The following is a 60,948-nucleotide window of genomic DNA, read 5'->3' as shown; positions in this document are numbered from 1 at the left end:
GAGAAATAAAAATCCTTGAAGGCCAAGAAAAAGCTAAGGCTCATGAAGACTATACCAAAAAGCCTGAAGAATGGGAGATGAGGATTTTTAAAATCCTCATGGATTTTCTCATCCGTAGAAACAAGAATTAACGCCAATATTATCAAGTTTAAGAAGACTTCTCAAGCATGGGAGTACCTTGAGAAGATGTACACCTCTATGGACTTGTCCCATAAGTATTACCTCTAAAAGAGGGCTCTTACTCTTCATCAAGGGGAGATGATTATAAGAGAGTATTTTGCTAAAATCTCTTCTATTTGGGATGAACTTGCAATGCTCGAACCCAAGTGGAGTGGAGAAGCCATAGAGCTTCATCATAAACAATTGGAAGAAGATAGATTTTTCAATTTTTTGAATGGGCTTAGGCTCGAATTCGAACAAATTCGGTCTTCTCTTTTATCCGCCTTCACTTCCCCCTCTCTTGAAGATGTAATTACTAAGCTAAGTAGGGAAGAAACTCGTATGAGTATAAGCAAAAACAACCCAAGTGTTCTAACTACACCTTTCAATAATGAAGAAAATGAAGGTGTTAATGTCGTCTCAAGACCGGAGAGTAACTTAAGGACCTACAAGCCTCCCACTTCAAGAATCAAAACTCAAATGGTCAAGGAGTAAAGATGGATTATAGCAAGCTTTTGTGCCATTTTTGTAAGGAACCAGGCACATTAAGCCTATTTGCCTAAAGTGGAAAAAGTTGCTTGCCATGGCAACTACATCTCAACCTCAAAGGGAAGAGTGCTCGTCATCTTCAAATGGAGCTCTCTCATTGCAACAAATCGTGGATGCACTTCAACCTCTTCTAAAAGAGGCTATTTTCGGAGCTGCTATGTCAAACTCCTCTCCTCCCGGTAAGACCTCTTGGCTTTTAGATTCGGGTGCTTCTTTTCACATGACCCCAAGTTCTAATTCTTTTTTCAAATATTCAAAAAATTCCTCTTCTTCTTTTGTTTTAACCGTGGATGGAACATCTCTTGAAGTAAAAGGAATAAGAAATTTTGAAAAACATGGGTTCTTCGTTCCAAAAATTAGATTTATACCCAAATTAAACTTAAATTTGCTTTTTGTTTCTCAACTCTCGGAACATGGGTGTGATATAAAGTTTTCATCTAACAAATGTTGGATACAGGATTGTCGGTTCTGGAGATTGATTGGGGAAGGCTCTAGGAAAGGTGATCTAGACTATGTCGATTCTCTTCAAATTAAAAAAAACCTGTTTTGTAATGTTGTCCAACAAAAGGATATTAATGTGTGGCACAAGAGACTTGGACACCCAAACATTGTAAAAAAATTTCATTTACCTTTTGTTAAAAGTCTATGTAAAAGTGATTTCACTTGTAACAACTGTATAGTTGGAAAAATGAAAAAATTACCTTTTTGTAAAGATCTATATTTACAACAAGACCTTTTAAAATTGTTCATTCAGATGTATGGAGATCGACATCTGTCCTATCTAAAGGAGGCTTCGCATATTATGTCATTTTTGTTGATGACTATACAAGATATTGTTGGATTTATTTTCTTAAACACAAATATGAAGTTTTTTCGGTTTTTAAAACCTATCATATGATGATTAAAAATCAATTTAATGAAAATCTAAAAATTTTTAGAACAGACTCTGGTGGAGAATATCTTTCAAGTGAATTCAAATTATCTTGAAAGTTATGGTATTTTTCACCAAAGGTCTTGTTCAAAAACCCCTCAACAAAATAGATTAGCCGAAATAAAGCATAGACATATAATAGAGACAACTCGAACATTACTTGTTTCTTAAAATATCCCAAAAGGTTTTTGGGCTGAAGCGGTTCTAGTATCTGTCTATCTGATAAATCGGCTACCTTCAAAAAACTTGAACAATATCTCACCTTTTGAAAAATTATACACCAAAGAACTCGACTATAGTCGGTTGAGAATTTTCGGCTGTAAATGCTTCGTTCTTACTGACAAGAACGACAAGCTTTCACCTAAAGCCATTGCTTGTGCCTTTCTTGGATATTCTGAAACTCAAAAAGGGTTTCGTTACTATGATGTTAAGAATGATAAGCTATATGTTTCCAAAAATGTGAGTTTTCTGAAAAATGTGAGTTATCTTGCGGGTCGTAAGATACATAAAGGGTACAATAAATAAGGGAGTATTCTTGTCCTCTTCTGAATTAAAGTTAATTGCTTATACTAACTCTGATTGGGGAGGTGACCCAAATAACCGTCACTCCACCACTGGTTTTTGCGTGTTCTTAGGAAATTCGCTGATCTCATGGAGATGTAAGAAGCAGCAAAAAGTGTCTCTATCCTCAACTGAAGTTAAATATTATGCCATGACAACTACTACCATGGAAATTGTATGAATTCATCAGCTGTTAGAAGACATGAGGATCACAATAGAAGGGCCCACCAAGCTATGCTGTGATAATAAGAGTGCAATATATATTGCCAAAAATCATACGTTTCACGAGCGGACTAAAAACATTGAAATGGATTGTCATTATGTTCGGGAAGCCTATCTGAAACGAATCATAGAACTTCCGTATGTCACTTCAGAATATCAGTTGACAAATTTCTTCACCAAAGCACTGTGTTCTCCGCGGTTCAACTTCCTTCTTGGCAAACTTTCAGTCATCATGCCCTAAGTTTGAGGGGGGGGTGTTAAATTGTAATATCAAATCTATGCAATGATATATATATTTTATATATATAGGAAGATACATGCACATATATATTTCATATATATGTACATGTACCTACCTACATATATATAAAATATATATATATATATACTTATTTCTTGTAATAGTCATAGGGGTAGTTTAGTCATTTTGTGCATGTTCTTTTTCGAATATGTTGTATTTTTCTTTAATTCTTTTTCTTTTATTTTTTGTATTTTTCCTTTTTGTAAAAGGAAGTGTACACCTTGGAGGGGCCCACCATCTAGTCGTTGGGCCCCTTCCAACGGTCACATTTGTGACCGTTGGAGGGGCTCCAACGACTAGAAGTGGAGCCCCTCCAAGGCATCCACTTCCTCTATAAAAAGGGGCATTCCCCTATTGTATTTTCTATGGCTTTGGGTCAAAGCCCAAGTGATTAATAAAGCGTTTCTATTCTTTTATGCATTTGAGCATTTGTGAGATTTAGTGGGTTGTGCTTTTGTGCACAAGTGTTCTAAGAGTTCTTATTGTGCATGAGTGCAGTGCACGTGTTTCTATCAAGAATATTAAGGTCTTGATCATAGTATCTTATTGAAGATACTTTCACAGTTTAGTGTGACTTAGCATGGGTTGCACACTTAACCAAGTTTTGTTGATATTGGTATAATCTTCAATGCAGAATATTTATTATGGTAGCTTCCTTAGATTGAAGGCGGTGAAGGTTGAGAGGAGGATGAAGAAACTTAGCTGATGCATGCATACGTGAAAGCACTACAGCTTTAGAGGTAGAGAAGATTCATTCAATTGCACATATACAAAAAAAATTCATACAAGGGCATCAATTTTTTCAATTAACTAGTATACACTGAAATTTAGGCGGCTACACTGCACAAGCTCTTCATGATGCACCAGGCAGAGCTGTAGTTTATATCTGCTGTTTTAAATCTGGTGTGTAGGTTATTTTGAGTTATGTGTAGAATTTGCAAATGACAGTATATAGATGCTGTAGAGAAAGAGGCACTCTTTTGAACCATCATACTCAAGCAAGTTTTTATTTTTGTCATTGTTACAGGTCATGTCATGTGATACTGGGACAGAAAATTGTTATCTTCATTTTTTTGCCCTTGGCAATAGTACATATGGGGATATGGTACATGCATAGAAGTAGATTATCTGTCTAGTGCAGTTACAAGCTCTGCCACAGATATTGGTGATATTTTCAAAATATCGCGATATTATCGTAACATTTTCAGTGAACAATATTATAGGTAAAATATCACAATATTTTGAAAATATTGCAATTTTATTATATCATGATATTATCAATCATTTTTCTGTTTTTATTTATTTTCTACATCTTAAAAGTGTTTTCTTCTTTATTTGCATTGTTTACTTATTTATTTTATTATCTAAACATGACCTTTTTTTACTTATCTTTGTTACTTTTATATATTTTAAAAAATTTTAAGCCCCGAGATTTTCCCGAGATTTATCACCAAACCTATAATATTGCGAGAAATAGCCTCGCTGAGATATAGCCGATACTGATATTTGTGACTATGGTTACAAGCCATTAATGGATGATAAAATTCTCATACGTTAACCATTTTATTAATGGTTTTGGTGGCCAATCATATAGTCTTTGAACTAGCTAGTAGGACTGTAAACAAGTCGATCGAATCAAACAGGGCATGTTTGGGCTCGGTTCGTTTACCAGTGGACCGGGCTTGTGACTCAGCTCATGCCTGAATGAGATGAGCCGAGCATGAGCTTGCTTGTGTAAAATGTTCCATGCCATTTATTAGATAGAATTTATATACATATTAATGTTTATATATTACTCTTAAATTTATATAAATTTATGTATTATACTTAATAATTCATATTTTATATATATTTTCCATGCATCTCTCTCTCTACATGTATATTTACACATATATTCTATGCATTCTTCTCTTCATATATTACACTAAAAATATATATTACGCATAAAATATGTACATATTTTAATTTTATCTATACGAGCTCACCTGATCTGAACACCATGTGTTCGGGCTTGATTCATTTAAGCTAAAAGAGCTGCTCACGGGCCAGCTCGCCAGTTATACAAACAAATCATGAATGAGTTCTTGAGGAGCCGAACCAAGCCAAGTTACGAGCTGCTCAGTTCATTTACCAGCCCTACTGGCTAACATTGTCATCTCTAAGGACGTCTAATGAATTACATGTTGAATGTACACTTTTTGCAATTACTTAATTTGATTCAATGCTAGTATTTTGGTGGTACTTCAGCTTATATATTAAGTAGCTATTATATGGATTTTGTCTTCTATTTGCATATTACCACCTAAAACAATGCTCTTGACAAATAGCATTGCATGCCTATATCTTCTGTTGAACAAAGAGTCTTGTAAAACTTTAAAGAAACTGATAGTTTATTTGGGGCATGCAATCTCTACTATTAACTTAATTGTTTATATGTGACAGATCCTAGCAGGGATCAAAATAAATTGTAGTGACAAGGCCATTAGCAATGACATCTCCACCTATGTTTGGAGCTAACATAACAACACCTGCAATTAGTCCTCTCCAGAGACGCTCTGGCAACAGGCCTGCTGTGTCCGAGCTTGGTACAATGTTCTTGCTAATTTTCATACTCTTTCACTACTGCTCTACTTTTTATTTGGAAAATAGTCATGATGTCATTTAATGATCCTTTCTATTTCAGGTTCTGGTGAACCAGGCTTTGTATCTGATGAAAGTTTTGTTTTGCCAATTGAAACAATTGAAATGAGGTCAGGAGATTCTCTGAAGCATGGTGCTGCAATATTGCCATCTCCAATTTTCTTCTGGAGATTTAAGGTCTGGTACTCCTCATTCTCTTAATACTGTTTCCTAACCCCTTTGGTAGCTGAGACGAATCTAAAGATTGACCTTTTTTATTCATTTATTCTCAATTCGAGAAATCTTTCTATAAGTTTGAAAAAAGAATGTGGTTGATTGCTCAACACAACGAACCATAATACTATTGGCTGTACTGTGCCAATTTGCTGTGAAAAAGAACTTGCTTCATGCACAATATAATAAAAAAAATGAGATTATTGATCATAACTTAAACATGTTGATTAGGTTTTCTATTTGAATACTTTAAATATAGTTTTGTTAAACCAAATGATCAGTGTTGTTAGTATCGTATCGTATGATATGATATATCTTAGTGTCGTGGGGGAACCAATACAATTTAAGTAACAAATGGTATTCAGTACGATTATCATACCGATACAAAATGTATTGTACGATACACCCCTTATCGTACGAGTTGAGACTTTTTTTTTTTTTACTTTTTCAACGTCAGAAAAGTGGAGACTGATGACTTATGGGGGCCATAGTTTAGCCTCCAATGGTCATTTGACCCTGTTTTTTCATGCTTTAACTCCCCATACTCCTTTCCTAAGCCTATCCATCCTATTTTGAGATCAAATCCACCCTAAAAATTGGGTCTTTTCCTAGATCCGAGTCCTAGAAGTGTGATTTTCCTTAAATCTCACCCATTTCTGTCCTACCCAACCCTTTTTTGGATTCTAACCCTCAAAACCGAACCCCAAACCCCCTCTTTTATCTTAACCTCATTTTCATCTTACACACTCGTTTTATGGCTTCTAACCCTTAAAACAGAGTGATAGTGGTGTGATTTATCCTAAATCCACTCATTTTCATTCTACACACATTTTTTTAACTTCTAATCCTCAAAATCGAGCCCTAGGGGTTTGATTTGTGTGACATTGAAGTTGGAAGAGGGTTTTAAGCATCAAAACTAAGGGTAAACTCATTTTTTTGATGTTAATTTTTTTTTTTTTGCATTTAGCCCTTTTTTTAGTCCTAAATGTGTTGTTAATCATAGTTTTTCCTTTTCTCATCTTAAATCACCTATTTTTGTATTCTTAAATATCAAAATCATGCCTTAAAAGTTGATGGACGATGGTGGTTGTGACTCAAATGATCTAACATGAAAATATTATAACCGATGGATTTAGGGATATCTTTAAAAGGCATAGTAAAGTGTAACTTTTGTGGTAGATTGTATAGATATAAATGTCATAGCGTAGGGCATTGCAACTCCACTATATGGTTATATACTCACTGTATTCTCTCTTATGTTCTTGTCGAGCTTTTTGCAAGTCTCATAGAAGATGATAAACAAAAGGCACGAGTACATGAAATGAAATAGGGATCTTCGAAACACGAGCTTAAATTCACAAGGGAAAGTGTCATGAATGACACTAAAGCATAACCCTTAAAAAGGGTATAACTGGAAACAAAATAAAAATAAAAAGGTATTCTTTATTGATATGAAAAACCAATTGCTTAAGAAGCATTGGAATAGAATACAAGAGGGGCTGCACCCCTTTATATACACAACTGAAAGAGGAGGACTCAATAGAGCTGTTGGACACAGTCCAACGGCTCTAAATAGAGTTGTTGGACTGTGTCCAACAACTCTATTGCTAGTCAAGTTTGGACAGGACTTGACTAGCAACAGTCATTCTAGTTCAAACTGAACTAGATGACATAAAGACAAACAATAAAAATAAAGGAAAAAAGTTATAGAAAAGAAAAAAGTGAAAAATATATTTATATATATAATAATATTATTATATATATACATATATATATATATGTACAATTTTACATTTTAACACTCCCCCTCAAACTTACGGTACAATGAGCGAAAGTTTGTCTAAGATAAAGTGAAATCGGGGAGCAGCGAGAGGCTTTGTAAAGAAGTCTGCTAACTGATATTCTGAAGTGACATATGACAGATCATTTATCCTGTATAGATATTCCTCTCTGACGTAGTGACAATCCATTTCGATATTCCTTTCGTGGAATGTTCTGTTACTGGCAATGTAGATCACATTTTTGTTGTCACAATACATTTGTGAAACCTTTGTTGCTTCAGCTCCCATGTCAGCAAGCAGTCGTCGGAGCCAAACTACTTCCATGGTCGTGGTTGTCATGGCTCTGTATTCAGCTTCGGTGGATGAGAGAGATACCTTATGCTGCTTTTTTCACCTCCACGAGATCAATGATTCCTCTAAAAAAACACAAAAACCAGTGGTTGAGTGTATGTTATTGGGATCACCTCTCCAATCAACATCAATATATGCAATTAAATCAAGAGAAGAGGAGGAAAATAAGAAAAGTCCTCGTAAAAGAGAGGACTGGATGTATCTGATAATACGCATGACTGCTTCCATATGAACAGAAGTAGGAACATGTTGAAATTGACTTGTTGTGTGAACAACATATGTTATATCTGGTCTGGTAATGGATAGATAGGAAAGTGCCTGAAAAAGGTGAAAAGGATCTAAGACCCGGGACCCGACCCGAGTCGACCCGATCCATGTAATGTAAAGATTGTGTACAGAGTATACGTTTACTCTTAATCGGGTCTGGATACACCAGACCTGAATCCATATCTATGTAAAGTAAAGTTATAAATGTATTCTTTTAGGTCACGATTTCATACAAAAATCGTGACAGCCGCAGACCCATTCTTGCATTTCATCTCTTCGTCTCTCTCTCTCTCTCTCTTTCTCAATGCAGGTACGGGTGGTGGATTTCTAACATGGTATCAGAGCAGTGTTGAAGCCTGGCCTGAGATCGCCTTCTCGTCTGCGTGCGTTTTCTTCCTCCTTTCCTCCGTGTTCTTCAGTTCCGGTAAGATCGATAACGTCTCCTTCTTCTCTTCTGTCAACATCTCCTCTTTTCTTCCTTGTTCTTTATGATCTGATTCTCTCTGGAATCAGAGTGGACTTTCAGTTGGATTTGCCGACGTGAAGAGACGCAGACCAATTTTCCCTCCAATCTGAATATTTTATTTGCTGAAGTTAATACTTGTGCTATTTTTGTCTGCATAAAATTCTTCTCTTGTTCTTCCCTCTTTTGAATTTTTTTTCTGTGTATCCTGTTCACGTGAATCCTGTTCACGTGAACCCAGACCGTGAAAAACAAGGGGCTGTATTTCACGTGAATCGCTGAAATCGATTCACGTGAAACATCAGACCAATCATGTGCCCTATTTCGTTTTCTGTTTGACATTGCCTGCTTGTCTCCCTTTACTGTTGTCGTCCGCTCGATCTCCCTTTGTCTAATCCCTTTCACGTATCCATTTCTACATATTCAAATATATATTTGCCGTGTAGTTTTTCTTATTGCTACTCGTTTGAAAATATATCTAACGTAGAAAAGTTCTTTTAATATCAGTTTTCTGGAGAGCATAGAAAAATGTTCAGTCTCTCTATTCTTATTCTCTGAATCTGACAGCCGCAAAAAAAAGGATGAGCATTTCGTGAACACTCTTGCTGAAATCCACTCTCTATGGATCCCTATTCCCTTCAATCAAATATTTCTTCAAGTTTTCTCAACCAACTCATTTCTGAAAAGTTGAATACCTCAAACTTCTTGATTTGGAAGAGACAAATCATTCCCTTTATAAGGAGCCAAGGTCTCTTAGGTCACTTGGATGAAACCATCCATGTTCCACCAGAATTTGTTCAGAGAGAAGAGAAAGATGATCAAGGTGTGAGTTCGATCGTATATGTCAAAAATATAGAATTTCTTAATTGGGAAAGGAAAGATCAATCTGTTGTTGCATACATCACCTTAACCCTGTCTCAAGAGGTCCTTGTTGCCATTCCCGACAATTGTACATCATTGCAACTCTGGGAGTGACTGGTCCAGATGTATTTACAGGTTTCATAAGCCAGGATCATTTTTCTAAAAAGGGAATTTCAGTTGCTAAGAAAAGATTCCATGACCATCATGAAATATTTGAAAAAGATGAAGACCATCACAGATCAACTTATAGTTATAGGATGTGCCGTTAGTGACAATGACGTGGTGCAACAAACTCTGAGCGGATTGGGATATGACTATAATATGATAGTCACTTCACTATTGTGCATTTTTGTTCTTCCTACCTTTGATGAGCTACGAGCCAAATTGATCCAGTACGAAATGACTCTGAAGGGATTCTTTGAAGAAACTCACATTCACCCAAATTCTCAAGAAGTTTTTTCCACAGGAGTGACTTATGGTAGAGGACGGGGACGAGGAGGACAAGGGCGAAGTGGACACGGAGGGCGTGGTCTGCTTCCCACTCCAAACATGTTAGCTCATGTGCAGAGATCAAGATCCATCCCTACTTGTTTCCTTTGTAACAAAAGAGGGCACATCAAGGCAAATTGCTGGCATAATCCAGAGAATAAAGGAAAGGGTCCACAAACGGAAACCAAAAGAAAGTTCTCAAATACCAGAGACAGTGGAGAGATTAAAGATCTGCTGATATCTGCCCTATCAGAGTTGAAATTTAGGCAGAGCGATGAAGGCACTTGGTTTGTTGACTCAGGGGCAGCAACTCATGTGACAGGCGACGCAGGTAAAATTTCTAACCCTATTCCTTATTTTGGAAAAAGTAAGATTGTCACTGGAGATGGATCCCACCATCCTGTTTCTCATGTTGGAAAAACTGTCATCCCCATGCCATATTCTACTCTTACTCTTTCTGACGTTCTTCATGCTCCTGACATCAAGAAAAATATTGTCTCTGTTTCCAAACTTATTGATGATAATAATGCTTCAGTTGAATTCACTCCCTTATCTGTGCAGGTCAAGGACCTACGCACGAGGAAAACATTCGCTGAAGGAAAGAGACGAGGCAATATGTATGTCTTTGAAGAAGCTCCATGTCATGTTGTTCGCCCTGTTCATCTGAATTCAAAGCCTTCATTAGAGTCATGCTCATCCTTTTATGCTAATGTTTTTAGTATTTCTGAATGTAATATGCCATTTTGTGGCATAGTCGATTAGGACATTGTGGGAGTCATTTTATTGAAAAACTTGTCTCTAATAATCTCATTCTAAAAGAAAGTCTCAATAGGAATGAGAGCAGTCATAAGTGTTCCAGTTGTCTTTCATGCAAGAGTCATGTATTGCCTTTCCATTCCATTAATAAGAGAGTTTCAAAACCTTTTGAGATAATTTGTTCTTATGTATGGGGACCTGCCCCGATTGCTTTTGGATTCGGGAGCAGATACTATCTAATCTTTATTGATAACTATTCCCGATACACTTGGATATATTTCATAAAAAATAAGTTAGAAGTCTTCTCTTTGTTTCAAAGTTTTCTTTCCTTAGTTAAAAATCAATTTTCTGAGTCGATTCAATTTTTCCAATGTGATGGAGGTGGGGAATTCTCATCCCGTGATTTTATTTCCTTTTTCCGTAATAATGGAATAGGAAGAAGGGTGTCCTGCCCTCACACCCCTCAACAAAATGAGATTGTTGAACGAAAACATAGGCATATCGTTGAAAGTGCCATGAGCATGCTTCATGACAGTAATCTTCCCATCAACCTATGGACAGAAGCTTTCCATTCTGCCGTACATGTGATAAATCGACTACCTATGGTTGTTCTGGAAAATAAGTCTCCTTATCACTGTCTTTTTGGAGCTCATCCTAGTTATCACGATCTGCGTGTTTTTGGATGTGTTTGTTATGTGTATATTGATCAGTTCCTGAGAAACAAGTTTCAGGACAAGGCCAAGAAGTGTAGGTTTGTGGGATATGCAGATGACTATAAAGGATATAGGTGTTATGATCTCATCAACAAACGCATCAGAACCTCAACAAATGTTGTCTTTGATGAACAAAATTTTGATCGCGAAGCTGATGCAACGAACATGCCAACTGAAGTTTACTATTCTTAGCTGAGTTCAGAACTTTTTGCTGGCCCCAATGAAGCGTGTTCCTCAGATTGCGTGCAACAAGAAGAAGAGATGTTTAAGAACACTAGGACGTTGGGATCACAGAATACAGATGAAGTACCAGGTAGATACAAAGGCATTGTCTATTCCAGACAGAGACCGATAGCATCAAGTTATTTAGATCATGTCTCAGTCACCAATCCAACTCCTCATACTCTTGAGGTCAGAAAATCAAACCGCATACGACATCCTATTGACAGGTGGGTCAGCTATAACAACTTTTCCTTAGATCTTCAACTCTTTTTAACTGCCCTCAATAAGGAAGATGAGCCCATTATGTACTATCAGGCAGTCACTTCTATCAAATGGGTAGAAGCCATGAATGATGAAATGCAAGCCTTGCATGAATGTGGAACCTGTGAAGTTGTTTCCAGACCACCTGATAAAAATGTTGTTGGATGTAAATGGGTCTACAAAATAAAGCACAAGCCAGATGGAACTATTCAACGGTACAAGGCAAGGCTTGTGGCAAAAGGATTCACTCAAGAGCAAGACAAGACTATGATGAGACCTTTAGTCCGGTTGTAAGAATGAGAACAATCCAAATTATTATTTCCGTGGCTGTTGAACATGGATGGAAGTTGAGTCAGCTTGATGTAAAAAATGCATTCTTACATGGGGACTTAAAGGAGGAAGTATACATGGAGCAACCCTTTGGGTATCAAGAACAAAATTGTAAAACTCATGTGTGCAGGTTAAAAAGAGCTATCTATGGTCTGAAGCAAGCATCTCGCTCTTGGTTTTATAGCTTCTCGCTAGAGATTCAGAAACATGGATTTTCACATTCCATACTGGACCACTCATTATTTATTTTTAAAAATCAGACTTTGACCACTCTATTATTAATTTATGTCGATGATATTATCATCACAGAAAACTCTGCAGCCCACATTCAAGAAGTCAAAGACTTACTAGGTCAGAGGTTCAAAATGAAAGATCTTAGAGTTCTACGTTATTTTCTTGGCGTAAAAGTTGTTAACCAGGCTCATGGCTTGACACTCAGCATAAGTACACCGTAGACGTTCTCAGCAAGGCAGGCATGAAATACTACAGACCTCTAGGAACTCTGAATGTGCTTCATCAAAAATTTAGCGCTGATGATAGAGATTTGTGTGATGACCCCACCAGGTATCGAAGCATAATAGGAATGTTACAATACCTCACATTCACTAGACCTGACGTCGTTTATTCAGTCAATCAAATATCTCAATTTATGCATGCGCCACGTACTGGACATATGGAAGCCGTCAAGAGAATCCTTAGATATCTGAAAGGGACTATTGGGGATGAATTGATATTTTTACCACAGTCATATGGCAAAGATGAGCACGAACTTACTGTATATCGTGATGTTGACTGGGCACGAGATCCTGACGAACGAAGATCTACATCAGGATATTGTGCCTTCATTAGAAGAAATTTAGTCTCTTGGAGCAGTAGAAAACAAAAGGCTATCACTAGGTTGAATATAGATCCATGGCTGCTGCTACTGCCGAAGTCACATGGATCAGACATCTACTAACTGAAGTAAGAGAAAAGATCTCCCACACTACTTTGCTATGTGACAACCAAAGTGCTATCAACATGTCATTCAATCCCGTACATCACAGTCGTGCTAAGCACATTGAGATTGACCAACACTTTGTGAGACAAAAGGTTGAAGAAAAAGAGATTGATCCTGAATTCATCAGTACTGAAAGGCAAGTTGCAGACATATTTACCAAAGGGTTAACCAAGGATCGTTTTGGATGCTTAAAGGCAAGTTGTTCATGGTCCAAAACCATGATCAACTTGAGGGGGGGTGAAAAAGGTGAAAAGGATTCGAGACCCGGGACCCGACCCGAGTTGACCCGATCCATGTAATGTAAAGATTGTGTACAGAGTATACGTTTACTCTTAATCGGGTCTGGATACACCAGACCCGGATCCATATCTATGTAAAGTAAAGTTATAAATGTATTCTTTTAGGTCACGATTTCATACAGAAATCGTGATAGCCGTAGACCCATTCTTGCATTTCATCTCTTCGTCTCTCTCTCTTTTTCTCAATGCAGGTACGAGTGGTGGATTTCTAATAGTGCCCCAAAAAGCTGTCTATAAGGAGTAGGGTCTGCAAGAAGTTCTCCATCATCAATCTTCATTTTAACATTAACAACTTCTGAAGTGTCGACTTTCTTATCATCAGTAATACCAGACCTGAAAATAATATCAAAAGCAAATTTAGTCTGAGATAATAAATATCCTTTAGGAAAATAAGCAACTTCAATGCCTAAAAAATATCTCAACAGGCCTAAATCAGTCATTTCAAAATGAGATTTAAGAAGTGTTTTGATCGTTTCAACTCCCTGTTTATCGCTTCCAGTGATGATCATATCATCCACATAGAGAAGAAGCACAATGATTTCTGTATCAGAATTCTTAATAAACAAAGCATTGTCAGTTAAACAGAATTGAAAAACCAATATCAATCATAACACGACTAAACCTATCATATCAAGCTTTCGGTGCTTGTTTAAGTCCATAAAGAGCTTTTTCTAAGCGAAGGACTTTACCCTTAAGAATACTTAGACCAGGAGGGGGTTTCATGTATACTTCTTCAATTAGCTTTTCATTTAAAAAGGCATTTTTGACATCCATTTGAAAAATAGACTATTTTTTTATAGAAGTTAGGACAATTAAGGTTCAGACAGTTGCATACGAGCCACCAGAGCAAAGGTTTCTTCATAATCAATCCCATATTCTTGGGCATAACATTTGGCTACTAATCGGACTTTATATCTTTCAAGAGTACCATCACTCTTGGTTTTAATTTTATAAACCCATCAACATCCTATAGTTTTCTTTCCTGGAGGAAGATCTTGAATAGTCCATGTAGAAGCCTTTTCAAGTGTATCTAATTCAACTTTCATGGCTTCTATCCATTTGATATCATTTTTTGCTTGAAAATATATGGATGGTTCTTCATATGAGTGAATTAATGCAATAACTGCCCTATATGTGGGTGAGAAAGACTCGTATGATACAAACTTTCCTGGAGGCCTCGAGACTCGGGATGATTGTCTAGTTTGAATGTTAGAATATTTTTCAAGTGCACATGGAGGATTAGACTCTTGTCGCCTGGAATATTGAATACTAGTATCCCTATGGGCGTTTTCATTTTCAACATTATGATTAAGATCAATAATTCTTTGATCATCATCAAAGTTACAGTCAAGGTTATATTTATCAGATGTTGATGTTGATGTTAGATCTAGCAAAAAGGAGTACTCGGTGACATCTTTTAATTTTCTAAAATCAAAGAAGCTCTCCTTTTTAAGAAAGGAAACATTTCTAGACACATATAGTCTATTATTTTTGAAGTCAAAATATCTATAACTTCTGATTTTCAGTCTATCCTAAAAAGGCACAGGGAATCGCACGAAGGGAAAGTTTATCATTTTTGTCAGTAAATATGAAACATTTGCACCCAAATATTCTTAGTCTAGAGTACTCTGAAGAAATGTTCATAAGTTTTTCAATGGGAGTGATATTTTGTAACGAAGAAGATGGCATCCTATTAATGAGATAGGTGGCAGTTAAGGCAGCTTCTGCCCAAAAGTCTTTCGAGACTTGATTTGCTATTAATAAAGTCCTAGTGGTTTCTATAATATGACGATGTTTTCATTCCGCCAGTCCATTTTGTTGAAGTGTATAAGGGACAAGATCTTTAATATGTGATGCCATGCAATTTAAGATAATTTTGAAAATTTGTGGATAAAAACTCTCCCCCTGAATCTGTGTGAAAAATAGCAATATCATTTTGAAACTTGTTTTTAACCATATTATGAAAAGTTTGAAAGTATGAAAATATTTCAGACTTATGTTTGAGAAAGTAAATCCACGTATGTTGGGAGAAATCATCGACAAAAATAACATAGTAAACAAATCCTCCTTTAGAAATTACTGGTGCAGGACCCCAAACATCCGAGTGTATTAATTCAAGTGGTCTTGAAGAGAAAAAGGTTCTGTTCTGAAATGATAATCTTTTTATTTTGCCGAGAATACAATCTTTACAATCAAATGATTCAGAGTTACAAAATTTCCCTAGATTTGAAAAATGTTGGATTTTGGCTATATGTGGGTGAACAAGTCTCTTATGCCACAGTTCCAACTCTATTTTCTGAATATTATAACAAAAAGCTTTTTCGGCATTTTAAAAAATCCATGTAATAGAGTCCTCCTTCTCTATGGCCTTCTCTAATCAGCTTGCCTGACTGACGATCATGTACCCAACAACCATGAGAAGAAAAAGAAATATTACACCCATAATAAAAAATTTGAGATACAGATAAAAGATTTAAATTTAATTTGGAAACATGTCGAATTTTTGGAATAGAAAATTTCTTTATTTTATAAAATTTTTCAAAATTTCCTATTCCTTCTATTTCAAGAGAAGTCCCATTAGCGGTAAAGACCTTTCACACACTTGTTTTATTTTTAACATATTTGGATATACTTTGATTATTTGGGGTCATATGAAAAGATGCACCAGAGTCAAGGAGCCAAGAAATTTTACCTGGATCAGAAAAAGATGAGGCTGCTGCGCCGGTTGAAGCTTCAGATGAGGAAGAGACACCTTTGATGAGAGGCTGAAGAATCTCTATTAGTTGGGCTAGGGAAACTGGTGCATCCTGATCTTTAGGCTCCGATCCAGCAATTGCAACTCTTTTTTCTCTCAGCTCCTTAAGTTTGTGACATTGTGGCCTGAAGTGTCCCAGTTCATGACAGTGATAACAAATAACTTTCTTCTTATCATAGTCATCATTTTTTCGGTTAAAGTGAGGAGGCCTATATAATCGAATATGATCCCCTGGTCTAGACACGGCTAAAACAGAATCATTTTCATTTTTTAAAGAACCTTTTCGGAGACGATTTTCTTCCATTGTTAACTCTTCAATAGTTTCAACAATAGAAGGAAATTTTCCCCGGTAAAGGAGGGCCGATTTAGTGGTTTCAAATTCCGGCCTTGATCCAGTGATAAATTGGTAAAAATGTTCAACATCGAGTTGTTTCTGACGAAGCTCAATGTCTTCGGCACAATGCCACTTTGGTTCTAAAAGGGAAAGTTCTTCCCAAAGTTCGGACAACACATTGTAATATTCACGAATAGTTTTATCTTCTTGTGTCATCATTTAAACTTTTTCTTAGAGATTGCACACATGTGCAATATCTTTAAGGGAATATATATTCTTAAGGTATTCCCATGCCTTATCGGCATGATCAAATTTGGCAAGACTTGAGCATTTTTTAATGTCAATGCTATTGATAAGCCATGACATTATCTTCGCATGAGATATTCTCCATTCTTTCCATTTCTTCTCGTATGAGGCAAAAGCCTTGATTTTCTCTTCTTCCGATAGAGGGACCTCTTTATCTCCCTCCTTTTTAGTAAGATATAGCTTAGGTTCTGAATCAGAACCATCCACAATCCCCCATAGGCCTTTTCTTCATATATGGTGCTTCATGATTGAAGCTCATGTTACATAGTTCGTATCGCTTAGTTTCATAGGCATGATGGTGACTTTATCATTGTCATCCATTGATTACAAGGACAGAAGGAATAAGGATAGAAGAGAAACAAGAAGAGAAATGAAAAAGAAAGAAGAAAATACAATACAACAAGATGTGAAATCTTCCCCAATGAAGTGATAAAACACTTCTATTCAAATGGCGAACACTTTTGCAAATGAGCACGAAAATCGAGACAACTTTTCCTCAAGATCTAGTACTTCTGCGACTCTGATACCATGGAATGAAATAGGGATCTTCGAAACACGAGCTTATATTCACAAGGGAAAGTGTCATGAATGACACTAAAGCATAACCCTTAAAAAGGGTATAATCGGAAACAAAATAAAAATAAAAAGGTATTCTTTATTGATATGAAAAACCAATTGCTTAAGAAACATTGAAATAAAATACAAGAGGGGCTGCACCCCTTTACATACACAGCTGAAAGAGGAGGACTCAATAGAGCTGTTGGACACAGTCCAACGTCTCTAAATAGAGTTGTTGGACTATTTAGAGCCGTTGGACTGTGTCCAACAGCTCTATTGCTAGTCAAGTCTGGACAGGACTTGACTAGCAGCAGTCATTCTCGTTCAAACTGAACTAGATGACATAAAGACAAAAAATAAAAATAAAGGGAAAAAGTTATAAAAAAGAAAGAAGTAAAAAATATATTTATATATATAATATTATTATTATATATATATGTACAGTTTTACATTTTAACAGTACATACAACATTCATTGGATAAAAAATGTCATAAATTATTTATGATTCAGAAGATGAAGATGAACCATTAACATCTTAAGCTAGGGAACGCTTACGCTGCAACAAACAAATAAAATCATTGAGCTGATATATATATTCATTGGATCTTTAGTTTGTAACCTTGTACGACCTTTCTTGGTCTTATTTGTTATGTAAAGTTATAAACCTTTTGACTTTGGTATGCAGTGATATTTTATTTTAAGTTTTAATTATTTTCATTGTGATAAATTGATAATTAGATTTAGTAATGGTTGGACGTGATAACCCAGTGTGGCGGTTTTGTGAGATTGCCGACAATTTTGGGTGCCATAATTTGTTGAGATGCATATTCTACCATGCTTTGATTAATGGAGGTGCACATCGTATGAAACAACACATTCTTTTAGAACATGGTGCTTCAATGCGATCATGCATGCGAGCTTGAAATGATGCACACGCTATAATATTTGCCAATCTTGGTGAGATATATAAAAGGCACGAAGCAAGATTACAAGAATTGGCACGTGCACAATGCTTTCATGTATTGGCACAATGCAATGCAGAATCTGATTCAAATGAAGAGCACCAAGAGGCACAAGCCCCACAAACACTAGCAACTCTACAGTAAGAAATCATTTCAACTATGTAGTTGTAGTGAACTTTTATGTTATTGACTTTATGAGTTTATGTAATGAACTTTTGAGCATTTTGACTTTTGTAGTCGTGTAGCAAACTATGCTTCTATGTTCAATCAAATATCAAGTATCACTATCTGTGAAAATGTCTACAAAGAGATAATACGCATACAGGCACTAATACCTCACAAGAGATGTGCACAAAGGCACTCAAATAACACTTGAACAAATATGCACAAAGGCATAAAATAACACAAATACGCACAATGGCATGTAAAGAATCTCTATATTCGAAAAGGGAAGGAGCTTGAGCTCTCAAGCATACATAAAAGGGGAAATACCCCTATTTATAAGGAACCAAAGGAGGCCTTGGAGGGGCCTCCAACATAGTCGTTGGATCCCCTCCAACGGTCACACGTTGGAGGGGCCCAACCAGAGTTACCGGAAGCGCCCCTATAGAAGGGGAAGCGCGCTTCCCCGATACGCGCTTCGGAAGCGCGAAACGGCACGCTTCCGAAACACGTGGGGAAGCACACAATTCAAATGGGAAGCGCGTACCCCATTAAAGAGGTACACACACCCCCATTAAAGGGGTACGAAGGGGCGAATTTACATATTTGTCTTTTTTTAAAACTTTTTTTCCAAAAAAAATTAAAAGAACGAGTTTTTTAAAAAGGGCAAAAAAGAGATTTTGAAAAACTCGTGAAAACAAAACACGAAAGGGCTTTAGGGTTTTTTCACGCTGCTCAATCAGAGACTCCTCCCTTCTTCTCTCCTCTCTCTGGCAACTGATCGGCGGAACCCAGAATCCGGCGACCTTCATCGACATCCTGCGACCTCCACGACGATGAATCCATTCAGGTACGTACTCTCCTCTCTCTATCTCCTCTCTGTATCTCCCACGACCTCTCTCTTTCCATCTCTTCTCTCTGTATCTCGCACGACCTCTCTCTTTCCATCTCTTCCCTCCATCTCTGTTCTCCCTTTCGTTTCCAAGGAACAAGCAATCCTTCTGCCGTCATAGAATATGACATTTAGGTTATGAATAGCATGACGAGATGGGAATATGTTTTACACTCTTTGTCGGTTCTGCAGAATTGCTTATTCATGTGCATGCTGTTGGAAACAATTTATTCTATCTATGTTTATCATTATTTATTGGATTGCTTATAGCTTACCGTTGCCTTGTAACCGTAACCTTGATCTTATGAAAACGGAAAGCTTTCAGTTTTATTTTCTAAAAGTTTTGGTCCTTGGAGATCCGATTCTCTACCTAGGGTTTGGGACATCATTGTCTAACTTAATTTTATTTTGGTGCACTTTCTGGAAATCTGAGATTTGTGTGGCTACTCTGAGGGCGTTAAGGTGGGGAAATAAGGTCAGTCAATAAGTTTAGACTTTAGACTTGTTTCGACCCATTCAAATGGTGGGCCCGTATTTCGCGTTGATGAAGAGTTTTCAAGTGATATAGGGCTGGTGTCTGACCTGTGTGAGGTTCAACTCGTGAGTAGAGGTTTGTGTTGCAGGTTTGATCCCTTCATTTTCTCTAGAAGGTACATTTAGGGAATAGGGGATTGTTAGAGACCATTTGTTTCATTTTCTTGTTGCAATAACATGGTGGTCTTTATCTTTTGTGTTATGAATACCATGGTGACTTATATTCTTATGTGAGTCCCATGAAAGAAAAGAACAATATATTGGTTGAGAAACATTTCACATTTTGTGTTTTAACTGAGTTTATTTGGTCATCTTTCTTATTTCATATGGAAGCTGCACGAAATCTAATGGTATAGTTGTATGACTGGTAGGGATTTGAGTGCTCACGCAGTGGTACTTTGAAGTTCAAAAAATTTTCTGTTTTAATATTTGGGTTTATTACATGGTATAAGTAGTCCCACGCTTCCCGCTTCCTAAAATTTTGAAAGTGCCTCGCTTCCCGCTCCCGCTTCCTCGACTGGTAACTCTGGGCCCAACGACTATATTGGGCCCCCCAAGGTTTGAACAAAAAGGAAAAAGAAATAAAGAAAAAGAAAATAAAGAGAAAGAAAATAAAAAATAAAAGTACAACATATTCCTATTGGAATATGCGCAAAATAAAAAAGATGAAAATACCCTTGTCAGGTTTTACAAGAATTACTATATATATTTATATATAGAGAGATATATCTGTATATATACATGGTATATATGTAAATGTATCTCTCTCTCTATATATATAAATATATATATTTATACAAATACGAGATTACATTTTAACACCCACTCAAACTTACGGTGCGATGATCGCAAGTTTGCCCAAAAGAAAATTAAATCTTGAGGAGGAAAGCGCCTTGGTGAAAAAGTCTGATAGTTGATATTCAGATGTCACATATGGAAGATCGATAACCTTCTTCAAATATTCTTCTAGAATATAATGGCAGTCCATCTCTATGTGCTTTGTGCGCTCATGAAAGGTCTGATTCTTGGCAATATATATCGCACTCTTATTGTCACAACATAGCTTTGTTGGTTCTTGAATATGAACTCCCATATCTTCTAGTAGACGCTGAACCCATACTATTTCCATGGTTGTAGATGCCATGACTCTATACTCAGCTTCGGTAGAGGACATGATACCTTTTGTTGCTTCTTGCACTTCCAAGAGACTAGTGATTCTCCTAAAAAAATACAGAAATCAGTGGTGGGGTGACAGTTATTTGGGTCACCTCTCCAATCAGAGTTAGTATATGCAATTAAATTTAATTCAGAGGATAAAGAAATAAATACTCTCTTATTTATTGTCCCCTTAATATATCTGATAATGCGAAGGACGACACACATATTTACTGATGTAGGGGCATGTTGTAATTGACTGGCAATGTGAATTGCATGAGATATATCAGGATTGGTGATGCTAAAATACATCAAGATCCAACCAGTTGTCTGTAAGGAGTAGGATCATCCAACGGAATCCCATCATCGATTTTCATCTTAGATCCAACAATTTCTGGTGTTTCACAAATTTTGTCATCAGTAATGCCTGACCTGTCAATTATCTTACAAGCAAGCTTAGTTTGAGATAAAAAATATTCTCTATGAGAGAAGGCAACCTCAATCCCCAAAATATATGTCAAAAAACCTAAGTATGACATCTCAAAATTTTCAGTCAGTGCAGACTTAATTCTTTTTATTCCCTTGATATCATCACCTATAATTAACATATCATCAACATATAATAGCAAGATTACAATTTCTGCATCAGATTTCTTTACAAATAAGGCAGTGTCAGTATAACATGAGATAAATCCATTTTCTGTCATTAAATTATTAAAACGGTCATACCAAGCTTTGGGAGCTTGCTTTAGACCATAAAGAGCTTTTTGTAAAAGAAGAACTTTTTCATTAGGACAATTCATTCCAGGGGGAGCATCCATATAAACTTCTTCATTTAAATCCTCATGTAAAAAAGCATTTTTAACATCCATTTGATATATGTTCTATTTTTTAATCGATGCAATGGTAATAAAGCACATAACTGTAACCATACGTGCAACAAAAGCAAAAAGTTTCATCGTAGTCTACCACATATTCTTGACCATAACCCTTAGCGACTAGACAAACTTTATATCGTTCAAGAGTCCCATCACTCTTGGTTTAACCTTAAAAACCCATCTACACCCTATAGTTTTCTTACCTTTGGGAAGATCTTGAAATTTTCATGTTTTAGCATTTCTAAGAGCCTTAATTTTATTTTTCATAGCCGCTATCCATTCATATTTTTTTTTGGCTTCTTTAAAATTTCTTGGTTCTACGTAAGAGTGAATGACACTAAGGCAGGCTCTATGTTTGGGAGAGGAGTCATAGGATATGAATCTAGAGGGGGGTTTCCTATTTCTCTTTGTTTTTTGCAAACTTTCACTACTTAATGTAGTCGTTTCATTATATTTTTCTATAGCACTTTTAAAACTATTTTTATCTCTATGTGTATAGGTGATAGGTTCTTTGTTTGTTCTATCATCAATCTCTTGATAGATAGGAGGATGAAGAAGATTGTTATCTTCCTCTGCTTCATTATCTCTAAGATTATTTTGTATGGTCTCATCATCACTAATGTCATCATCTCTAGACAATAGGTCGAATAGGAAAGAATAGTCTACATTTTCCTCATGAGAATCATTTCTTTCAAAACCACTAGCATTTTCTTGAAAACTTACATTTCTAGATACATATAATTTGTCATTCTTAATATCATAGCATCGAAACCCTTTTTGAGTTTCAAAGTATCCAAGAAAAGCACATGGAATGGCTTTAGGAGAGAGTTTATCATTCTTATCTATAAGAACAAAACACTTGCACCCAAAAACCCTTAATCTACTATAATCAGGGCCTTTTTTATACAAAATTTCAAAAGGTGAAACCTTATTTAAATTTTTGGATGGGAGACGATCTATGAGATAGACGGACGCAAGAGACACCTCGACCCAAAATCATTTTGGAATGTTTTGTGAAATAAGTAGGGTTCTGGATCTCTCAATGATGTACCTATGTTTTCTTTCGGCCAATTTTGCTGAGGTGTTTTGGGGCAAGATTTTTTATGGATTATTCCATGTTTTTCAAGATAGCTCTTAAATTCATTTGAGAGATATTCTCCCCCTGAATCAGTTCTAAATTTTTTTAATTTTTTGTCGAATTGGTTTTTAATCATCATATGGTAGGTTTTGAATGTTACAAAAACCTCGTGTTTATGTTTGAGAAAGTATATCCAAGAATATCTAGAATAATCATCCACAAAGATCACATAATATGCAAATCCTCCTTTTGAGATAGCGGGTGTCGGTCCCCAAACATCTGAATGGACAAGTTCAAATGGTTTTGTAGTAAACATAGATCTTTGATAAAAAGGCAAACTTCCCATTTTTCCAAGAGTGCAATCATTGTAATTGAAATCATTTTTACATAGATGTTTGGCAAAAGGTAAATAAGAGATCTTGGTGACATTGGGATGTCCAAGTCTTTTGTGTCACACATTAATGTCTTTATGTTGCATGATATTACAAAAAATATTCTTTGGAATACGAAGAAAGTCCACATAGTATAGATCTCTCTTTCTAGAGCCTTCCCCAATCAACTTCCCGGACCGGCAATCCTGTATCCAACATTTAGTAGATGAGAATTTTATATCACATCCATGGTCCGAGAGTTGAGAGGCCGAAAGCAAATTTAAATTCAATTTTGGTATAAATCTTATTTTGGGAATATAAAAACCTTGTTCTTCAAAATTTTCAATTCCTTTGATATTAAGAGAAGTGCCATCCGCGGTTGAAACAAAAGTAGGAGATGAATTTTTTAAATATTCGGAAAGAGACAAAATATTTAGATACATATGAAAAGAGGCACCCAAATCTAAAAGCCAAGAAGTCTTACCGGGAGGAGAGAAGGTGGATGTAGCCGCTCCGAAAATTGCCCCCTTGAGAAGTGGTTGAAGTGCTTCCACAATTTGATGCAATGATAGAGCTCCATTTGAAGAAGATGAACTTTCTTCCTTTTGGGGTTGAGATGTGGTAGCCATAGCTAGCAACTTCTTCCATTTTGGGCAAACTGGTTTGATGTGGTCCGGTTCCTTACAAAAATGGTACACAATCTTGCTATAGTCTCTTTTACCTCCTTGACTACTTGATCCTTGATTTTGATTTTTGAAATGGGGAGGTTTGTAGATTCTTAAGTTGTTCCCCGGTCTTAAGACGACATTCACACCATCACTTTCTTCTTAGTTTGAGGGAGTTGCAAGGACACTTTGATGGTTTTTGCTTATACCCATACAGGTCTCTTCCCCACTTAGTTTTGTAATAACATCCTCAAGTGAAGGGAAAATAAAAGAGGAAAGAAGAGAGGATCGTATTTGCTCGAATTTGGGTCTAAGCCTATTTAAAAAGTTAAAAAAGTGATCCTCCTCCAATTGCTTATGTCTAAGTTTGATGGCTTCACCACTCCACTTAGGTTCAAGCATGGCAAGTTCATCCCAAATGGATGACAATTTCGCAAAATATTCTCTAATAGACATCTCATTTTGTTGAAGAGTCAAGGCTCTCTTTTGAAGATAATATTTGTGAGACAAATCTTTTGAAGTATATATTTTTTCAAGATATTCCCATGCTTGATAAGCTTTTTTGAATTTAATGATGTTGGCATTGATCCTCGTCTCTACGGATGAGAAAATCCATGATAGGATTTTAAAATTTACCATCTCCCATTCCTCATGCTAGTTAGAGTATTCTTCAAGAGCCTTATTTCTTTCTTCACCCTCAAGAATTTTGATTTCACCTTTTTCTATAAAGGTGATCTTAGGCTTCGGTTCTGGAATCGAACCTTGGACATACCCCCAAAACCCTTTTCCTTTGATATGTGTCTCCATGTTTTCGGCCCAAACATGATAGTTGGAGCCATTAAGTTTGAAGCCAAGAGAAAAATGGAAGTCTTTTTCACCCATTAAAGAAGAGAGAAAAAAGTATGTACCACAATAATTTTTTTTTATCTTACTTGGTGGAATACGCTTCTAAAATATTGATTCAAGAGAAGACTCCATGCCAATCACCCAAAAGTTAAAGACACATTTTTCAAGGCACCCAATAGCATGAATAGCCACATGATCTTCTTTCTTCAAACCAAGCTCTGATACCATGTGAAAATGTCTACAAAGAGACAATACACATACAAGCACTAATACCTCACAAGAGATGTGCACAAAGGCACTCAAATAACACTTGAACAAATATGCACAAAGACATAAAATAACACAAATATGCACAATGACATGTAAAGAATCTCTATATTCGAAAAGGGAAGGAGCTTGAGCTCTCAAGCATATATACAACAAGGGGAAATACCCCTATTTATAAGAAACCAAAGGAGGCTTTGGAGGGGCCTCCAACATAGTCGTTGGAGCCCCTCCAACGGTCACAAATGTGACCGTTGGAGGGGCTCAACGACTATATTGCCCCCCCCAAGGTTTGAACAAAAAGGAAAAAGAAATAAAGAAAAAGAAAATAAAAAATAAAAGTACAACATATTCCTATTGGAATATGCCCAAAATAAAGAAGACGAAAATACCCTTGTCAGATTTTACAAGAATTACTATATATATTTATACATAGAGAGAGAGATATCTGCATATATACATGGTATATATGTAAATGTATCTCTCTCTCTCTCTATATATATATATATTTATACAAATACGAGATTACATTTTAACACTATCATCAATGTTATTGACTATATCTAATGTATTGCTGAACTCTTTCATGTGAATGACATGTCGATAGCTTACTATGTTTATTTGTACATAATTACTTGTTTTTAATTCTTGTACTCATTCTTGTTTATTTATTTTTTCTTGTGTTCTACGTTTTACATTTTTTGTTTTTAAATTTTTAGATTTTTTGTCATTTTTTAAAAACTTTTTTGGCATGAATTTGCCATTTTTCTTGCTTTTTTCCCCGTATCTTACGATACGATACTCCCGTATTGCAAGCTCATGCGATATGGGTTCAGATATGCTAATTACAACATCACAGATGATTTCAACTCCAAATGAAAAATTTCCTTGACCCCCTCTATCCATCAATATGGTAAAAGTGGGAAAAGTAAATAGAGAAGGAAAAGTAATATGTTTTATTGCTCTAAACATGAAAAATGTGTGACTGAATACATGTTTCCTGCTAAGTAAACTTGAATGCATCAGTAAGTTCAGATTAAGCAAAAACGTGAAAGGCAGCTAAAAATGGTTATCTAGACTGGAGGCACATCTGCGGCTAACTCACCCATGTATGGTTTACTATCTCCCCCTTTTGTATAGGCACATCCAATGCTGGATGGATTTTCTTCAAGTGATTCACTTCCCTTTCCCACTCTATGTTGTAGAGGCATCTTTAAGCTCAGATCAAACAAACACGTGCTCCTTTTTAAGCCATTTAGGATGATTTAGGAGATAAGACTGTTATATATAATAATAATAATAATAACAATAACTTAAATACCTCTACAAGGACCTGCTCATTAAGACACCTCCCACATACTACTGGTTACCAAAATGCTAATGCTTCTTCTGAGTTTACTTGTCTAGCTTCAGAAGTATAAAAAGTGTTGGCTTAATTTCTGAAAATATTTATTATCTATGCTAATAGCTTATGGATACATATCCTGATGTTTTCAGGTGTTTTTGTTTTTCTTATGGGGCTTTGTTTGCTGCAAGGTTAGTTTGTCCATCTTTTTTCTCCTTTGTTATAGATTGCTGGCCTTAGCAATAATCTGAAGCAATGTTAGTTTTCCCATCTTTTCTTTTTACCATTGTTATAGATTGTTTGCTATTGCAATAATCTGAGGTGGTTATCAGTGCTTGTCACAAAACTTAAAGGTCATACATTCTTTGAATTGTCAGATTGGTGTCAACTCCGTGATGAGGATGAGTGCAGATTTACGTGATCTTTTCTTGTATGAGGCCTTTTTGTACTATAACCCTCTTCTTCTCGTGGTAAGCGATGGGGATATTGAGAGTTCAATTTTGCCTCTCTTTAGTTTATTCTACAATAATTTTCACTTTCTCATTTTTCCTGTTTTTCAGACTATGATCGTTTGGCTTTGGGGAGTAAATTTATGGGTCTTTTCTCAGTCATTTTTGAATTATGCAAAAATTTTTGATCTTGATCATACTCATCTCACTCACAAAGAAATATGGAAGGTAGAGTTAATGTTGCTAAAGTTTTAGTTCTTTTTATTTGGTTCCTGATGAGTATTTATTTCACGTTAACATCTTTTGCACTTGCTTGGTGTATGTTTGCAGTGTGCAACATGGATGACAATCTTTGTTCCAACAAGCATGACTGCATACATTTACTTGTACTCTCATGGAGAAGTATCCTTGGCTGCATCACAACCAGTGTAACATCTATCCTTTCTCTTGATTTGCATGTATTGCAACTTCTTCATTGTGACAAAATAGTGCTTTATGTTTTAACTCAATTTACATAAACACCCTTACTGACATATCATATGAGAGTCATTTTGAGTATAATATCCTGTAAATGGTAAGTGTTTCCTTTTCCAAAAATATGATAAAACCTTAAAATGCCATTTATGTTCCACTGTTTCCCCCCCTGCACGGGGAAATGTGTTTCTCATCCAATGGGAAATTTCCTGAATGTGTTTCCCCAATGTTTCGGAAACACTGTATTTAGCATTTAAAAAAGGTTTCCTTAAAAGTGTGTTTCCCATGTGTAAGTACCATTTCTGTTAATCCTACTAAATACTGCATTTTGATCAGCTGAGGCATGCCTATTCTGGTCTAAATTCATGAAGCCAAATAATGTGTCTGTAATTTGTACTCTAGCAGCTTAACCAACTATGACTTATCTTTGTCATGTAACTTTTTTCGCTTGTTGGAAACTGATTTGAAGTTCTACGATGTTCGAATTTGATCTTGTTTTCGGATTTTACTATGCTTGCTCTAGTCGGATAGTGCCTAATATGCCTACATGTTTGAAATGCATAGCTTTTTTTGTTTTCTATATCAAGGTATAAGCCCATGGTTTCAGTGATTTTTGTGTCATTCATGTTTCAAAAGTATTTGCTTGCATGGATTTGAACTATTTTGTGTTGTATGTTTTCTCTTCAAAATTAATTTTGTGAGAAGCTTTAGATTAGCTTAACTGTTTGTGAATTTAATTATCATTTGATATGATGTGATAGTAACTATTTTCTTTCATCACTGTCATAGGTACTCCTATATGCAGCCCTTCTTATGGTTCTCATATTTCCATTTGATATTTTTTATATATCTTCTCGGTATTATTTATTGAAGACACTGTGGCGGATACTGCTGCCATTACAGGTACATCTTGAGAGGTGTTATTATCAATACTATCACTTTAATATTGATAATCAGTCCTTGGAGTTCCATGTTTGCTGCATGGTTCTGTTACTTTTTGTGCAATGTTGTTAGGCAGATAATTTCACTAATGTTATCTTTTAAAGGGCTTGCCACTATGGTGGAGTTCCATGTTTGCTCCGAGTTACTCATAACTAGCCAGGTCGATCATTCATTTCTAGGAAAAGTATGAACTAATCAGTGTATAAAATTTAATTAAATCTTTCAATTTGTTAAAAACGCATTTAAAACCTCTTAGTTTTTACCTATCATGACATAAAGGTAGGTTGACAAAATTTAAGGGTACGTTTGTTGCATGGCTGGGTGTGGAATGAGCATTTGCCCTCCCAAGAAAATGCTGGGGGTAGGTGCAGCAGTGTGACACCAGTTTCATACGAAACAGAAAATTTTGTTTGAAAAAGAATGGGCCCCACTGTAAATGATGATAAGCTATGTCACACGGACTCTTCTAACAGGGCACCACACCCGCACCCAGGCGGGTGCGACACTTGGACACAACTTCCTTTGTGTTAGGTGAAGTCAACCACACTGAGGTCCATTTCTATCCAAAAGTAGATTCAGTTAACCCTAATCAAGTCCATTTTTATCTATATTATATATATATATATACATAAATGCACACAAATACACATAGTGTTAACTTAAAACTGTTAAAAATTATATATATATATCCTCCCCGCACCCCTGCACCCAAGTTTTTTAAAGTGCCGCATCAGCGCATCCGCACCCGTGCCCCCATCTGCACCTGCACCTATGTGACATAGCTGATAAGTGTTTGTTTTGACCTTGAGAAAGATGACCTCTTTCATGCGAAAGAAGGTCCCTTTGCCATGCTTTTGGTTGATACAAACACCCCCTAAAAGTATAGAAAAGAGATATGGTTATGTTTTTGTTTGGCTTTTTTAGGGGAAACAGCTTAACCTGTCTCAGTTTATACTTTTTATATTTATTTTTTTCTTAGGATGATGAAAAATAAAAAGATATGGTACAGAATGAGTTGTTGCAATGTCTTGATCTTTTTTATCATTAGCTATAAAAAATTCTCTCTGAAGCCCTCGTGTAGGTTCACCCTTTTTTCAAGTTGCTTCTAGTGTGCTTGATTCCTGTTTCTGTTGTGTAGCATTTCATATTTGGTAGTATATTTGTACCTTCATCCATATACATTCTCTCTATATTTATTTGACTGACTAGTCATTTACTATATTAAGCTTGGTTAAGATTTTACCTTATCTGCTTCATGTTAAGAACATCAGTCTTTTGTTGCTAGAGATGGGTGCTTTAATGGATCTTGATATCTTCATCAAGCTAGCTAGTTTTGGCTATACATTAAACACATTATTTTCTTTTATTTGATACTTGATCAGTTTAACTTCTTGTTTTTAATGCAGGCAATAACATTTGCAGACTTTTTTATTGCTGATATTTTAACCTCTATGGCGAAGGTACCTCAATCCTTTTCCTTTATTAATGTGGTCTGATTCATGCTCCTTTAAAGTGGGATGGCCACAATTATTTCTTTCTCTAATTGGAGAAGAGAGAAATTGGTAATTAAAAGGAGCCCCCTGTTTTGCAAACATATGAATATCTGAACAGAACTACTCTTATTAGGTTCTTCATAATTGCCGATCGGCTTGCTTTTATTGTTTTAGGAGTGATTACTATCTCCCCCTCACAAATTCATTTTATGGTCTCTTTTATGAGCTATGGATTTGGAAATCTGAGATTGCTCAGTAGGGAGAGAATCATGACTTTCTTTGAAGATTTTATTTTTTTACTTTAACTATTTATTTAGTTTTTCATGGTACCTATTTTGACTTGCCAAGTTATTGGCAGGTATTGTCGGATCTAGAGCGTTCAGTGTGTCGAATGGTCCATCGACAGGTTTGTATTTGAAGTGGCATTTGATATCTGAGGGTAGCTCTTAAAGTAAAATCAAGGATCATATTCTTAAATGACTATGTTGTGCCTGACTTTGTTAAAATTGTTTTATTGTTTCTGTGCAGGCCATATTATTGTATTGGATTTATTTGAATATTCAATGACATTTCTTACAACTGCATCTAGGCTATGTTCTTTTGTCTTCTGGATGCAACAAACCGAACTGTCCTGACCTTTTGATATACTAATTTTGAGCCTGAGTGATGCTTATCAATCACCTTTTAATGCAAGCAATTGTTTAACTTATAGTTGGTAACAGCCGCATGATGTTTTCTTCAGAATAAGTGCTGCTATGAAACTTGAACTCCATGGCATGCTATCTGGTTTTGGTGATAATTGGCTTCCACCAGAAACATAAAGAATTCTTCAAGGAGTCGTTCATCCATGATAGCAATGAGGCATCATGATGCGCTGCATAGAATGATAAGGATAATGTGTTTTTCTTAATGTCATTGTTCTTCATTATATTCTTTCTTTTGATGAGAAGAATTGTTCTTATACTTGAAAGGCATCTATCCTGAATAATAAGTTTATGTTTGATGCCACACATTTTTTTCATGTTTGTGTTATTATTGCATGCATATTTTATGTGTGTTTTCCATGCATGTAAGCCACTAATTTGTGTATTTGTTCTTTATATACCTGAAAATGGTATCACAAATCAGTATTTACTGACAATTTTTTTTCCTTAAAAGTTAACCACATTGACATGAGATCTTGTTGAGTTTGCTAACAGGTTGCAACAATTGCATGGTTTGAAGCTGATTCTGTTTGTGGTAGTCACTCTGTTGCAATTCCTCTAGTGCTTGTCCTCCCTTACATATGCCGCTTTTTCCAATGCCTAAGACAATACAAGGATACTAAAGAGAAAACATCTCTTTTAAATGGTAAGATCTTATAACAATTAGCTACTAGAATATGCAATCATTTTTATGAATTATCATCTTATGACCATGGGATTGGGAATCAAACATTGTGCTGCCTCATTTTGAAAGGGTTGTATAACCTACAATTATTACTAGGTGCAATGCAGAACTGATTTATATCCCTAAGAATGCAACTTACATGCCTCAGTTTATCCCTAAATTAGACATGTCAAAGCTATCTTTTAGCATATTTTTAATATTAACAATACTATCTTGATCTTTTCCTGTGATAATCATGTCATCAACATAAAGTAATAAGATAACAATATTAGTACCTACACTTTTCACAAAGAAAGCAGTGTCAGTTTAACAGGAACGAAATCCCAATTTAATCATGATATCACCTATGTCACATAGGTGCGGGTGCGGCGATGCGGTACTTTAAAAAAACTTGGATACGGTGTTGCGGGGAGGGTATATATATATATATATAATTTTAACAGTTTTAAGTTAACACTATGTGTATGTGTGTGCATTTATGTATTTATATATATAATATAGATACAAATAGACTTTATTAGGGTTAACTGAATCTACTTTTGGATAGAAATGGACCTCAGTATGGTTGACTTCACCTAACACAAAGGAAGTTGTGTCCAAGTGTCACACCCGCCTGGGTGCGGGTGCGGTGCCTTGTTAGAAGAGTCTGTGTGACATAGGATATCACTAAATCTATAATACCAAGCCTTGGGGGCTTGCTTAAAACCATATAAAGCTTTTAAGAGTTTGAGGGTTTGACCTTGTCCAATGTTAACTCCGGGTGGCGGATCCATATATACTTCTTCATTTAGATTTCCATTTAAAAATGCATTTTTCACATCAAGTTGATATATAGGCCATTTTTTGGTTGATGCGACCACTATTAAGGTTCTAACACTTGTCATTCTGGCTACAGGGGCGAATGTTTCCTCGTAGTCAATTCCATATTCTTACGAATATCTCTTAGCCACTAATCTGACTTTATATTTTTCTAAGGATTCATTACTTTTGGTTTTAATCTTAAATACCCATCGGCATCCAATAAGTTTTTTATGTGAAGGCAGTTTGACTATTTTTCAAGTATTGGCCTTTTTCAAGGCATCTAATTCTATTTTCATGGCTTCAACCCAACGTGGTATTGTTTTGGCTTGATTATAATGAGTAGGTTCATAATATGAATGTAATGTTATCAGACAAGCCTGATATTGGGTGGAATTGATTCACTAGAAGATCTCTTAACATGGGTTTCTTATAAAGATTCAGAAAGTTGAGAATTTCTCTAAGACACTAATAGGCCTTTCTTGGTCTCTTTGGGTATACACATTAATATTGTCATTATTGATATCACCATCATATGGTGATATTTCAATATTGGATACATCATAAGTATCCTCTATATTTTCAAGATGATTCATAGAATCATCACATATATCATCTATAAGGTCATGTAAAAACATGTAGTCAATTTCATTTTGTTTTTCTAGGTTTTCAAATCCATTTTTATCTTCCAAAAAGTTTATGTTTTTTGAAACATATAGTTTGTTATTTTAGAAATAAAAACATCTATAGCCTTTTTTATTTTTCCCATAGCCTAAAAAAACACATTCAATCGCCTTCGGGGATAACTTATCTCTCTTATGTAAGAGGACAAAACATTTACAACCAAAGATGTAAAGGCGATTGAAGTCGGGAGGAAATTTGAAAAGTTTCTCATATAGTGAAACATTCTTTAGTTTAGAAGAAGGCATTCTATTGATTAAATATATTGAGGTTAAGGCGACTTTGGCCCAAAAAATTTTAGGAATATTTTTAGAGATAAGCAATGTTCTAGCAGTTTCGATAATATGACTATGTTTTTTTTTTTGCTAGTCCATTTTGTTGTGGGGTTCTAGGGCATGTTTTTTTATGACAAATTCTATTTTGTTTTAAATAATTTTGAAATTCGGTAGACAAATATTCTCTACTGGAATCAGATCTAAGAATGGATATATTACTTTGAAATTGATTTTATATTTTTATATGAAACTCTTTAAAGAAGGAAAACACTTCCGATTTATGACTAAGAAAATAGATCCAAAAATATCTAGTGAAGTCATCGATGAAAGTGACATAGTAAGAGTAACTACCTTTAGACATAACCGGAGATGGACCCCAAACATCCGAGTGCACCAATTCAAAAGGTCTTGTAGAAAGAAATGTTTTAGTTGGAAATATAATAGACTTTATTTTTCCCAAAATGTAATCTTTGCAGTTAATGTCTTTTTCCTTACAAAATTTGTTTTCAAATAGAAAAACATATATTTCTAAATAACTTGGATGTCCAAGTCTTTTATGCCAAGTTTCAATGTTTTTATCTTGGACATAAGTACAAAAAGAGTTTGTAGAAAGGTTTAGATGATCCATATAGTAGAGATCTCCCTTTCTATGGCCTTGCCCAATCCGCTTCCCGGATTAGAGATCATGCACAAAGCAACCATTAGATGAAAAAAATATTTCACATCCATGGTCAACAATTTGGAAAATTGAAAAAAAATTCAAATTTGGCTTTGGAACAACTCTTACTTTTTGGAACAAAAAGGTTTTGAAAATTTTTAGAGTTAAGTGTTCCGATACTTATGATTTTTAAAAAAGTCCCATCGGCCGTAGAAACACATGAACCTTTTGAATTGGTGCATACATCGGTTAAAACATTTTCATGAGGGGTCATATGAAAGGATGCTCTGGAGTCTAAGATCCAAGAATACATACCGGGTGATGATGTAGACGCAATGACCGCACCCGATGTGGAGGAAGTGACTTTGAGAATTTGTTGTAGAACTATAGATATTTGACCAAGTGTCTCTTTGAGGACTCCACTCTTGCCTTCATCTTATTTGTTGGTGGTAGATTCTTCAAGATAAGCCACCTTAGGCTTGAATGTTCCATTTAGCTTTGGGCAAGCAGGTTTGATGTGACCCGACTCATAACAATGATGGCATACAATCATCTTTCTTCCTCCAATATGGTTTCCTTATTTTCCAAAGTGTGGTGGTTTATAGGTTTTGACATTGTTGCCGGGTTTGGATATGGCAAGCACTTCATCAATGTTCTTACTCATGTCAAGCCTAGTTTCCTCTTGTGTGATTTCGGTTATGACATCTTCTATTGGAGGAAAAATAGATCTATGCAGAAGTGATGATCTCACTTGCTCAAATTCGGGACGTAGTCCAAACAAAATTTGGAACAATTGATCTTGTTATATTTGTTTTTGTCTTAGTTCAACATCCTCAATAGCAACCCATTTTGGCTCTAAAAGAGCCAAATCATCCCATAGTGGGTTTAATGCACTATAGCTATGTCACATGGGTGCGGGGGTGCAGCAAAAAAAATAAAAAAATAAAAAAATAAAAAATAATATATATATATATATATATATATATATATAGAGAGAGAGATAGATATAGAAGGGGGGGTCCGGGGGTTCTCCCCGAAGCGGATTTTTTTTTTTAAATTCCGCAGCCCATTTCATAGGGCAAAATAAAAAAAAAATCCAAAAATAGACCAAAATGACCCTGGGTGCGTTGACCGCACCCAGGGTCGGGTTGACCGCACCGGGTGCCGCACCTGCACCCGCGTCACGTCGCATCGCGTCGACGCGGGTGCAACACTTGTCTGGCCGAATCCCTGTGACATAACACTATAGTAATCTTGTATACTTGAATCACCTTGTTTGGTGGTTCTAATTTTTTCTTGCAAAAAATATGCTCTTGTAATGTCTTTTTGGGTATACATACTGATGCAGAGCATGACTAGATCGGGCCTGTACAACGTGACCCAGGCATGACCAAGGAACCCGACCCATAGGGGATGGACGATCGGACCCAGGAGCTGGATCCGATTGCAGGTAAGGTGACCCGATGCAGGAACGTGATCCTACCCACCTACTCCAGACGAGGGAAGGCCCGGATCGTCCTAGATCCATCTGTAAAGTGAAGACGTCTTGGGTCCAGAACCGGAGCCGAGACCCGGGTCCACTTACATCCTTAAATACCCTATTCTAGGGTTGCGTGCATCAGACATGATTAAAAGTTCAGCAGCCTTCTTGATATTGTCTTTCTGCATTTTTCCCTTTTGATTTCTTCATTTCATTCATTGTTACTTTTCTTCTGACTGTTTCATTTTATTGTTCAATTGAAGTTTCATTGAAATAAAAAAACCAACACCATCATTTTCGGTGATCTTTCTTCTTATATCTGCACATCGCACGACCGTGAGGGTCGTGTCCTCATCTGCCGAAGCCAAGAATATGAAGGTTGAATCCCTCGCTGCATCAAAGTGGTATCAGAGCCTAGCCTTCCTCCTTCGTCAACAACATGGCGCAAGAAGCGATGAACGATCCTACGAGCAGGAAAGAGCGAGAGGAAACCAACAACGAAGATTCGATGATGCAGATGATCGACATGATGACCAAGCTCCAAGAAAACATGCTACGCGTAAGCAAGGATGTCGCCGGCATATCGAAACGACTGGATGGACTCGAAGATCGGATCGTAGTCATCGAGAAGACGAGTGTCACATTGGGTGGTGAGACTGCAGACCCTGCGATGCAACTCGAACAAGTCCACCCAAACCCCGTCAACTTGCTGTGCAACCGGATGGTACCGAGGCAGGCCTGTGTTGGGACGTCGGCCGCGTGACGATCCAGCAGGTATTATCATTTCAGGACCCTGGCGTGATTGCCACTCGGTTGGTCGGAGCCCTCCAATCGAACCAGGGAGCCATTGGAGGGCCTCCCAACACCGGCCTGGGTGCGCAAGCCTGGCCTCGAGCCACGGCCAAGGGACTGCAGGCCAGCCATGGCCTGTAGGGCTTAGACGTGACGTCGGGCCAGGTGACCAGTGCGACAGCGTCAGCCCGGGTCGGGGCTGACCTAGCAACCCTCCCGCCGTGCGTGCAGGGTGGGTTGGTCGCAGCCCACCAACGAGCAGGAGGGTGTGGACCCTTATGGGTCAGATCGAACCCGACAGGGTCTGGCAAGGAACCGGTACTATCAGGGCACAGACCTGGATCTCGAGGACCATCCTTTGGGTCCTAGGGAGCGGGTCCAAGCCTCGAACCCCATTACCCGACCTACCCAGTTGGGTCCAGTTTGCGGGTCACCCCGAACCAGATTCAACCTATGAATTTTGAACCCCAATTCAGATCCCCTACCGACCCAAACTTATATTGGACCCGGACGGAGCTCCAGTTTGAATTTGAGCTGGGTCAAAACTAGACTCATCTTGCTACGGATCAAGGACCGAGTTCAAACGAGGCCTTCTCACACCATAACTTGATCCATGATCCCACCTACCCCATTCTGGGTCCGACGAATAGTTTAGGACTTGACCCGATCCAGATCCAATCGAGTGAATCATCCCAATACTACACCAACCAAGCCCAATACCTGTACCAGACCCAATCCGTTAACTCATCCTCGATCCAGAACCCAGTACCATACTCGACCCACTACCTCTATCCTAATCCAACCAATAACCCAACCTATATTATCCAGTTCCTACCCACCTAGAGCCCGAGACTCGACCAACCCTTCCACCTTTAGTAGGACCTCCTGTCATACCAGTGTCACAACGCCGACCAAAGATGGTTCCCACCCACGGGCGAGCCAGACAAAGGTAGTTTCCAGCAGCCGCCATGCAGATTCAGCAGGGACCGGTGCGACCTGAGCGTCGACCACACATCATGGGAGTTCGTCAGCACCAGCCTCTAGACGAACAGTACTGTGAAGATGGTGATGAAGCAGTGTAGGATGATGATGCTTTCTGGAACGGGCATTCTACAGGAATGGTGGAGACTCGTCAGCAGAGAGCACCCCTCCACCTACGAGGTGAAGCTAGACCTTCCGGAGTTCGCAGGGCGATTCGATGCGGAGCAGTTCTTCGACTGGGCCTATGCCGTATAGTTTTCCTTCGACTACCACACTGTCGTTGAGCACCGTTGTGTCTCGCTAGCATCCATTCGGTTGAGAGGCCTAGCGCAGACATGGTGGGTTAAGCTGCAGAGGTCGAGGGTGTAATAACCGCAAATTTTATGCAGCATATAGAAATTATATTTATATATATATTTATTTAATTAACGTGAATTGGGCCTGGGATCCGTTACCGGATCCAAAAGAAAAAATATGTGTGTATTAAAGTATTTTAGTAATACTATATAAATAAATAACTAATAATAAACTTTTCAAATCCACTCTTGGACCCAAGTGGATCCAACCCCTGGATCCACTGCTATTCACGCGACCCGGATCCAAATCGCGATCGGATCCAGCATCGCGGGTCGGGGGTCGGACCCGGACCCGACCCACTCCCTGTAAAATTTTAATACAGGGAGGGATAAAAAGGGGGGGCAACCCGATATGGGTTGCTCGATAAACATAACAAAAGGGGGAAAACCCCCTCCCCCGATATATCGAGAGTTAGGGTTCAGTGGAACCCTAACACGTCAAGAGATGGGGAGGTGGGGGAGCACACCGCAGCCACCGGGAAGGTAGGATTTCCTCCCTTTTCGGGAGGCCACCCTCCTACAAAGTGGGACCCCCGAACCCCTCTTTCTCCCTCTCTCACTATCCCATTTTCTCTCTCTCTCTCTCTCTATATATATCTCTCTAACCCTTGGATCACCCTCCGAGCTTTGGCCTGCTGTTCGCAGCCTTGTCAGGAGATGTCGACTGACCTCCTCTCGTGGCTGCCGCAACACCTTCGCCGGAAAATGGTAGGAGTTCAGTACTTTTATTGTTCGGTATTGAGTGCATCCGGGTATGTGGGTCGGTCAAGAAAGAAACCTTGTTATAGCATAAATTGGGGTTTTCATTTGGGGGTTTTTCCGATGACTGCGTGCAACCATTTAAGATTTGGTGGTTTTTCAATCTTAGCATGGAATAAACTCGGATTTTTGAGTTTTCTAGCTTAATCTTATGTTAAAGAAAGTCCGACTTCTGGATGTATATAAACTCATAATCGTGGAGTTCATTTCTTTCCATGTTGGTCATTAGATTCTGTCTCCATCCTGTTTGCATGTGCCGATTTTTTATTTCAAAAAAAAAAATAAACAAAATAAAATTAAGGGTAATCGACTATATTTATAACAATTGTAAAATCTGAAATTTTGGGTCTTAATATCTCCAACAGCCATCTTATCGCTGATCATAGAAACGAAATTCCTGTTGGATGTTGATTTGCCGGTAGGAACATCGAGTTTTGTTTGAATTAGTGTAATTGTTATTACTTTCTTGACTGCAGTAGCACCTTATGGTCAACAAGTAATATATTGATTATATTCTGCTGTGTTAATGCAAAAACTGACATTTTTGGTTGGCTACATTCATGAAATTATGATTTTCTTTTCATTTACGCAATGGCTATATTCTGCCCAATTGTACAGGGAAACACATAGCTAGAATGTTCTTTAGGCCTGGTTGTTGAAATGAGGTTTCACTGTAACCTGCTTAAGATTCTTACTTTTAATAAGATCTCTAGATTGAATAGTTATGCACAGATTTATAGACCTTCACATTCAAGCTAGGAAATGAGTATATCAGCAAACGTATGTATAGTAATTTCAACTGATGTTTAGTTATATATTAAGCTGCATAGTAACTAGTAATTTAAATTGATGTTTAGTTGCATATTAAACTGTATAGTAACTTGTAAAATTAAATTGATGTTTAGTTGCATATTAAACTGCATAGTAACTTGTAAAATTAAATTGATGTTTAGTTGCATATTAAACTGCGTAGTAGCTTGAAAATTTACATTGATATTTAGTTACATATTAAGTTGCATAGTAACTAGTAATTTAAATTGATGTTTAGTTGCATATTAAGCTGCATAGTAATTGGTAAATTTAAATTGAGGATTTGTTGCATATTAAGCTGCATGCAAATTTTGGTGTTCACTGCATAGTAACTTGTAAGATAAATTGATATTTAGTTGCTGCATAATTTATGATGGTCAATTTCATATTCCTTAAAATGTCCCAATGTTCATTACGTGTACATCATCTAGAAGGTTCGAATGGCCATTTAGAGGCTTATTCGCCAATGTTCCTATGCATGTGAAACTGTGTATTTTTCTGAGGTACTATTGCCAGACCCTACATAATTGCTGAAAGTATCAAATGCCAAAAAAAAAAAAACTGCATATCTTGTGAAATGTTCAAATGAGAGTGCATTGGGAGAAATGTATATAGTAGTGTTACCAAATCTCAAGACACCAACCATGTCTTTGCTTGTTGGCAGAGCTTTTAAATACATGCCACCCTTGTTATACATGGAGGTGTGGCAGCAATTTACTATTAAAGAATAAATCAATAATAATAATAATGATTCGACAACCGAATCTATGGGTCGGTTTGTTGTGGACATATGATTGTCCAGCCAGTGTATTGAGGGTCTTGCATAGGCCATCGAAGTTATGATGGGAATCCACATGAAAATGAAAATATAATATTGTTGCTTGACTGGGTTAAAGGCACCGGAGCACGTTGGGTGGGTTATGCAATCAATATGACAAAGGATTGAGACAGTTCTATAACCTTGGTAAATTGACTAAGGTTGGGAATTCTACTGTTGTGGTAGTAGAAGGAAGTTGGGAAAATGCCCTGTACTTCGAGAAATAAATTAAATGAAAAGATTAACCCACTCAGTTTCGGGCTTACCTTGGAGAGGGTAGGTGGTACAAAGCTCCGGGGACATGTTTACTGTTTCGAGCTAAAGTGACTCATTGGTCCCCAGTCCTCGGAGTTGGGGGTTCCGGACTACCAATATGTCCTAGGTGGTAGCTCTTTGTTTTTCTGCAGAAGTTAGGGATGCATCCTGTTTTGGTTTTGGCCTTTGGGAGTTTCTCTCGGTCACTGGCCGCTCCCTTAGGATTTCAGTCACAGTTAGAATGTTCGGGTTAATAAAACAACTTTGAATAATATACCCCCGAACGTTCTCTTCTGTGATGGTTGCCTCGGCCCGTGTGTACCCGCGGGATAAGAAAAGATAAACATCAATTAGAACATTTCAGGTATCACAGTGAGTGGTGTTTTAAGGAGACGTGTTTATATTTTTCCAGCATGTTCTGGGTTTGTGTCCTGAAATGTGTAGATATGAGATAATCAAATTCATATTGTGATTGCTACATGAATGCTATGCATGATTGTTATTATCGTTGCAGAATATGCTTTAATTGCTTAATGCCTTACTTGCTTAATTGTTGTTTTTGCATAAAATGCTTTAATTGCTTGATTATAATTGCTACATAATCTGTTTGCCTGCCTAGTTATATGTATGTTACTGCTGCTACATAGTCTTAATTGTGCGATTCTTAATAGGTTGAAAATTCACACACAACAACCATGTCACGTACTAGATTCATGATATACCTCATTAAGAGTACAATTTTTCCTACTTAGACGTGGTAGTCTAATTACTATAATTTTCATCATTTTCAGGCAAAGAGTAATTCTATGAGCGACGCGGGATGAGACGCAGACCAAGACTTGATCTACTTGTTCCCTGGCGGTCCTACTTTCTTTCAGATGGAAATTTTTGTCTTGAGACTCATTATGTGAAAAACTCTGATGTTGGATTCTATTATTATTGAAATAAAAATATATGGTGTGGTTTGCTTTTACTTTCCTGTATTGTTCTGAAATGCTTAACCCTGGAATTATTAGTTGTTTTCGCTTTATAAAAAAAAAATCCTCAAAAATCTGGGTTAAAATTTCGGGGCGTTACAGTTATGGTATCAGAGCTTGGGAACAATAAATCAAGGATCACGGTCGTGCCACACCCTGCAAGCGCTCTGTAAGTATAAATTCTTTATCAGCTATGATAATTGTATTGTTTTTCTGTCTAAGTATAGATATATACATGTAATGATTTTAGGAACACTACAATTCAAAGATAGTAAAACTGCGTGTATTGAAATGATTAATAGATGTATCGCCGATCCCAAACCAGTTCGAGCACCACCAATGAATGGCAGGAGCAAAGGGGTTTCGTGATGGAAACTCTCGGGAATCTGGCTCAGGCAATGGACACTCAAACGCGCAACCAGACAGAGCTAGCTGCGGCCATAGGCAGGAGTCAAAATACCAACACGATCACATATGAGAAATTCCTGAAATTAAATCCGCCAACATTTTCAGGAAAGGCTGACCCAGAGGTAGCCGAGAACTGGATCGCAGAAACAGAGTGAGCATTTCGGGTTTTGCCTGTCCCCGAGGATAAACAAACGGACTTTGGTACCTATCGCTTGACGGAAGATGCTCAAAAGTGGTGGGACACAACCCGAACCATCCACTTTGCTGGGATGGATACTATTCCATGGGAAGATTTCAAGCGAACATTTTTAGAGACATATTTTTTCCAGTACGCTCGAGATCAGAAGCATCAAGAGTTCTTGGAGCTTACTCAAGGAAATATGAATTTGGTAGAATACACTACCAAATTTCGGACCTTGGAGCGTTATTGCCCAAATTTGTTCGCGAATGATAAAGCCAGAGCAACTAGGTATGTCCGCGGACTCAAGGACAGATTACGACCACGAGTGATGATTAATCTGCCGTCCACCCTCGCACAAGCCATTGAAGTGGCTACTATGCTGAACGAAGAATGGGAGCGATCAAGGAAGGGTCAAAAGGACACACCAGGGAAGCGGGGAGCCGGTTCGCAGCAGCACTACGGTGGCAAGAAGTACCAGCCATCTCACAAGAAGCAGAGGTACAATGGTGGGAATCGTCCTTCGCAACAACAGGGACAAAATTGGGTGTGCCAGAAGTGCAACCGGTTCCACTACGGACAACCTTACCCTAGAGACACCGGAGCATGTCTCTATTGTGGAAAGATGGGTCATTATGCCCATCAGTGCCACAAGAAGATGGCGGATATGCAGAAACGGAATGTCGGAGGAGGGCATCAGCTACAACCATCTCAGCAACAGCATGCACCGCAGCAAAATGCACAGAAGAGGGTGCAGGGACGAGTATATGCTACCACTACAGAAGAGCTGGAAAAGGGAAATCTGGTACAAGGTACGGTACTTGTCAATGGCTATGCTGCACTCGTTCTATTTGACTGTGGTGCTACACATTCGTTCATATCTATAGAATTTGCAAAATTACTAGGTGCACATACTGAATCTCTGAAACATGAATTGTATGTATACAATCCGATAGGATATAATTCGATGTGTAAACTACATCCCTGATGTCATAATTGTACTTGAAGGGCAGAACTTACCTGCTGACCACCATAACTTCGATGTGAATTTTGTGCTCCTGATTAATGTTATCACTGTACAAGTCCAAGTTGCCTGTGAGCAAGCGTTTGCTTTATGGACCTTCTCGGAAACATGAAAGTTAATTGTTGCCTCAGAAACATATCTTCACTTAGAGTTCCATCAATCCTGAGCTCCTTCAAATGTTCAAATATCCCCTCTTGCAAAAAAAATCTTAGTGAGAACTTCGTCACACACACAGAACATGGTGAAGTAGATGTAACCTTGAATGCTCTGCTAGTTGAATTGACATAGAGGCTTGAACATCCATCAACATGCAAGATTTCTATGTCAATTCAAGGCCAGGGACATCGATGAGCTTCTCACAATTTTCTAGAATCAATTGCTTTAAATATTTCAAGTTTGAAAGATCAGTGACAGTTTCCAGCGAATCTCAGAAAAAGGCACGAAGCATGATTAGTGATGATGGAAGCTGGGGGAGGGCCTCAAGTCTTGCACAAAAATCTATCCATAGTTCCTCAAGTTCTGTAAGGATGGCGCTAATAACTTTATGGTAGACTCCTGAAATCACAGTGGCTTAAGTCCATGGTTTTCAATGATAGTCTACCAAAATTACTACCAGAAAATTATGAAGGAAGCATGGTGAGTTCATAATTGTGACTTAGGTCCAGCTCCCTCAACTTTGCAATATCTCCAATGCTGTTGGGTAGTTCTGCAATAGCACTATTTACTATAGCTAGACAAAGCAGATTTGTGTCCAGATCCCTCAACTTTCCAATATCTCCAATGCTGTTAGTTCTGCAATAGCGCTACTTAATATAGCTAGACAAAGCAGATTTGTGACATTTGTGTTTGAACTCTTGCCCTATATGCTGATACACTTGAATTTTGAGGATGTTGAGTTAGAGGTCATAAGTGAAAATTGCTTGTGACGAGAAAATTGGTGTTGAGATTTGCAAATATTATTTTTTTTGTTATAAATTGTTGAATATGGGATTTTTAAAATCTCTCCATGAACTTTCTAATCTTTTCTGCTGCCCATTTTTTCCTGTATGGAAAATGTTTATTCATTAAAAAAATTTCATGTATTACTATGTGCATTGAATATGCTTTAATTTCATGTTGTATATATATGTTGAGGATATTTAGATTTATTCCATGTCGGTTGTCTTGCATGTTTTGTATGAATTTAATTAATTCCTTGTTTATTGTGAAATCCTTTGAGTTCTTACATTTGATATACATATTGTCATGTTTTGCTTAGTATAACTAATGAGTGGTATCTTATTTGAAATGTTTACCCAAGCCTTTGAGACATTATTGCAAAATTGTTTATATCTTATTGATATTTTATGACTAATATGTGCTTTTCTAAGTTTATGTTAATGAAAACATTTTATATTTCTTATGACACTTAGTGAGTCGTGTATCTTCATTGTGTAAGTGTTCTTGGTCCATATATGACCACTTTGCTTTGTATCTCATTATAGCCTTTATGACAACCTCTTGTGTTTCTTATATGTGCTTATTTTTTGAATTTTAGTGATCAAACTTCTACTATGTTATGAATTTATGGAAAATTTGCTGTTTTTATGGTTATAATTGCCTAAGCAAGAAATTTTTAAAAATGGATTTTGAAGTATATTCTTTGTGTTTTCCTTAATGGCTATTCTACCTTGCTTGAATTGTTACTAATGTTTCTAAAATATTAAAATTATTTCTTAAGGTGCATATCTGACTCATTTTTAAAAGTTGTTTAGTTTATAGTACCTCTATAATATGTTGGGGAACTTAACCATCCTCGCTTCATATATATATATATATATATATATATATATATATATATGAGTTAATCAGAGTTATTTGTTCAAAAAATCTATATTTGTTTTTGAAACTATATACATGTATTTTATATCTATTTTTTTTAAACTATTGGGTTAAAAACATTTTCATTTAATAACTATTTGGTTAGGATATCTTCCTTTGTGTAGTTAGAACAGGTTCTTAAAGATGCTATGGGTTGAGAAATAAATTCTATTGTTGATACATTATGAAGATGGAGATTGCTAATACAGGCGTTTGGTGAAGATTATCATTGAAGACTTGATCCTTGTCTTTGTTTATTTTTGTATTTTTAAACTTTCGGTATATCACACCGTAAGTTTGAAAGGGGGTGTTAAAATGTATTGATGAATAGATTCATATATGAGTGTATATGTATATATTATATATTTTTGTAACTGTTTTATTATTGTAATATATTTTGCCCATATAGGGGCATTTTGGTCATTTGCACCTATGTAATAAGTACTGTCCATTAGGGGCAGTTTTGTCTTTGTACAGTTTTATTTTTATTTTTTTTGTCTTTCCCCTCTTGTATGAGGGTATAGTCATTGGGATCTCCCCAATGGCTATATTTATAACCGTTGGGAGCATCCCAACACTCCCAATGACTATATGGTAACCCATGTAGCCTATATAAGGGGGTATTTCTCGCCATTTGTTACTAATGCTTTTCTAAGCATTCTCTCATAATAAAGTTATTATTTTTTATGTTGTTTATGTTTTGTCTCTTTGAAGTCTTTTGTATGGACTTTGTGCTTGTGCAGTGCCTTGGTGCCTTTGTATTGTCCCTTGGTGGACTTGTAATTTAGCTTGTGCATTTCATATTTGAATTTCTGCATATTTCATTACATCCATCAAACTCAGAGTTAATTTCTTTGCAGCCTTTCATTGTCAAGTTTAGGGCAACTTAACTAATTGCAAAGAAAATACCACCAAAACAAGAGAATGAACGTCCAAAATGTCTGTCTCCACATTGCTTTAAAAGAAATGGGAAAACCTTAAAACTATGACATTCCATGAACTGATATGCACCAACAAATAAATCCACTTAGATTAAAAACTCAAATATGCAGACTTACACACAACACACACACACACTAAGTATTTGTTTGCTACAGGTGCTCATATGTGAGTTTGATTGGTAAACATTTCATCTTAATGAAGGGTTATGGGGTTCAAAGTCTGCGGAGTTGTTATCCCCAGTTTGTATAGCAACATGAGTGGTGGTTGTTTTCCTTTTTCAAAAGATGAAGCGGCTTTGGTGCTTTCATAGTTATATGTATGGGTTATTTTATAGAAAACAAGAACTTTCTACCTTTATTAATTATACTGATACTATTTAAACAAAAGTATGTTAATGATCAAATACTGCAGTTTCTTTAAGATAATAAATCTTGTAAAAAAAATAATTTTGGAACACTTGTTCAGTTCAGTTTGGCTCGTTTGCTAAGATTCATTAATGTGAACACTATTTCTTCTTTCATGAGCTTCTCAGTTACAACTCTGGAATATCCAGCATTTCAATGACTGCATTTGCTTTGCGACTTTTCAGCATTAAAGTACTCAACAGCAGTACCTGTGATCTTCCTTTCAGCACTTAAGTATCATGTGTTTCCTGAAAGTTGGACAAACTTTTATCGCCCTCTGTGGCTTCTTTCCAGTGTTGTTAATTCACTCTATTCATTTTACTGGGATGTAACTCGGGACTGGGATTTGAGGTATTTACTTTATATGTATAACATATTGACCTTTTATGGATTTAAAGATGTAATCTGATGCAATCCTTTATTCATTTCACTTCCTTTTTTGCTTTTTCTTACCAGTGTCTTTGCCAGAATTTTCAAATTCAAAACTCCGAATCTATGCTCAACCTTGTTATATGGGAGACAATGGGTGAGCCATTCACATACTTCTCAAGTTTTTTTGTTACATTTTTGTTCCTTTCATGGTATTCTGTGGGAAGTTTTATGCTATTTTATAGAATGATATTGGTTGTCTTTTTTCTCGCTCTCTCTTTCTTAAATCTTTTGATAAAGAGCACATCCTAGTTCTTTGTTAGCTTTTTCTTGCAATGCATCATGTTCACTGAAGTTGCTAGATTTTACCATTTTCCCAGAGTTGGTCACTTTTTCATTACACTAAAACATTAAAAAACTTTTTTTCCTTTCTCTTTATTCATGGGTAGGAGGTAAATTGAAGACATATTCATCAATATTATGAGATGTTCCTGGTAGGATTGATTTGTTGTAGTTTACAGTTTTTCTAGAGAACTCTGGTTCCATTTTTATAAATTTAGCAGACTTTTCTAACAGTCTAGGGCTTAGCTAACGATGTGAATCTTTGCCTAACCATTTTCAAATGAGACTTAAATTCTCACACAAATAATGCAGTTTGTTGGGCTTTTATAGTAAACAGAGATAATTTATGCCAACCATATATCTACATAAATCCAGAGTGAGTTGAATTCTCACACTAATAATGCAGTTTGTTGAGCTTTTATAGTGAACATTTACAATTTATGCCAACCATATATCTACATAAATCCAGAGTCAGGAAATCCAAGTATGGGGAACATCTCATGCATGAAGCATGTCTAGGGAAGCTGTGGTTCTAAAGAAGAGAGTGCAGGAAAGCATGAAATATAGGGTAATCATTTAAATGAATGGGAAACACGTGAAAGGTAAGAAGCATGAAATGTTCCTGCCATGCTTCATAAATTTGGCCCTTGCTCAAATTTCAAAAAAATCTGTATTCCTGTAAGCTTTAAAAATTTTGCATTCAATGTGTGGTAACATGTAATCTTTCCCAGGTTTTGTGTTTTCAGTAGCCATGTTCAGCAGTACCTGTCATTGTCAACTAAGATGCATGATTTTATTGAGAAATTAGCGTGTTTTTATGTTCTTTGTCTTTTCATGCTTTTTCTTTTTTTCTTTTTTGGCTTTGTGGTAGGATCATAAACATTACATTTAAGTTATGCCCTTCTAAGCATGTGATTATGCTGAATGTGTTTTGCATCTGATTGAAATTATAAGATCTTGAGAAAATCTTGGAAGATTATTGTTGTGCATGGGTGCGTTTGAGAGAGAGAGAGAGTCCTGATTCTATAATTGAATGGTGTCGAGTCCTGATTCTATAATTGAATGGTGTCGACCAACTACATGCACACCACCACAATAGTTTTGTTGTCTCTATCTGATGGATACAGACTGGAGTTTCAAGGGCTTCTACATGCGCATATGCAAAGATGCATGAAGCAAGCACATGGATTTTCCACAGAGAGCTGTTTGTACCTAGCAGGATTTTACAACCTTGTTAAAGTAGAGCTAACAACAGTTATTCCTCAAAGTGTACAGATTGGTCAATGCTTAAGGTTATGCACAAATTAAAAGACTAAATGATGATGAATTACTGAGCTGTCAATCAATCTCTGTAATGACACTGTACAATGGCTACTCAACCAACTTGAAATGTCGACCTGGTTGGTCTGAGCATTTTCTGGTATCTCGGAAAGCAAAGGCTAAGTAATGTGCTTAAACCTATCAAGGTTTATCTTGAAGTTCTTCCATCATTGTTCACCTTTACCATCCTGCAGATTTATTACTGGGCAATAGGAAGCGACCTGATCCTCCGTTGCACATGGACATACAAGCTTTCAGCTCACCTTCGGCATAATTACTTAACTGTCTTCACTATAACAGCCTTGGAGATCCTCAGACGGTTCCAATGGGTTTTCTTTCGAGTGGAGAATGAGTGGAACAAAATGATGCTCAAGCAAAACTTGCAGGTATCTTTGAGTGAGCTCCCAAGCGAGGAAGACAAGCTACTTGGTTCAACCAACCGATAGCATTCTCAAATTTGTCTGGTTCTTTATTTTTTGATGGTTGGAATCAAATTCCATACGATCCTCCACAAAAATATAGTTAAGTCATTGCTATACCACATGCTATTGAGTTTTTTGGTAGAAATATCAAAATTTTAGTTTGATGTTATTTTTTCAAACTCATATTGCATTGTCTTAAAAAGAAAAGAATGCAACTCAATGAATGTGAATTCAAATTATATCAAAATTACCATTCCTTTTCACGGAGAATGGGAGATTGAACTTTCAGAATAGTCCATTCATGTGTGTGTGAGAGAGAGAGTCACCATAGTTCACCTAAACAGAGTCCAGGGAAAGGGAAATATAATACCAATGATTACACTAACTTTACCAGTACTAATGCATGAGAACTAAGATTGCAATTGCATGATCAGCTTCAATTTCTGGAGTTATTTGTAACTAAATACAATTCTGGATAAATCAGATTTTCTCAAGTAGTCTCTTATATAGCCATTACACTTTCAAGCAGTCCCTCCTCTTAGGTCTAAACTGGCTACCAGGATAACTCATGGATTGAGGACTACTTTGGTTTCAAAGTTCAACAGGAAATATACTCTATTATCTAATGGAATGTGGAATTGTGTTTATAATGTAAATAGAAAACCAAAGATTGTTCCCTTTAGATGACAATTTCAGTTAATAAGTAGCTACAATGGCATTTTTTTTTTTGAAAAATGATTGCCTTTTTACCCTTCACAGCTGTGAATTGGCGTCTTATTGCGATAGAATTGTACCGCACTGTCAGCTAGTGCAAACACACTTAAATTCAGAATCACATGTTTTTTATGTAGACCTCACGAACTCGCATAAATTTATTTGTGATTTTTTTGGTGAAACTGAAACCACCAAAATTACAAATATCCTACCTTTTTGCATATATATCAATATTTTGCATAAATATGTTTGCGAAACTTCAATGACAAATATCCTATTTTTTCACATATGCTTCACGAATTTGCATAAATATACGTATGAAACTCTACTTAAAGGGGCAACAAAATTGCAAATGTCCTACTTAAATATTTGCGAATTTATTATTACATGTGATTTTTTTAATATTTGCAAAGTTCTCAAATCATATATATACTTGATTTTAATTCGAGGGTCTCTTCTTTTTGTTTGTGTTTACAACGAACTTTCCTATAGAACCCTTATAGTGATTCTCTAGTAATTTGGTTTTGCATTTCGAGGAGGTTGTGGTATCATTTTTGTGGTCGATTTTCTCATCTATAGGTTCAAAAGGTGAGCTTCTTACAATATGTATATGTGTATCTCCATGCGTATTTTTGTTTAATATGACAACCTACAATCAGGGGTGCAAACAGATCCAACTCACAATCATTTAATATCCCCATGCATATTTCTGTTTGGTTGTTGTTATGGATACTTTTTGTATGTTTTCTTGTATTGTCATCGATTTTTTAGCAACTGGATTTACCATTTAGGGTTTACTATATTTACGGTTTTAGTAGAAATATATATATTTATTTTTATTATAAATAATTTATGATTGTTTGCTTGTCATTTAGTTTATGTTTATTATTTTTGTGTTTGTGTAATGAGGTTAGGGTTCACTCTGCACAAGTATTGAAAGGGATAAATTATACTACCGTAGGTATAATTACACTAATTGAAAATCTATAGTGGCCTTCAAAAATAATACCTTTAAGGAATTTACAGCTTTGATATCTCGTAAAGTCGGATATGCGACAAACTTAGTGAGCCTCCGATATAGTTATTCTCTAAACTTAACAAAAAAAAATATGGATAGATGTTGAGGACGATGATGATATAGAATTGATGCTATTTAGTGGCGATGTTTACTTGAATGTATGCTAAGTTAATCAAGGAGTAGTTAAATAAAAAATAGTTGATCAATGGAATGATGTGAATCTCATGGAGAATGTGCATGTATCTCAGGCACCATCTATCGAGCCAAGTCTTTTGTCGATTATCAAACTGCCTCAAGCAGTAGACAATATTCATGTTGTACATGATCAACGGATCACTGTAAAGGATGTTGAACCACATGAGCAAACTAGTGCCAGTGATGTTCATCACAGTAATATGAATGACATGCAGCCTTCTCGTGCATACGACAATGTTAGGTACAAGTTATAATTTTGATATAATTTATGGTTGAGATATAGGTGTGAGGATGATTGTAATATTTTGATGGTTAATCTTAAATGTTTGAAATGTAGGAATAATGCATGCATGAAAGCAAATGAAGTGATAGATACAATGAATTTTGATTTAGTTGTTGCAAGTGAATAGTCAATTAACAGTAGCAGCGATCATGTTGATAATGAAGAATTGAATGATATCGGTAATGATGAGTATACTATGTTGATAAGAGATGATGAAGATAATTATGACATGGGACAAATAAGTCGTGCTTGCAAATTATTAGGATAACTCAGTTCATAGTTCTTTATTGGCTTTTGTTGTTATACTACAATACTAAAAGATGATGTGGGTGTAGACCCCTTCGACACAGTCTTCTTATTGGCCATATTGTATTAATAAATATATTCAAAAATTTTCACAATAACAAGACTAAATATTGAAAAAACACTGCAAAACACAAACAAACCATTTGCGAGGATGAGTAATCAAACAAGTTACCGTCGATGGCAATATTGAAAAAGCATTTAAAAAAAAAACAAAAGGAAACATTGTTTGATTAAACCGTTAAATTAACAAAAGAAAATACTATTTAATTCAGCCGTTAAACAAAAGGGAAAATTGTGTTCATCGAACAAATATGCCATCGATGGTTCAACAATGATGAAGTACCACCTATGAATAGTTGTTGGAAGGAAAGCAGGTTAGGGATCACTGGTTGGCAACAAAAAAAAAACCTTTGATTATGCAAAAATAGGTAGGTTGGGGACTACAATGAGTTTATATATGATTCGATAAATCCATAAAAATAAGTAATATTACATATTTGTCATAAATTCGTAAATACTTAAGTACAATATTTGCAATATAAGGAGATTCATAAATACATTTATGTGAGATCGTGAAATATATGCAGATAAGTAAGATATTTGTGGATTTTTAGTTTTTGTCATTTCACACATATTAATGAGAATTCGTGAAGTATATATGAAAAAATAGGATATTTATGATTGGAGTTTCGCAAATATATTTATATAAAAGATTGACGTATATGCGAAAAGGTAGGATATTTACAATTTTGGTGGTTTCAGTTTCACCAAAAATTCACAAATAAATTTATGCAAGTCTGTGAGGTCCGCATAAAAAAATGTGCGATTTTGGATTTAAGTGTGTGTTTGCACTAGTCGATAGGTGGTATAATTCTATCGTAATAAGGTGTCAATTCGCAGTTGCGAAGGGTAAAAAGGTCCTAACGATGTTGGATATTTGTGAGTTTGGACATCAGGAGAAATATAAAAAATTGTAGGGTTCTTAGGGAATTGTGTCAATTTATTGATCATTTTCCATTTTAAACGAGGATAAACTTAAAAATTCCAGCTCAAGGCAAGTATTTTCTAGAAGGCAATATTTTTTACCTCTGAAACTTTGAAGTTCCCAGTGAAGTTGCTTAATCATTTCTTGAATTTCTTAGTGAGCTGCTCATCTCGTTTCCAAGCCCTAGTGTGGAGAAATGATAATCATGTACAAAGTTCTGCTCGTTAGCAGTAGTGAGTGATGTTTGTTATTAAAGCCAATGTACATTATTAGATTGCCACAAGATTCTAGATGAACCGCCAGCAAAGATTTAAAAGAGTGGACACACCCAAAATATATGCCATTTTCTACAAAGCCTATTGCCATACTCAACCAAGGTTTCACTTATAATAGCTTCATCCAAATACTATGTGTATAAACACACTATCATTTCTACTTCATGTGTCTTTTCACTAAAAAGTAGAGCATAGAAGGCCAGAAGAGTGAAGCTCTCCTAAAGTTTACTGGTTTTCAAGTGCATTATTGACAAAGGATTCAATTGGTCTCAAATGCTGGCCTCAAGACATGCACCAGATTGTCCAATCAATGTACTTGTCCCATGGCACTAGACATACCATTTTTGTAAAATCACAACTTGTGAATTGATGCTGTCACACGGACAAGGATAGGGACTTAGCTGATATGAGTACCTGACACAAATACACAATTTTTCTTTGAAAATCAGGACAAGAACACATTAGTTTATTTTATTTGATAAAATATATTTTGATATTCTAATTCAAAAAAAATATGCTTATTAAGATAATGTTGGAGTTGTTATGGTGTCGCGCGTCTACATGTCATTTTTAGACATGGAACCCTATATTGCGTGTTCCTGTGACAGATGATAAGGTTCTCTAGCTCATCTAATCAAGCTTCAATGCACCAATAAATCAAGTCCATTCAACATGGATGGCCCACTGTCAGATGATTCATCTAACTCATGACTAGGCTTGCCTTAATTTTTTTATTTTATTTATGGTGCTTATATTTTTTCATTATTGTAAATTTCTTGCTGCATTCATTTAAGTTTATAATGAAGTTTAGAATCAGCAAACCTTCCTAGCACAATTTGGGCATGCGTGTACATGGTTCATATTAATCAGATGCAGGTATAACCAAATCAGATCTTGATGTTTCGATTCAGATTTGTTTCGATTCAGATTTGTTTCGTGTATATGTATGACCAAATTCAGATACAGTTATAACTAAATTTGATCTTATCGGATCTAGTATCATCGAATTTAAATCTGGTTCAGATGCGGTCTGGATATAGATACAATTAAATCAGATGTAGCATATGCAGATCCAGGTCCAATTAAATTAAGAGGTTAGATGCACATAATTGGAGTTATATCTTCCTTGAATTGAAGTAATTTTCATATAAACTGAATACTTTATCTGTGCCAAATCCACCACAAATTTAGTCAGGTTGGATACTCCAACTCGCAGACAAACTATTACCATCTGCAATGTAGGTACTATTGGCATGAAAATATGACCAAGTGCATAAAGCCCAAGTTTTCTGCTTCTATTACAAGTTATTACAGTGTGCTGGTTCATGAGCTATAGCTCGTCATTTATGTTGTTTGTTGCTTAGGTTGAGATTAGCAGTGTTTCATGCATGTATCAATAACAAAAAAACAATTTCAAAAAAGGTAATGCTCATGAAACACAAATTCTAAGCCTACACTAATCAATTTTGTTTTGGTATCTATCAAAGGGAAATCCTAGTTCAAGTGGTAGGACCCGGGAAAGATTGATGCTCTGTCGTATGGCCCACCTCGAGGCAGTTAAAACCCCTAGGCCACCATCCTTGCCCACCAGGGAGCCTGCTGCTTCAGTCTTAAAGTTAAAGCAAAACTGCACACTCTGGGTATTGAATTTGTGACATTTTTTAACTTGAATACCTTAAGCCACTTTTCTGATGACGAAGAATCTCCTAGAAACAGGACTCACTGGGCCTTTCCCCTAGATAGCAAACCCCAAGTGACAGCATAGCCCACAAAAGCATATTTACTTACTATAGTCACGGGTGCAGGCACAGTCGGAATCAAACACTTTATATCCGAGTACAATTTCATCCATATGTGAACATCTTTTTGGAGTGCAACCTATAACATCTTATGCTGCTTTTGGATTTGGCTAAACTTGTGTTCCTCAAAACTTGTTTTCTGTGACCAAGTTACAACAAATGTTACCAAATATGCCTACCATAATGCCTACTCTGATGGCATAATCTCCACCGAATTATATATTTCCTCACCATGATTCCTCAGTCACCATGAACTATAATGTGTAAGGTCCATAAATGAGTCAAAAATCAGACTTTATGTTCACCCATTTATGATATCCGAACACACCATGAGATAGCAGGATGGTAGAGTCACACAATCTTAGTAAGGGCCCTATATATATATATTAGAGAGAGAGAGAACTGAACATATTAGGCCCCATTTCTCATTATGCTCTATTGGTTTTAAGTGTTTTATGATAGATCTGAACTATTAGATGTGTTTAGCATGATCGATTTAGTGGGAATTGACTCTTGGTTCATGTTTTTTCAATGAAAAAACATGATTTTATGAGACTAGAAAAATTGCCATATTCATAGCCACTGATTTTGGATCACCAAAAAAACATGTATAGACGTCAGATTCCGGTGATCCAAAAGTTGGTTTTTACTAAACAAACCTATAGATCACATCTACAATGGTGTTAGACGTGAGAAAAAATACATAAAACTATGATTTTTGAAGGGACCTAACAAAACGCTTAAAGAATGCATTACTCATATATATATATATATATATATATATATATATATATATATATATATATATATATATATATATATATGTGTGTGTGTGTGTGTGTGTGTGTGTGTGTGTGAGAGAGAGAGAGAGAGAGAAAGAGAGAGAGAGAGAGAGAGACACTAGAATATGAAAACTAATGTGTGAACTGAGATTTTTAGGATTTTTTTGTTCTTTTCTCTTGAATCTAAATTTATAGATGTGATCTACATGCTTGATTTTATAAGAACCCACTCTTGAATCATCCTATTTTGATGCATAAATGAGATTTTTTTAAGGCTTCAAAATCAATGGCTCATAATCTTCATAAATATTCAAGCATTCAAAAATCACATTTTTCATAGAAAATACAAGATCCAATAGTAGATTCCTTGCAAATTCACCATGCCAAGTGCATCCACATGGTTAGATTTGCAAAAAAAGTGTTGAAAATGCCCATATTTCTAGTTCTCATATTCTAGTGACTCTCTCTCTCTCTCTCTCTCTCTCTCTCTATATATATATATATATATATATATATATATATATATATATATATGGTGTTATTGAAGGCACCAAATTGTATGAACCTATTTACTTGAAAATCATGGGTTCAAGCTTTATCAACTCAATCTGGCCACATAGATGTGTTCAAGAAGGTTTGTTTGCTAAGGATCAAAACTTGGATTGTGTTATTTTGATCTAAAAATATGTTTTTTTTAGTCATGAAATATTAGTGCATTGTGGAGCATTAATTTTTTAAGCCCTTAAATAACCTGCTTATGTGTCACAATCATATGATTCAAAATGCATTTCCCACTAAACATGTATATTACATCCATAAGATTTAATTTACAAAAAAATCTAAAACCTATTATTTACAGCTCAATAGTTCCATATAATTTGGTACCATCAATAACACCAAATATTAACCTTATATATATGTGTAAATATTGGCTACTAATGAAGGTATGAAACTAATCTAACGGAGTAGATCTGTTCAACATGGTTTGTTTGCTAAGGTCAAGCCTTAGATCATGTTTTTCTAATGTAAAAATGTGATCTTTTGAGTTATGAAACTTGGGCACATTGTGGGCCATTAGTTTTTTACCCCTTTAAAAACCTAATTACTTGTCATAATCACATGATTCAAAACAAGTTTCTTACTAAACAAACCATGTAGATCACATCTGGAACATTTGATCTACAAAAAAATATGATTTCTACTCATTAGTTTTGTGCCTTCATTAGTATATATATATATATATATATATATATATATATATATATATATATATATATATATATATATATATATATATATATATATATATATATATATATATATATAAAGAGAGAGAGAGAGAGAGAGTGGTGGTAGGGAATCTATTCTGGTTCTTAACTTTAGTAATATACAGTGGCGCACTCACTCTTGGTTGCATGGATCGAGCCACCAAATACTATATCTAACTGTACAGATGTGTTTAACATAGTTTAATTATCATGTTGGTGGGTTTAATATCTCTAATATATTATTTAGATTCAATTTTCAAAATAGTGAAAAGTCAAAAGGCTCACATGAAGTGAGGATGCATTAAAAATAAACCAAATTAAACATAAACTTGAAGTCAACTTTAGTATATAAAAATAGTAAACAATTCATGCTAAGCAAGATCTAAAAGTTAATTTTGCTTTAATTTGGAGATTAGACCTATGTAGATCGTCTAATGCCCAAATGGATGCACACGTGTAAAATAAATGTGGTACTATTGAAGATAAGGAACTATTGAGCTGGAAATCACAAGTGCAAGTTTGTACGAACTCAATCGTCATGGTTTGTTAAGGATCGGGCTTTGGATTATGTTTTTCCAACATACCAATATGATTTTTTGAATTGTAAAGTTTAAGTACATTGTGGGCTGTTATGTGTCATTTTCACATGATTAAAAACTTATTTCCCATTAAAAGAACTATGCAGATAATGTGTAGGGTAAGGTTTAAAAAACTAAAAAACATATGACAAGAAGGTTTCTACTCGATGGTTTTGTAGCTTCATTAAGGGGAATGAAAACCTACCAAACCTACCCACTAAAAAATATTTTCAGATTTTGTGTGTTTTTTTCTAAATTCCGACCTTACAGATGTGTTCAGCATGATTGATTTACTAAAAATTGACACTTTGATCATGCATTTTGGCTGAAAAAATGGTATTTGGAACCTCAAAAATTTATAAAAATTGTAGGCCATTAATTTTTTAAACTTTATCAAAACCTATCCATGCATTGAAATCAAATGCTTCAAGAACTGATTCATATAAAAACAAGCCCATAAATCACGTCTGTGAGGTCAGAATTTTGAAAAAGATACCCAAAATCCAATAAAATGTTTCTTAGTAGATAGGTTTCGTAGGTTTTCATTCCCCCTTTATTAGTGCCAAATATTTATCAGACGTGTGTGCACGCTTGAAATCCCAGTTATCTTTTTTCTAATGCGTAAGAATAAACAAGTACACTTTTTTTTTTGGTGGAATACGGTCCATCTCGGAATAGAAACACAGTGGGCACTATTTCAACAAAAGCATACATCTCAACACGGATGGCTCATTAGGGCACTCCTATAAACAGTGGCATGCTGTATAAAGTATGTATGTAAGAGATTTATGCAGCATTCCAAGGTACGGAAGACCTGCAAGGAATCACAACCAAACATAGTAGTACAGTCATTTTCTATACTGCATTGCATGTCCATCAATCTTCAGATGGTCAACTAACTGTAGAATTGTTATATACAGCAGTGTTACCGACAAAAGTTTAAAACTTCGAAATATAGGCAGTAAGGAGATTTTGAAAATTTTCATAAATCCCGCATTTTTTTGGCAAAATCTTGACAATAAAATTTAAATTAAAAAATATAAAAAATTCAGTTTTACAAGAAAATATAAATAAAATGCAATTAAAAATAAAAATCTTGGGGGTTTTTATGATAAATATATGCTAAAAACACAAATATTATGACATTTGTTAGGGTTTGAAAATCTCGCAAAAAAAATGCCGTTTTAAACTTTCAGGCTCGCAATATTTGTCATAGAAAGTGCTACATGAAGCATGAAAACTCAACTAAGTTCTTAGGAAGTGTTTGGATCCATTGCGTCATAGCAGAGTTACTGTTGCAGTTCCTTTGTATATGGTTCAACACCGTTTGTCTTGAGGCAAGAAACTTTAGGGCTTATTTGATGGCTTGTCTATGATTGAACGAAATGAACAAGAAAAAAAATAGACTGAAGAGTGGTTTTGTTTGTTTCATAACAATTGTACCAAGTTCAATATTTGTTTAGACCGTACTTTGATGTTGTGTTCTAAATGCTCGTTCTTTGATGTTGATGTGCAGACAACTTAGATAAACGAGAGAGAGAGAGAGAGAGAGAGAGAGAGAGAGAGAGAGAGAGAGAGGACTCCTCTCACCCTGATGTTTATTTTTAATTTTATTCTCCCCGTCCTTGTTCTCAATAGTAACAAGGGGTGAAACAAAAATTATATAAAAATTCATGTCCATCGCATCCAATGTTTGTTGAAAACACTGTTCTCAATGCAATTTTCCTCTAAAATCATGTAGGGACAGTGCATCAAACATACTCTTTAAGTTTTATAAGGCATTACAAGAATTGGGCCTCTTTTCCCAGTAGAGAGAGAATTGCCACAACTATCAAACCAAATGCCTGCTGCAATTCCACCGTTTTGAGAGGAAAACTTTGGCACTAAGATTCCATGGAAAGTAAATTCCCATGGAGCCCTAATTCAACCAAATCCAAACACGGTCTTTATAGGATTAGCATTTACCTTTTTCCTTTTTAAACCCAAACAGAAAATGGGTGTAATTTGGACATACCATAGTGGCGTTTTTGCCTAATATAATCTTATTGCCTTGAAGAATAGCACTAAATTTCTTCGTTAAGAAATAAAAAATAAAAAGCTTCACAATACCAGCTATAGAACACCCTGTCTAGCCTTTCAAGCGGGGAAATAGAAATGAGTCGAGCCAGGTACAGAGAAGCCGTTTTAGCAGGAGAGCTTTGGAATGCAATTTCATGGTGCTGCAGACCCAAGGCTTAGGTGCAGATCCAAGCCGACTTCTTGGTCTGAATAACTGCCTGCGTCGCTATCGTCAGAAAATTTTGCAGATGAAGCTGATGCATAGGACTGCAAAGGTGCATAGGGCATTGATGAGAGATGACTGCTACTGCCCGGAAATATCGGAGGAGGGGAATTGTAAGTTGTGGCTTGTGACGTCATTCCTGAGACATGAAACGTCATAAACGGGCCGCCGGAAAATCCCGATGGCTGGGACTGGTAAGCCCAAGAAGGCGATCGTGGTGGCGGCAGCATGATCGGAGCTGGAAAGCTCTTAACTTCACTGGCATAATTCAATACTGGCCTTGAAGTATGAGGTGAGAAAATAATAGATCCAGGCACAGAGTGGAACCCATAGGTGCTCGACACCGGGTTCCGGGTAGCATGCATCTGTGCTCTCTTCAGTTGCTGCCTCTCCTTCTTGTGAGCATTCTGGTGGCCACCCAGTGCTTGAGAATTAGCAAATTCCCGGAAACAGTACTGGCACTCATACTTCCGGCCATCTCCGCCGGGATTTATGCTGGATTCCGACGATCCAATACCATGACTTGAATTTGATCCTTCTTCATAGACTTGGAAACCAAAGAGTTTCAGTGGCTTCCTCTGGTCAGGGTGACGGCACTGAATGACTGAAGTTTCTGCCATGGATGATGAGTTTATTGTTTGGATATTGGAGCTGCCATTGAATGGTTAGAAGAGTTGGATCCCCAAAAAGATGAGAACGAGAAGAAAAAGGAAAAGGAAGGTGGTTGTCCTAGGGCTATGAGTTATGAGGAATTGTGTACGTGGGTGTATGTGTATGTATATTTATACAAAAAAAATTATTCTGAAAAGACTAAAAACAAGATGCATTAAAGGCAACAGCATGCATCACAAAGACGAGAGCGTTACCGGAAACATGATCAACCAGTTTGAAGCACAAGCCACACAAAGTTGGATTGTTTTTGTCCCATTGATATTGCATTCTTGTCAAAGAAAAGAATTTGCTATTTTGCTTTTTCGACATGAATGAATGGGAGAAAAGAAATGACATAGTGGGAAAATGATGTAATATAGGCTTTTGTGGGTATATATCTTTTGGGGCAGTCAATGGGTTGGTTCATGACCCGACCTTGAACAAATTTATCAGGATAAGACCTCATAAAAATATAGTTCGGATCGGGACATAAGAAATTGGATCTTACTTCAAGCCCTAGCTTTAAGTGAAGCACATCCAATTTTTTTTTTGTTGACACTCGCCCAAACAAGGAACACCCCCCCCCCCCCCACCCCCCGTTGGGGCGTGGGTCCCACCCATGTTTTCCTCGTTACTCACGTCAATGATATCGATATAGATTGAACGCATGTTGAAGTAGGTATGTATAACCTAAAAGATGAAATAGAACATTGCCCAAAAAGAAAGACACACCCCACATGATGTCACTAGAGGTCTCTATCTGTTTGCCCAAATTTTAACTTTATCTGGATGGCCATTTGTCGCAAGGGTTTTAGGTATAAGGTAAATTTTAGAGCAATGTGGGGCAGAGGATGTCTAGTTACCAAAGTAAAAAGTAGGTGGAAGAGGCAAACGTAAAGTGATTGCTTTAAAAATGTCAATGCAAGAATAAGTATTCAGTAAGCATAAGAGGAAGCACATAAAAAGCTATAATTGACGCCCGTAAAAAGCAATAACAAAAAAAGTAAATAAAACTTAATTTTCACTTAAATACATTTTAACCCTTTTTTGCAAAAATGCCCATCACACATAGGTTTTACTATACAAAACAATTAAACAAAAAAAAATCTCTCTAATATGAAATGTGTAATTGCAATATCTGTGAAATTTTTAATTTCACATTGGATGAAATGAGCTTCCTGTAGAGTTTCAGAAGCATGAAAGATGTGTAGGGTTTTGTTCTTTTGAAGCAAACTTCTTGAAAAGCACATTTGAGATTTTTAAAAGCTTCCCCCAACTATCGGAGCAGAGTCAGAGAGTTTAACCACTGGTTACTATAACATAATTGTTGTTGATGTTGAGTAGCTTATCCTCTGATTATGGACTTATACATGTCGGGATTAGGTGCAATCAGATTGCACAATTGTAATGTGCGGCTGCACCAGATCACCATTCATCTGCTGTTGGGCCTTAAGACCAACGGTGAGGTTGTTTGTCTAAACAAAGTGAGATGAATGGTTGAAATTGGTGTTTACCTTGTTGATCCGTTAGAGATCACCGTGATCATGTTTCATGGAGGATCTCACCCGCTAAAGAGAGAGGGCCCACTCTCTCTCTAATGGGTGAAACCGCCCTAGTTGAGGGCCTTATCCGGAATGAAACCCTTTATTCTGAATAAATTATATGTGAAACAGCGCAACCGCA

General features: G+C 36.3%; 2 protein-coding genes across 2 annotated transcripts; one reads left to right on the top strand and one right to left on the bottom strand.

Annotated features, from left to right (window-relative positions):
• The first annotated feature begins 5,211 nt into the window (after nt 1–5,211).
• Nucleotides 5,212–48,309, top strand: LOC149834201 (uncharacterized). Its single transcript, XM_090009307.1, has 13 exons — nt 5,212–5,308; nt 5,407–5,540; nt 26,628–26,666; nt 26,853–26,945; nt 27,036–27,152; nt 27,255–27,350; nt 28,188–28,301; nt 29,747–29,800; nt 30,192–30,239; nt 31,033–31,183; nt 45,863–46,028; nt 46,134–46,203; nt 47,903–48,309. Exons 1-13 carry the CDS (start codon nt 5,212–5,214, stop codon nt 48,152–48,154), a joined length of 1,431 nt encoding a protein of 476 aa, XP_089865433.1. The 3' UTR covers nt 48,155–48,309.
• A 10,235-nt stretch (nt 48,310–58,544) lies between these two features.
• LOC149834200 (zinc finger protein 6-like) lies at nt 58,545–59,234 on the bottom strand. Its single transcript, XM_090009306.1, has one exon. The coding sequence runs from the start codon at nt 59,232–59,234 to the stop codon at nt 58,545–58,547; it is 690 nt and encodes a 229-aa protein (XP_089865432.1).
• Nucleotides 59,235–60,948: the final 1,714 nt, after the last annotated feature.

The sequence above is a fragment of the Nuphar pumila genome, chromosome 6, assembly GCF_984573655.1.
Source record: "Nuphar pumila chromosome 6, dmNupPumi1.hap1.1, whole genome shotgun sequence".
Classification (NCBI taxonomy): domain Eukaryota; kingdom Viridiplantae; phylum Streptophyta; class Magnoliopsida; order Nymphaeales; family Nymphaeaceae; genus Nuphar; species Nuphar pumila.
Note: the sequence above shows the minus strand (reverse complement) of the source record. Positions and strands in the feature narration are given on the sequence as shown.

Excerpts from the sequence above, each read along its gene's own strand:
- LOC149834201 (XM_090009307.1), top strand. The coding sequence starts at position 5,212 with ATGACATCTCCACCTATGTTTGGAGCTAACATAACAACACCTGCAATT. Across the intron at positions 5,541-26,627 it reads TTTTCTTCTGGAGATTTAAG|GTGTTTTTGTTTTTCTTATG; the intron begins GTCTGGTACTCC and ends TGATGTTTTCAG. Across the intron at positions 30,240-31,032 it reads GTCGAATGGTCCATCGACAG|GTTGCAACAATTGCATGGTT; the intron begins GTTTGTATTTGA and ends GTTTGCTAACAG.
- LOC149834200 (XM_090009306.1), bottom strand. The coding sequence starts at position 59,234 with ATGGCAGAAACTTCAGTCATTCAGTGCCGTCACCCTGACCAGAGGAAG.